The sequence below is a fragment of the Podarcis melisellensis genome (genome assembly GCF_964234715.1).
Source record: "Podarcis melisellensis genome assembly, chromosome: 1".
Classification (NCBI taxonomy): Eukaryota; Metazoa; Chordata; class Lepidosauria; order Squamata; family Lacertidae; genus Podarcis; species Podarcis melisellensis.
Window position 1 is genome coordinate 86,384,170 of NC_138528.1, and position 72,089 is coordinate 86,456,258.

At 43.1% G+C, this 72,089-nt stretch overlaps 2 long non-coding RNA genes across 2 annotated transcripts; one reads left to right on the forward strand and one right to left on the reverse strand.

The window, feature by feature from the left end:
- Positions 1 to 21,159: 21,159 nt before the first annotated feature.
- Positions 21,160 to 35,487, reverse strand: LOC309354010. The gene is made up of 3 exons (XR_014162149.1): positions 35,473 to 35,487; positions 24,836 to 25,239; positions 21,160 to 21,335 (listed from the first exon to the last, which is right to left on the reverse strand). It is a non-coding gene; the product is annotated as an uncharacterized lncRNA (long non-coding RNA).
- Positions 25,165 to 38,413, forward strand: LOC309354016. Its single transcript, XR_014162150.1, has 4 exons — positions 25,165 to 25,257; positions 25,345 to 25,507; positions 30,346 to 30,429; positions 37,062 to 38,413. It is a non-coding gene; the product is annotated as an uncharacterized lncRNA (long non-coding RNA).
- Positions 38,414 to 72,089: the final 33,676 nt, after the last annotated feature.

Below are 72,089 nucleotides of genomic sequence, written 5' to 3' on the forward strand. Positions count from 1 at the left end.
TTGGGGCAAATTGGGGCATTGGAAAGGGAGGGGATTAATGTGTTCTCTGAAAAGGCATTAAATTAAGCCAGTTGGAATCCCTTGAAATGCCCACATGGCTTAAATATAAGGACAAAGCCACTAACATTGGTTTTCTGTCAGGCCAAAAACAAGGTGGCCAGGTGTCCTGTTTTGCAGAGGACAGAGGAGGGCTTATAGAGGATAGTCCAATATTTGAAGGGCCATCAGAGAACAATCCTCTATTTGAAGGAGTCCTCTTTGAAGAGTGTCCTTCAAAGTCAGATTTAAAGAGAAATAGACTTAAGCAAAGAGAAGTGGTGGGCCTTGAAGTTTCCCATCAACATTTCACACCTGGACAGCAGACTAAGCAGGTACAAATGTATTACCTGGCCACTGTCTTCTCCACTATGGTGAGATGAATTGTGTTGCTAGTTAAATTATAGTACTCATTTTTATATTTGAATTTATCCATATAAATAAGCCTGTACACGGTTTTATGCAAATCAGTACCCTCTTTTGTCTTTTTTTGGGGAGGGGTGACATAGGCTGAAATCTGTTGTTGTTAGCAAAGAAATAGAGGCATAGATTTACTGAGATGAAACAAGGAGAAGAGGTCAAGACCTCAGGCTTAGAAGGACAGAAAGAGCAGGGTAAGCAATTCATATAAATACATTCATCTGGAGAAAAGAAAGCCTGTATTGGTGGAGACTGCCAAGCTGGTCATGAGCCTAAAATATCAGAGCCTGCGCTGCAGTTCAGCATCTTGTAAAGAAGATGACAAGACCTTGTTTTAAACTCTACGATGCTCCGAAGCGTGGGAATGTGCAGGGGGAAGTTCACAGTGATAAAGAAACAGGCAGGAGTTTGAACTGTCCTCCCAAGTCAGTTTGCCAACACACATTGCAGAGCAAACCCTTTTACGACCGCCTCCTCCGAACAGGTTTTGATCATGTTAATAAAGAGCCTTCTGCATAGGTCAAGGACAGGAGAGAGGATAATATCAAACGGGAACCATTCCCAGGGGATTCAATTACAAAGTTGCACCAGCAGCTTCCTGGAATCATCTTGGCAAGGCTTCTGGGAAAGACAACACCCCACCCTAGCAGCCCCAATAACCAAAGAACAGGCATGAAGTGGGGGAGGGGAGGAGGAGAGGTTGGTTACTGTGTTTGGCGCAAAGCACAGTAAATAGGACTCTTGGAGATACACGAAATGTGCCAGTTCCCTGCTCTTCCCAAATCTCCCCTCCCTGCCCTCCCGATCCCCTGCATGAGCCAAGGAATGGAGGCAGGAGCCAAAACCAGATCGGTTCCAGTAAACAGGCTGCTGCTTCCATAACTTTGGGAATAAGCAAAGCCACTGTTAAGGGCAAGTTTCCAACCAGAGGCAAGAAGCTGTTGACTGAGCAGTGGAGCAGGCTGAGCAGGGAAGCAGTCACGAGCGATTCTAGTTCAAGGAGGCAAATATCTGGTGTGATTGCAATAGTGGCGGGATCAAGCAATCCTTCGTCCCACCCGCCCCACTCTTTGACAGAACCCCACCTTCTGTTTCTGCCTAGCTCAGAGTCATGTCTAATACCTCAGTCCACCCCTTAACAATGAACCACCTGTTGGTTGGTGTCATTGCTACCAACACTCACAACATTCTTCCCTGTCCCCTTTCCACCCAATGAACTCTATATCACATGGCTTCTTTGGGACTACAGTGGTACCTCGGGTTACATACGCTTCAGGTTACAGACTCCGCTAACCCATAAATAGTGCTTCAGGTTAAGAACTTTGCTTCAGGATGAGAACAGAAATTGGGCTCCGGCGGTGCGGCGGCAGCAGGAGGCCCCATTAGCTAAAGTGGTGCTTCAGGTTAAGAACAGTTTCAGGTTAAGTACGGACCTCCGGAACGAATTAAGTACTTAACCCGAGGTACCACTGTATTCTGTTGATACAATGTCAATGGTGCCCACCTCTTCCACTTCCCACTGTGCTTCATCTCCAACTTGCTTCTGCCAGATAAATGGCAATGATGCTGGTTTCAGGAAGGTGGCTTCATGGTCCTGACTCACCACACAAGGCCACTAATGCACATCTGTCCACAACAGTTTACCCATCCTATGCCTTGGGGTTTCTTTTGCTTCTGCCATTAACAACTATTTTCTGATTTTCTCCCCACTACCCCAGTCACCTTCTCTGCATCCTTTAAACGGTTCCAAACCTTTGCAGCCTCCTCGCCCACAGTTCAGCCATCATTACAGGTTGGATAGCTTTAACACTTGTTGTTCTTGGGTCTTTCCAATTCTACATGTTGCCTTTGGAATTGTTCCAGAGTTAGAAACAACATTGGCAGCTGCTGGGAGCTTTCTGTATTTATGCTACAAGTTAGCATCCCCAAGATATCCTTCCTATGCCCATATCCTCTTGCCCAATAATTCTATCCCCTCATCCCCATGTTTGCCTAGAGTTGAGGTAGGCCCCTTCCAGCAGCTGTTCAAATGACTTCTGTTTTGCTAAAGCAAGCTTACAAAGCTAGAAATTCTGATTTAGTGCTGTTTGTCTGTTTTTATTTGGTAGCTCTGTGAGGTCTGGCCTCTTGTGTGTGCCCACCGTTGCTTCTGCTGTGATAACGCAGGCTTCCTGTGTGCTGTTGGCTATGTGACTCTTGATCACCCACAGAATTATAAAAATAGAAGGAAGATCTCCAGAAGGCACCTAGTGAGAGGCAAAGGATAACATATCTCAGGGAATCCGAAGGTAGATTTTAAGCCCAAAATGGATGTGATCTTGCAGAAGAGGAGGAGGAGGAGGAGGAGGAGGAGGAGGAGGAGTTTGGATTTGATATCCCGCTTTATCACTACCCGAAGGAGTCTCAAAGCAGCTAACATTCTCCTTTCCCTTCCTCCCCCACAACAAACACTCTGTGAGGTGAGTGGGGCTGAGAGACTTCAGAGAAGTGTGACTAATCCAAGGTCACCCAGCAGCTGCATGTGGAGGAGCAGGGACGCAAACCCGGTTCCCCAGATAACGAGTCTACTGCTCTTAACCACTACACCACACTGGCTCTAAAAATTGGCAACAATGGAAGTGGGGCTTTTCTGCCACTGGTGGAGGCAGTGGGTCATCCATGGGCATGCTGCCTGGGGGGCTTCCGCTATCTGAGGCAGCAAACTCACCCTGTCTAATGGCTGGGCCAGCTCTACTTCAAAGAATCATTCAATCCTTCCCCTGTTGTTTTTACTCTTTTTGCCTCTTCAAGAGTGAGAGGAACTGCCTGATAGATGCCAATGATCTAAAAGGTAAAAGGTAAAGGACTCCTGGCAGTTAAGTCCAGTCAAAGGTGACTATGGGGTGTGGTGCTCATCTCACTTTTCAGGCCGAGGGAGACAGTGTTTGTCTACAGACAGCTTGCCGGGAAATGTGACCAGCATGACTAAACCACTAACAGCACACAGAGGACTGTGATGAATGCCAGAGAGCACAGAAATGCCATTTACCTTCCCGCTGCAGTGATACCTATTTATCTACTTGCACTGGTATGCTTTTCCAAACTGCTAGGTAGGCAGAAGCTAGGACAAAGCAATGGGAGCTCACCCCGTTACGCAGATTCGAACCGCCGACCTTCCAATCAGCAAGCCAAAGAGGCTCAGTGGTTTAGACTACAGTGCCACCCACTTCCCTACCAGTGATCTACGCAGGTTGGATCCGATTGGAGGCTTCTGGGTGCGAGCAGAGACTGGTGATATAAATGTCATGCAGTTTTTCCTAGAAGCCTTGAGAAAAGAACATGCTGCACAAGAAGAGAAGCTTCTAGAATCCATTTGATTTCATCCCCAGCTAATTTCCCCCTCTCCTGTCACAGGGAAACCCCACCAGCAGAAATTTAGAAGAAAATTGGTTTGCAGAATCACTGTTCTTGGGTGGTCAGATGCACTCTGAACAGGAAAGCAAAATAAATAAATAAAAATCTATTGACTGACCCTCCTTAAAAGCATGAAACAAAGAAACAAAAAGTGCCCTGGGACTGGGAGAATATGCTGAACACAACACAGTTCTAGTAAACACCAGATAAAGTGTTATCATGCAGAACACAATGACAGTAGTCTATGATTTACAGCGTCTCCCTCAAGATAGCCTTGACCACGAGACTTCTCCTAGCCACAGCCCCTCTTTGTCTCAAAATGTTCTTTACGATGTCCACATCAGCCAAGCAGTGGCAAACACTGGAGAATCATGCATCTCGAGGCATAATAATTAATACAGAATGTAAAAGCCTTTTTGATAATTTACATAGGATATTCTGTCTGCAAGATGTGCAGCCTGATCAGATGATGTTTACTTGGAGATAATAAATCTTACTGCATGTTAGTTACTTATTGAAATTCTTCAGCTAGCCTCTCAAGAGTGTTGACAAAGGGCTCATCCACACTTCTGCTTGTCCTATGTCTAGAAAGCATGGGGTCTAAGCTGTTTCACACTTGACCTGAGTTTTCCAGGCACAGGTCTGAGCAATTTTCCCCCTGCCCTGCTCCATTCCCAGGGAAGCCCCACTCTTTAGAGCAAAAGTAAATCCTAAGAAAACCTGAATTGCCTTTTGCACCGATTGAGCACTAAAGAATGCGTTTCCCCAAGGGAAAGGAGTGGAGCAAGGGGAATTGTGAATAAGCCCAAAGAGATGTTGTGCTTTCATCACTTTCAGCTGATGCTTCAGACTGACATGTGAATTATAGTCTAAATAAATTATTGGATGGAACTAAATGACATATTTATTCTGGCTGATTAATCAATCCAGAACATTTTATATTGAGTATGAGGCACTAGTTGCCCTGGAGCTTTCAATCCCACATGCACTATCTGTGGCTCTACAGATGCTGTTGGACTACAGCTTCCATCATCTCCATATATTGGCTATACTGGCTCCAGCAGATGAGAGTTGGAGGACCATAGGTTCCCAATTCCTGATCTAGTGTATGGTTCAGAGGACCCTTAACTATATATTTCCATTTGTAAAAAAAAATTAAATGCATCTTTTTATTTCCTATGCTGATTGATTTCATTTTCTTGTTTTATAAGCAGTTTAACGTTCACTCTAACTGCAAGGATGCAGTCTTGATACATAATGCAAACAAACTGCAAATCAGCTGTTAGATCTCCATATAGAAAATCTTAAAAGTTTGCATGTAGGATGCTTTTTAAATGGGGTGGGGGGGGAGATACCAGAGATTATATGGGTGAGTTCTTGGCCAGAGTGTAAGTCTTCATTCTACACACTTCCTGTCCTTCCTTGGACACCCCTATCCCTATAACAGATCCCTTTCAGATGTTGCTGGACTACAACTCCCACAATCCCTGAGTATTGACCACATTGACCAGGTCGGATGAGAGCTGCAACCCATCACCATCATAGATGAGAGACCCCCTGCCCAATAGTATTCCAGTATCCCATAAGTGCCTTTCCGCCTTGCCACAAAGGAACCTTATACCCTGTAGGATTTTGTTTTTATATATAAAGCAACTGTGCAAAGTCTGCGAATTAACTCAAAGATAGTCCCTGGTTTACAACACATAGAAAATTGCTACAAATTGCAGAATTCATATTATATGGCAGCAAAATTAGAAGGCTATTAACTCGTGATTCTAGCCCAATTGAAGTAGGAACAAATAATTCATAAAGGCCAATACACTATATGATGAAAAAGAAAGTGGCTGTGGCTCAGTGGTAGAGCATTTGTCTTGCGTGCAGAAGGTCCCAGGTTCAGTTCCCAGTATCTCCAGGTAGGACTGAGAGAGGCCCGTGCCTGTAACCCTAAAGAGCCCCTGCCAGTCAGTGCAGGTGATACAGAGCTGGGTGGAATAACGGGTCTGACTCCGTATAAAGCAGCTTCCTATTCTCCTGAGACTTAAATACCACAGGTTCTCCTAAGTAAGCATTTGCTTTATTCCCTGAGTTTTATTCAGTCTTTCCGCAATAAGCTATAAGCAGGGAAAGAATTCCTTAAAAGTCAAAAGCAGTGATTTATTGTTGTCGTTAAGGAGGTCACGGCACATAAGGGAAAACTCCAAATGTTTATAATCCCTCATAGTCCCATAGCAGTAAAGTTGAAAAACGGTGCCAGAACTGGACAATGTTTGTCCAACCCCAAACGCTCCACTGGCATCCTGGGGCAGGCTGTGAAAAGCAGGCAAACATAGCAGATGATAAAATAGATGGCCCCCGTGGCTTTGCTGAACTCCAGCCACTCCATGCATCCAACATGACCAGCTCTAAAACTGTCATTTGATTCTGCCTGTTTGGTTTCACAGGCCACACTGAGACATTTTCATCGCTTCCTCCACCCCCATTTATAGAAGCAAGAGCAATAACACAGATGAGCTGGTCTCTATTTCAAAAGGGCTATAGGTGTTAAATGGATAGGTCTTGCAGGAGCCTGAGGCTTCCAAGGAGGCAACGTCCTAGTCCCTGGGTTAGGCTTGAACATAAGAAGAGCCTGCTGGATCAGGCCAATGGCCTATCTAGTCCAGCATTCTGTTCTCACAGTGGCCAACCAGATGCCTGTGGGAACCAGCAGGCAGGATTCAATCACAAGAACGCTCTCCTCTCACATGGTTTCCAGAACTGGTATTCAGAAGCATTGCTGCCTTCAAGTCTTACTTTCGTGCGACCCTGTTTTTATGTTGTGAACCACATTGTGATCATCAGATAAGGGGTGGTATACAAATCCAATAAATAAATAAATACATAATAAAAATAAAATATTGAAACAATGCAGTTCCAGCACATAAGCAAGCATGATGCAAGGACAAGAAGAATCACTGGAAGAGGAATAGTCAGGGGTTGGTGAATCAGTCTATTTCCAGTACATGTGTCCCTTTTGCATGTGTCTTCTTGTCCTGTTTCACTAGTAATCCATGAAAATTTGCATATTTATATATTTTTTAAAAAATATGCCCAAAGTACACTCCCCCCCCATAAGGTTTTTGACAAAGTTCCCCCATTATATTCTTGCAGAAAAGCTGGTATAATATGACTGGACTAGGTTTACTGCTAGGTGGATTTGTAGCTGGTTGACTGACCGAACTCAAGGAGTGTGCTCAAGAATAGTTCCTTGTCATCCTGGGGGGGGGGGAGTGACAAGTGGGGTGCTGCAGGGTTCTGTCCTGGGCCCGTTGTTGTTCAACATCTTTATCAATGACATGGATGAAGGAATTGAGGGGTTGCTCATCAAATTGAGAGGGGTAGCCAATGGTGCAGAAGACAGAATCGGGATTGTCTTAACCGATTGGGGAAGTGAATTTCAATAGGGAAAAATGTAAGATTCTACACTTAGATAGGAACAACCAGCTGCACAAATATCAGATGGGGGACACTAAATTTGCTCTGATGTGTTGAGTACATTTCAGGATGTCAGTGTGAAGTTGATAGGACATTTTCATGAAAGCCAAATATCTAAGCGGCTGTTTAGGTGGAGCAGGCTTGTTTTCTCTTGCACCAGGGGCCAGGCCCCAAACCAATGGATTCAAGCTACAAGAAGGGAGATTCCAACTAAACATCAGGAAGGACTTTCTGATAGTAAGAGCTATTTTGACAGTGGAAAGGATTTTCACAAGAGGTGGTGGACTCTCCTTCCTTGGAGGTTTTTAAGAAGAGGCCACCTGTCATGTATGATCTGTCAGCATCGCTCTTGAGCCAGTGCCACTAACTGGACTCATCCACTTCAGCCCTGACTGGGCTAGGCGAGCTGGGTAGCACTTCCAGAGACCACCTTCTGCACAGGAACAGGTCAAAGTGCTGTGGACTCACAGTTTAGAGTTGTGAGCACCGGATTCACTCCAACAAGAAGACAGTCGTCGCACAGCAGAGTATAGCAGAGCATAAATGACTTGGAGAGCAGCTCTGTAGAATATCTTCTTTATTCTATCTACAACTATAATACACAACTATATACAGAGCTAAATGAGGTCTAAGCATAAATGAACTGCACTGAGTGTCTGCAGCTGCTCTTAGCAGCAACCTTATCTATACACACAATCTCTCTCTAACACTTAGTCTCTCTCTCTCTGACACACTGACTGACTGACTCTTTGATGTGGTGCTGGAGCAGAATAAGTAGAGAGCAGAACACTGCCCCCTCCTCTCTGGAAAATCACCAGACTCATCAGGAGATTCTTGGATACGGGAGGGGTGAAATCTCATGATCTAGCTCCTGCTTTGCTGGGGGGGGGGTCCCTTCCAACTCTACAATTCTATGATTCTATGCATTTTAATACTTTTTGATCCTTGAGATTAGCAAACAATGTCACTCATCTACTAGAAAGACTGCTCCAAGCTTGTATCATTAGAACCTTCATAGCTATAGCAACGTTCTAGTGCTTTTCCACTGACCTGCAATCATAGATGGACTATAAGGGAGTGGGGAATTGCACACAGCAAGTTTCTAGCCCTCATGGTTACAGAGAAAAAAAATTCAAAATGTTCAGGTAGCATCTGTAGAAAGCACATGAGTGCATCTTCTACTAATTGAGGATAAGAAGTGGTTGGGGTTTTTTGTAAGCTTCTGTTTTTAATCCCTTCTCCTCCTGTTCTTTCTTCACATTGGCCTACGCACCCCAACCACCGTCTGCTTTACCACCTTGCCAAAATACTCTTCCCAGACTCAGCTAGTGCTTAAAGAAAGAATACATTATTAAAAGTAAATGTGTGCAATTTGGTATGAATCCTTCTGAGTGCAGGTTTTGAGGGGGAGTGCAGGATACCTCCACTACATTGAAGGGTATTATCTTGGCATTTGATCTCTCAGGTCAGATCTTGGGTATGCAATTAAGGAATTCACTTATATAAATAGCAAGATCTGCGGAGACTTCATCAGCAACTAAGAATCTTCCCCCGACCAAACTGACAGTGCAAGGAAACGTGTTCTTCTGAGTCAGAATGTGAGCACAATGAGGGAAATAAAAAACAAAAGGAACAGCAGGAAATGAGTCTGTTTGGAAATTAGAACGGCAAGTAAATTTAGATCTGTCCTTTCTCTTTCTGGCATGGTGTGTCCCAAAGTAAATCATTATGTGTTGGACAAGTTTGTAATCCAAATACAAAGGGGGGGGGGCAGAAGGCAGGGAAAGGATTGGAGTTTTATGGCGGAATCTGATGAGGGAGAAGCTAGTTTTGCTCATAATAATTTAGGACACTTGACATTCCTGGATGCTGAAAAATCCCTCATGGCTCTTGTCTTCATGGAGCAGCAAGTCAGAGTAACCCAGTGAATTCACAGGGCGTGCAATTATATATGGCACTACTCTTACCTGGCAGTAATCATAGTCAACACACATATCTTCAGACTGTGGTATTTATGATGGATCTGCTCTCGGATAGACACTTACACATTGGTATATAAGAAGAAACACATTGCCATAAAAGAGGACAAAATTTTGCATTAAAATTGCATATGCTAATCTATATATAGATGCAAATTCAGATTACTATCATTTGAGTGGAACTACAGCATATCTCACCATAGTGGGTAACACTTTGACCAGGAGACCCGTTCAGTCCACTGTTCAGATGTTGACGCTTGATGAGCAACTTCAAAGCCTTGTTATCCCATTTTAGGGATCGTTATACAGGGCTTGGACCAGACACCTCCTCAAATGGAGGTCTCCTTCAAATGGAGGTGGTCCTTGAAATAGAGGGCTGTCCTCTTGCAAGGTAAGACACATCATTTCCCTTATCTGCTTCTTGATCCTAGCCAGATTTCCAGAAGGCCCTGCCTGGAACTGAGCCTATTCCAGCTCTTCAGATGCTTTTAGTTATTTGTCTTACTAAACTGCAGCACAGCAAGGCAATGTAGCTGTTTGGGAACCAATGGTTTCAAGCTTTTATTACAGATGTTTCCAATGTGGGTGGGCCTAAAGCAGCTTGTACACACCTTGAGAAATGCTTGCAATAGGTCTCACACACCCTGAGTGCACATCTGCACTGCAACTGTCAATGGGTTTAAAACTGGGTTAACTGGAGTGGCTTTTGCCAAGAGATACCGGGGAATGTAGTTTTGCAAGATTGCTCTGTGCCTTTAACAAACAGCATTTCCTGGTAGCAACCACGTGAGAGCAATCTATAACCCATTACCTCATGCTGTCCTAGGGCATGGTCTGGAGATACATGATGCTACAATTGTGTTGAGGCTAAGCAGTTTGGACTAGATGCTATTATTGTTGTTCTTATACTTATTACAGTGGTACCTCGAGTTACATATGCTTCAGGTTACAGACTCCACTAACCCAAAAATAGTACCTCGGGTTAAGAACTTTGCTTCAGGATGAGAACAGAAATCATGCGGCGGCTCAGCAGCAGCAGCAGCGGGAGGCCCCATTAGCTAAAGTGGTGCTTCAGGTTAAGAACAGTTTCAGGTTAAGAACGGACCTCCAGAACAAATTAAGTACTTAACTCGAGGTACCACTGTACTGCTCTTTATAAGAAGGTCCCAAAGTGTGTTACAGCAATTTAAAATGCACCACTAAAAACAGTTTTATGAAATAGTGGTATGCTTTATGTGGTTGTGGGATACCTCTTGGGAACCCAATGCATGTTTTCATGGAATTAAAATGGAATATAATAAAGAAATGGATATAATAAAGAAGTGGATAAATTACCGTTCCTAAGGCTATCTCTTAGTGACCCATTTCAGAACAAGAGCACGTGATGACAGCTGGCTGAAGAAAGCAGAAAATGGACACTGCCTGAAAGCTGCATGAAGGGTGGCTTGTTTGAAAAGATGGTGGTCCCTGGATGATCATATAACCTAGCCATACTTATAGAAGATAAGATCATTCAGTGGAATCACTCCAGAGCATGTTACGCAACACTCACCGCTTGGCTGTGTTGCCTGCAAACTCGGAGAAGTTACTGGGAACACTGTAAAACTTTTCCAAGAAAGAGAAATATATATGCTATAACTCTGTTTGCAGGGTAAGATTTTCATCCCTTGCTTGAGATTATGGAAATACTATTCTACCCTCGCCCCCCTCCCCATCATGTATTTATTTTTTAAAACAAGTGAATCCATTCTCTAGCCTTTCATTTTGCCTTTTCACACTCGCTTGGGGAATAATGAGTTTATTGCCCAGTCTGAAAGGGAAAGTTTTTGGGATCCTTTTCATTAAATGCACAGTGCTACCTTCCAGGTCTGCTCTGGAAGCTTTCTTATTGCCCGCCAGAAATTTACATCTGTTTGATTAACGTTTGGGGCTTTTGTGATTTTGCTTATTCTGGTTTTACCAAAAGTTAGCTAATTTCCTTTCAAAGTATTGGCAGGTGCTGTACATTCTCTGCAATAAGTGTGAAAGGATGTCATAGATGTCCCTCCTCCTTGTGCCTTGGAAGATATTTATACTTCACAACCAGAATGCAAGATGTTGCCATTGCCCTTCATCTTTCAGCTCTCCAGAAAGAGCGTTGAGGCCAAATGTTCATCTGTCCTTCTTCTGCAGCTGAACCAGGGCCAGCACTACCATTAGGCAAAGTGAGGCAATCAGCAGAACACACACGCACCCTCTCACTCACCCCAGACATTCCTCCTAAGCTCCGTGGCTATTCCTCTCTATTGGAGATCAGAGTTGTGTCAAACAGCATGTCATGTACTCCCTAAGTTAGCAGGATCCCTTATAATGCTCTCAGGTGCCCTTAAAGATGTTCTCCCTTAGCCAACAAGGTTCCTCCTCTCCCATTTACCGTATTTCTCCTTCTATAAGACATCCCCATGTATAAGATGCCCCCTATTTTGGGGGACTTGGATTTAAGAAAATGGGGGGGGGGGAGGGCCCAGAGTATAAGACGCCCCCTAATTTTCGACATTATTTTTTAGGGGGGAAACCTAGTCTTATACACGAAAAAATATGGTATATGGACTTGACTGGTAAGAAGGTAGTGACTTCTTCCTTTAGGTTTACTGGATGTCTGTGGCTTTCAAATTCAAAATAGTGTGCTCCTCAAATTTCTGCAAACTCATGGGCTATGTGGCCGAGTGGACAAAATGTTAAACAAGGTAGTCTGTTGTTCAGACCAGCACCAATGCCCCATCTATGAAGCTCACTGAGTCACTCTGAGTGTTGGAAATTACAGATTTGAGATGGAAACATCATAATCAGAAACTGAGGCCTGGTTCAGAGAAATTTATGTCCAAGCTGTGCAGCCCTCTTTAAGAACAGAAAGAATGTCCAACTTTGCTTTCTTTGATTGGGTGGCAGTATAACCATCTGGATTGACTAAGCTTGGTATAAATTCTAGGAAATTCTGGCCTTCTGCACTTGCAAGCTTGACAGAGTATAATATGCTGGAGGTACCAGCTTACCACTTTCCTTCACAATCTCCAAGCTTATATTTGTGTGCATCTGCCCTAGGCTGGATATTGACACAGAACAAATCATATCTCTCTACCTAACATTTGCTTGCACAGAGAAATTTACATTAACACCTGATTAATGGGTAGCAATGAAGGTGATCCCTACTATAAATGATGTTGTTTTTGGTTTATTCCTATTCTAAGAAGGGGGTAATGTTCAGTGTGAAACAGAAACACTGTTTATTCTTCAGCTGACGAAGTCAATTCTATATTTATTTAACTGTTGAAAATGAGTTAGGGAAATGTTGCAATTAGGATATATATATATATATATATATATATATATATATATATATATATATATATATACCCTGCAATCCCTACACAGATCTGGCTGACACAGGCCACAAAACCACAGCTCGCCCCTATACACGAAGCCAAGCCAGAGCACAACTAAGTGCAGTACAGCCATCTTCTCAGAAAAACTCTTCACAAAGTTCAAGAGGTCAAGACACAAAGACTTTAGCAACTAATCCACACCTAATGACCCACCTAAGTGGTACTCAGGATATCACTCAAGAAATCACTCAAGATATCCCTCAAGTAATTAAGGAACAAAAGAAGAAAAGGCACACTAGCCTGGGAACTTCCTCTCTGCCCAGAACATTGGAGGCTATACACCACACCCCCTCAACAGTATTTATAGGAACTCAAACACTGAGATCCTGCTCTGTTCCAGTAACAAGAAGCCGAAAGCACCAGCCTGAAGATGACGAGTGAGACCTCGTCGAAACGTCGCCTAGACAACTTTTACACGGGAAGACACCCGAGGACACCAAAACCTGCATATATATATATATATATATATATATATATATATGGTTGTTCTTTTGAGGGGATGGGTGTGTGTGTGTGTGTGTGTGTGTGTGTGTGTGTCAAAATGCTTTGGTGGTTTGAGTAAAATGAATCTCATCTACAAAATCACTTGCTGAACTTCATGACAGGAAGGCAAAGGAACATTTCAGAAAAGTGACCCACTGGGGCTAATCTAACAGGGAACTTATGAGAGGAAACATTTTGTAAACCTGATTCCGGAAATCTGACAAACAGGAAGACCTGGAGAAATATTCAATGGGGTGATGAACTGAAGAGGAAATGTCGAAGAGAGAATGGGCTCTATACACTGTGTCGGGTAAGTGTGGGGGGGGGAGGAATAACATAGAAAATAATTAATTGTGCATTTCATTTGTCTGGGGAAGCTTCAAAAAAAAATTTATGAAAGCAGCCATACAAGTAAAATCCATCTGCTGAGAATAGCTGTGTTTCTAAAGTAAGCAGCAAAGCAGGCCTGGGGTTAGAATACTAAAGTCTAGTCTGGCTCCAAGAGACCATACAGTGCAGCAAGAATGGGCAATGTGTTGCCCACCTGATGTTGCTGTTCCCACCATCCTTGCCCTTTGGCCATGCCATCTGGTGCTGATGGGAGTCAGAGGCAAACAATATCTGGAATACCACCGGTTCCCCATCCCTGAAGTACAGGAATAATGTGGAGATTGTGGCAAGATAGGCAATAATTGAGATGCAAGCTAAAGCATAGACATGGGGAGACAGTCCAGAGCAGATTTTGCACCCACAGTCAAGGGTTCGGTGGGGGGGAATCCTTGTGACATTAAGAACAGAAGAACATAAAAATCCTACTGGATCAGGCCAAGGGCCCATCTAGCACAACATCCTGTTCTCACGGCGGCCAACCAGATGCCTGGGGGAGGCACACAAGCCAGACTTGAACACAAGAGCCCTCTCCCCACCTGGAATTCCCAGTAACTGGTATTCGGAAACATACTGTCTTGGACAGTGAAGGTACGGCATATTCATCAGGGTTGGTGGCCTTTGAAGGGACCATCAGGACATCCTTGTAATTGTGCATCATAGTTATCTGTATCATGATAGCATTGGAGTGGTTTTACACAATCCTGCTTTTAATACTGTTTGTGCCTGCAAATGTTTTGTGATGGATCTGCTTCATTTCCAAGTCAGTGCATGTTCTGTGGTTCCCTGAAGGAATCCTGTAACTTTTCATAACACAAGTTTAGAGGGTTGCTGTTTGGGTCTACTTTTGTTGCGCTCTAAGAGAAGAATAGGGACACGGGTGGTGCTGTGGTCTAAACCACAGAGCCTAGGGCTTGCTGATTGGAAGGTCGGAGGTTCAAATACCCATGACAGGGTGAGCTCCCATTGCTCGGTCCCAGCTCCTGCCAACCTAGCAGTTCAAAAGCATATCAAAGTGCAAGTAGATAAATAGGTACCACTCCAGCGGGAAAGTAAACGGCGTTTCCGTGTGCTGCTTTGGTTTCACCAGAAGCGACTTAGTCATGTTGGCCACATGACCTGGAAAAACTGTCTGTGGACAAACATCGGCTCCCTCGGCCAATAAAGTGAGATGAGCGCCGCAACCCCAGAGTTGTTTGCAACTAGACCTAACTGTCAGGGGTCCTTTACCTTTTTTAGGTTTTAAGAGAAGAATGCCTCTCCAGACAGCAGTAATACAGCAAGACTGGATAAGCATCGCAGGGCAATGAATAAAGCAGAATCTTGTGTGGTTGGTCCAGTGTGAATCCATCACTAGGCATGATTATTGCATCAATGGCAGGCTGCAGAAAACACCCACAAATAAGCCACCATTCTAGAGGGGCCCTAGGTGAGTAGAATACTGGAAAGGCTTCTCAAATGTTACATGTTTCCTTCATGGAAAGTAGTTCCATGTAGCAAAAAGCATGAAACCTCCGTGTACATTGTCACTTGCACCTATCACACATATATCTCTCTGGCTTGCTTATATAGCAGTGCTGAGAAGCCTGCAGTTGGGAAGCCATGTAGTTTGTGAATTATGGGTCCCATCCTGCAGCAAGGTGGGGAGACCAAGATCTCTAAGCAGAAACCACAAAGCCAGAACCTTAGCTCAGAGGCAGATTTAGAGCAGCACAACCGGTTTCCCCACACTGGGCACCAATCCTAGGGAGTGCCACAGGGCACCACAACTATGACATAGTGAATTGAGCAGAATGGAAGGTGAGAGGCAGGGGGCGCACTGAATTTGACCTCACACAGTACACCGCTGAAATTTGAAAGACCAAAGTCTGCCCCTGCTAAAGTTGCATGGTGCAAATGAATGGGACTGTGCAATTGGAGCGAATTTAGAGAATCTGGATACAGAGAATTTCAGCTAGCTAGAGGGCCATTCAAAGGAAACAAAGCCGATCATTGAGACTAAAAAGGCACAATATTCCAGTGTGCAGTATTAATCCAAAACACAAAATAATTGAGGGGCTCAAGTCAGCAGAAAGTGCAATGTCAAAGCCAGATAGACGTTATGCAAACCACTGCTGGACTGAACAAGAAGTACAAAGGGGCTCTGGCTTAGAGAACCTCTAGTAGTGTCTGCAATGAGAATAAAAATATCTTTTCCCCACTGCCACAAACCTGAGTACAAAACTCTCCTCTGCTCCCATAGCTGCCCTCCCAGGTTGCTCCTGGTTTCATTATAAAGACACTTGCAAATGTTACAAGGCATTTTCCCATCAACAGGAATAGAAATACTAGAAACATCTGGCGTCACAGACTTTGGGCTGACACATGCAACTCTAGCAGGAAATGGTTCTTATTAGTAATGATGACAAATCTTGTAATTAGGGGGATCAGAATTCAGCTCTCAACCATTCTTTGTGCCTCTGTGTATTCAGAGCCAAACCCTCTTGCACTGAAATTCTTAAACCATTTGTAATAAATAAAATAAAATGTACTGTGAATGTAGTGTGCCAGTTTTGCACTGGCATGTCCTGCTTTCTTCACCTGTGTGGGTGTCATTTATGGTTAGCTGCTACATTGGAAGATGTCCATAAGTCTCTGCGTTGCATCTAATGTAGTGCTGAGTAACTTGTTCTATCAGCTCAAGGATTTGCCCTTGCACAATGGGCTACTGGAGTGGTTTGGTCAAAACTCTCCACTATGACCTGTCCATCTTGGGTGGCCCTGCACGGCATAGCTCATAGCTTCTCTGAGTTATTCAAGCCCCTTCACCATGGCAATGCAGTGATACATGAAGGGGAAAATACAATGTTAAGTTCTCCTAATCATTGCAGGAAAAAAGAGATAACATCTTTTTCAGGGGATGAAGGTTCTTCCCCAGGGTGGGTGACACTAGGGTTCAGCACAACATGAAGTATATAGAGGTTTTGGAGGGGAAAGTAGCAGCTCAGAAAGGGACTCTATGGTGGGCAGTCATCCCATCTGATAGGTGACTTTGCTTGTGTACATCTACCACTTTCATTTCTGCTGGTGGATCATCTGCTACCCACCTCATCATCCTCATCCACATGGAACTCTGTGTTTGTAAATAAAAATCACATAGAATCATAGAGAATTACAGAGCTGGAAGGGACAACGGTGGTCATCTAGTCCAATCCCCCGCAGTGCAGGAATCTTTCACCCTGTGTGGGGCTCAAACCCTTGACCTTGAGATGAAGAGTCTTGTGCTCTACTGACTGAGCTATCCCATGCAAACAACCTGTCATGGGTGAGGCATTGTAATGCATGGTGTACAGGAAAGGAAGAGAAAGGGAAGGGAACATGACATATGTGCCGAGGCAATGTCTTTACTGCCCCCACACTCTAATTCCAAAATAGCACTGCAAAAGTGTGGGTGGACAGAAGGCAAAACAAGTATAATTTGAAAACTCAGAAAAGAGGAAGCCTTTAAATAAGAGATCTCTGATGTCATTCTCAGCTGATGAGCCGATAATGAGCCAGGAGGGAAACCACAAATTCCTATAGCTCCAGAATCAATAGTGGTATAAGAAGCAGAGCATCAGCCATGGTATCCTCTATTAACATGTCAATGTTACACCTTCATCAGATCCTGCCAATCTAGAATTAGCCTTTCAGGCTTATATTGGAGGTGTGATTCATATTGATCCAAGGGGATGCCTGCAAGACCATCATCTTTCAAAGGCAAGTGATTACCACCAGGATACCACTTTTCTTTCCCTCTCATAGACTGAATTTGGATTGTGTCCCCAAGGAAAGGATGACTAAAGGAAAATGTCAACAGATGTTTTGGAGCTACAAAATGAACTTAGCAGCATGTCTGTTGAAGATGCTGCTATTCTGAGGCATTCTGAGAACTGCACAGAGGGTTGGACAGGGGCTCTGTGAGAGCATGCAAGATATGTTAAATTCTGCAAATCACTTGATAATTACAGAATTCTAGTAACTGCTTAAGGGAAAGTGTTTTTGATGAAGCTGCCAGTCAGGAAGTCAGGGCTTTACCTTTGTTACAATCATGCCTGCCTGTCAGGACTCCATCCAGCACTGCACACTGAACCTGGGGGATGTCCAGCAGGAATCCTCCCTCTGAAATACCACTCATTTCTGGAGAAAGTAAGGAATTGCATAAAGATTGTGCTCATCAGCAAGGAAGCCTCAACAACCATAGGCCAGAGTGGATCAGTTATGATTCCCGGTCCCCTGGCCTATATTTAACCTGTCCAGTCAGACAGGCTGCCTTACTTGCCAACTTGAACATCTGGGAGGTAGGGCTCTGTTGTTGTTACTGCTCCTCATTCGAATTACAAACCACTTTCACCTTGTCCCACTTCAAACTGGAGAAAAACCAGGTGTGGGCCTGCCTGTCTTGCAAACTAAACATGCTCTCAAGGAATCCCTGCAAGCTGGCTATCGGAGTCTGAACCCCACACAAGAGCTGAGATCAGCTTCTGGCTGGATTTAGATCGCACAAAGGGAGTTGCTGAGTCATGGGCCTGTGTGACGACTGTCATCAGCTCGGCAGTGTTTACAATGTGCAACCACCAGCACAAAGTCTCTGAGAGGCTCTGCCCATGTCATCCATCATAGGGTGGATTTGGCTGAGTACGGTAGGTAATTAATGAAGTGATATTGATAGGAAAGTAGGGGGGAACATCTCTGGCATCCAAATGGGCCCACATATGCCAAGGAAAGTGCGAGCAGATCGCTGAAAAATTCAGTCAAATGTGTGGCTGACAGGGATGGAATCAAAGCTGCCCTGCCTTCTTCAATGCCACTTCAATGCTCTTGTGGCACAAATGATTCCGTGACTATGGTTTATGAGTTGCATAGAGTGGAGGAAACAGATTCAACCCCATCCTTCACCACTTAAGCAGCTGATGGGCAAAGACCTTTATATGAAAAATGAACTGTGAAAGCATGTATTGGACGTCAGTGCTCAAAACCATTTACCTCCTGAATGAAGCCCTATAGACATCAGTAGGAATACTCCAGAGAACATGGCTTAATTGGTAAACTGAAACATCTCATGGGCATAGCCAGGGTTTTTGTTAGGGGGCAGGACTTTGTTAGGGGGGGGCAGGACTTGTTTATAAGTTCTGAATAAGGCTAATATTATTCAGTCGAATCTCTCTCTCTCTCTTCCTCTCTCCCTCCCTTGCTCCCATGCAAAATGCTTTCTGGACTGTTTCTTGAGTTGTCTACAGACAATGCATGCTCCCAGTTCTTGATTCCTAGAGTGCCTTTTGAGGATAATGTAGTAGTTGTTTTAAGGCTAATTTGGAAATCTAAAAAGCCTGAAAAACTGAAAAGCTATCTCTGTACTGGTAGAATTCAGCATTCAAAGGGGGCAGAGGTCCAATAACCAAGTTGAAAACAGGTCCCTTTTGTGAAAATCCATGAATAGGTGGATGTTTCTACAGTCAGAACAACAAAGCAAACAAGCAAAAAGATAGAATGCCCTGATAAAGCTGAGACTATGGTTAAGATTAAAAGAGTTGTGAAACATTTGCGCAAACAAGCTGGCCGTTGTATTAGAGAGATTATGATAAGGTTACTAATTACTAACCATTTAATGATGTACTAAGCAGAGCATTAACAACCTGGAAATGGAGTTCAAATCAGGACACAACACTGTCAACCCAATCTAGCTGCTTGCTCAGGCTGAAGGCCTATCTAGTCCAGCATCCTGTTCTCACAATGGCCAATTAGATCCCTATGGGAAGACAAAGCCCACAAGCAGGACATGGGCACAACAGCACTTCCTGAATTGTGTTCTTCAGAAACGGGTATTCAGAGGTAGTACACAGCCACCATGGCTAGGGACCAATGATAGACCCTTTTAAACCTCTTTTTAAGCCATGCACTTTGGTGGCCATCAGTACCTCTAGTGGGAGTTAGTTCCACTGCTCAATTTTTTCTTGTCCATCCTGAATCTTCCAAAATTCAACTTCATTGGATGACCATGGGTTCTAGTTTTATGAGCAAGAGTGGAAAAACATCTGTGTTCACTTTTTCAACACACTGCAGCATTTTATACACCTCTAACATGTTCTCCTCTCCCATTTCCCCCCTAAACTTAAAAGCCCTAAATGTTGTAACGTTTCTCTATGTGGGAGTCAATCGTTTTAGTTGCTCTTTTGCTTTACAAGTTCCTTTTTAACCAGTCTTCCAATACAGGGGAAGCTTCCTCTTTTGAAGTGAAATGTGACCATGCTGAACCTTCTCAGCAATTCCCAGCTTATATATATGTTGAATTTGATAGCACTGTGGTCACTATTCTCAATCAGATCAGCAGCACATGCTTCTCACACAATGTTGTGGGTACCTCTTAAGATTAAATCCAGGGTTGCCTCCCGTTATAAAGCTGGGTAGCTATGTCCATAATGATCAAATCACCCACTACCCTGCCCACTGGAGGCACACGAGGATATCAGTTCATCCCCCAACAAATGATTTGCTTCTAAGGCTCATTTCCCTCTTCCTCAGAGTAGGGTTGGCCCACTCATGAGACAAGGTGAGGCGACTGCCTCAGGTGGCAGGATCTGCAGGGGCAGCAGATGCCAATGTAGATCTCTCTTCCCTTTTCCTTGATGTAGATCTTTACTCACTTCTTCTTCCCTGACAGAGAGAGAGCTGCCATTTTGAGGTTTGTCTCAGGGGCCAAAATGTCAGAGTGATGCCTCCTTCCCCAAGACCCTCGTCCTCCATGACTGTGCTCCTGTTGCAGTTTTAGATGATGCTTCAGAAGAACAAATTAACAAATAAAAGGGTAGCAATTACTCTTTCTTTGCATAGCTGCCTAAGCCGCTAGGGCTCAGATGCTTTAAGGGTTGGGATTCCCCTCTTGCTCATACAGCATTGGTCATGACTGTCTGTTGGAACCAATGAAACTAGTGGTTGTGACTAACTCAAGATTCATAACTTTCGGTGGGACAATAGCCCTCCTCAAGTGTTCTGATACTATGTTAACAAAACATGAGAGGCAGGGTTGTTAGTTTTAGGGATGTGTGGATCTGCCAGTTTTGGTTTCTCTCAGTTTCTAATTTTCCCACTCTTCACTTCTTCACATTTCCACTACAGTTTGCCAACTTTTAAAAAAAGTTATCCTGAAAATTCAGCAGCATTTTAGTGTGAAGATCTCTTATTATAACCATGTTTGTCCATAATTTGTATGCCTAATATATACATTTCTACAAACAGTTTCCCATAATAGAACACAGTTTGCATGTTATTTTTGCTAATAAATGCATTCTTCACGCACACACTTTACTTGGCTGGAGAACTGCATTGCAAAATTCTAAGTGTAAATTTAAACGATGGCTGTGTTATGGTTTGTGCATTATTTCAGAAACTGCGAGTTAGGTAAATTTGGAGATTGTGGCTTTAATTATGGCATGGATCTGTCAAAACGCCATAAAACAGCTCCACTGGGTGAGAGCAGGCACATGACTCCTAAAATCACTTACAAAGATAAGGAAAAGACTTATAAGTAACACATAAAGATGCTGCAGAAATTCCAGCCCAGGTAGGTTTAATTGGAAACGTTTTCTAACATTTCCTGACCCTGTACGCTGATGACTTGTTTGGAGAAAGATGTCAGTTCTGCTCAGTCAGTGATTACATTGCTAGGACTCCTTTGTTCCAAACTGGTCCAGTTAGTATAGCACACACCTCCTGTAGTGGTGACGGCCTTGAAGGCAAGAAAGAACAATGAGAAACGTCAGTACATTCATGGTCCTGATCCACCATTCTTTTTTTTTTCCAAAGGAAAAAAAAACAGCCCATTTTAATTTGCAGAGTCTTCTCAGTAGTGGCCTCTTCCTTATGGAACTCTCCCCCAAGATGACACTCTCAATAACAGGATTTAAGAAAGCTTTGACAACCAACCAACTTCTCATCACTTTCAACTTAGTTTATTAATCATGCTGCCATTTTGTTGGTGTTTTATTGCTGCGGAGATACCAGCAGAATTTTATTTTAATTAGTTCTATTTTTCTAGGAGAAGAGGTGCCAGAACTCAACATGAATGCCTCTCTTGTTCTCTTATAATGGCAATGGTGCCCACCTGAGAGGTACTGGTACTGAATTCCAGTGAGTTCTGATTGAACAAAAAACCCACCCCTGATTTTAATGTATTTTTGGTCTCTTACATTTTTTAAAATTTTGAAATTCCCCTGCTTGTCTTGATATGATCAGAATGCACCCTGGTCCTACATGCATTAGTTACATTTTGACTGGGCTGCTGCCGTGCATCTTATGTGGGTCTGCCTTTGAAAACCACTGGGAAACATCAGTTGGCGCAGGATGCATCTGCTGGGGCAAAGCGTTGGGATCACAGGATTTTCTGGACTGCACTGACTGCCAGTTCGTTTCTGGGTGCAATTCAAAGTGCTGGTTCTGGCCTCTGGAAAGCTTGGGACCAAGGTACTAAAAGAACCATCTCTTCCTATGTGAATGTGCCTTAAGATCATCTGCTGCACCCTTCTTGCATGTGTTGCTGCCTTCTGAGGTACATATGGTGGTGGCACAAGCGAGGGCTTTCTCTGTGGTAGCATCCCACCTAAGAGGAGTTCTGCTGGCAACAGAATATATTTCTTTTTAAATAATATCTCGGATCTGTATTTTTGCTTCATATAACTGGCTAATTGTTGGTATTGGCTCTTTTGACTCCTTGTTCCATGATGTTGCTTTTAGTCAGAAAACCATGTTTTTTATGATGACTTATTCTTATTTTTGTGTTCCTGTTTATATTTTGATAAAGCCATTTTGAATAACTTTTCTTGGAGGGGAAAAGTGGAGCATTTTTTAAAAATGTAAATCAATAAAATAAAGACGACTTTATTTTATTTCTATGCTTATCTCTTATTAGCTACGTTGGGTGGACCTAATTAAGAAAGACAGCATATAAATATATAAATAAAATAAACATCCATATTGCAATGCTCATAAAGTGATCCTTCATTCCTTCCTCCCTCCCTTCCATAACATGATCAGGAGACAGGTAACAGCAATTTTAGCAAAAATGCATGTTTTGTCACTGAAAGCTTTATAGTTTAACTACAATTTAAGTAGTTAAAGAGCATGGATGTAAGAAATCTGTATCAAGAACTTATCAAATCAAATGCTTCATTTGTAGTTGCTGGTGATTTCTTTTTATGGTCATATCTAGATTTTATTTTTACACTCAGCAACCTGATTTACCACACGTTTAAGTGAACATGTCAAAGCTGTCACCACACAACTCCTCCAGCACAATCTCAACTCAACAGACATACAGTATACTGAGGCCTGTGGTGGAATCCAAAACCTCATCCTAGTGCTCCCCTACTAATGGAGTAGAAGGGGAGGCAACTTAGATGGTGAGGAGAAGCTCCAGAACAGATTTTTATGGGCTCCAGGGGCTAGAGGAAGGAAGGGGAAATGGCAAAAATCACCACCCCTCTTTCACCATTAGTGGGTGTCTCCTAGTGAATCAAAACTATATGCCCAAGGGTACCAATTGGATAAATTGGTAGAATGGACTGTGTCACTTTGTGTTGTGGGGATGGACAGTGCCATAACCAGAAGAGGTGTATGTGCATCATTTTGTATTTACGCACTGAAATCCTGCAACCTGGGGAAGCTGAGCATGGGAAAGAGCAGCCCTTTGTACGAAGCACTCTTCTAGTCACTTCTATCACACCTCCATGTTTTGCACATCACTGTCATACAAAGCAAACATTCGAGCAATTCTTAAAGAGGTAAAATGGTGGCAAGAAACCCTCAGCTGTGCAGATCTTACATTTCCCTCTGTGTTTGGGCTCCACCAAGCCCATTGTCACCAGTGACGGGCTCTGCTAGGACCTCAGGATTTGCACAATTACGCTGTGTGCTGGTGCCAGCTGGGTCACTTTTAGACATCTAACCATCTTAGCATCCTCCAGGCCCCCAAAACATGGGTACCTTTAGCAGCAGTAGGAGTGTAGCCAAGCCCCAGAAGGCAATGCATGAGGAAGTTGCTGGGTGCCCTAGAACAGCCTCACTAAACTTGCTGCCTTCCAGATTTTGATGTTATTTCAGTGGCTACAGCTTGCATGTACCAGGTTTGTGAAGGCTGAGCTAAGGCAGCCTAGCAAGATCATGTGTGACTAACCCTGAGGAGGAGAGGGAAGCTACATTGGCTCCTGAGCAAAATGAACCATGGAACCTCCTTTAATAATGGGAATGATCAGCTTGTTTGTTTGTTTGTTTGTTTCAGTTAATAAACAAGCCGATAACACACACAAACATACACACAGATTTCACACAGAAACTTTTTTTCCAGGAGGCAACAAGGGGCTGCCCACTGCAAACCCCATAGGTGTACAGGAATGTCACAGCTAACACCCCCCCCCCAAAAAAAACTATTATGTGTCTGCATAAGACTTTAGAACAGATGTATCTGCACAAAGATAAAAAAATGTCACTGAATTTCAAGCTAGTGGGCAGAAAGAGGGTGAAGAGCTAAGCAAATTTCACTTATTCCTTGTTTCCTCCCTAAATATTTGATTCTAACCCTATGAAGGTGCATATGTCACATGTAACACATTTCTTCTTTTCAGCTGAAACACTCTACTTGCAAGGGTAGCGAACATGGTATCCTCCAGAAGTGGTTGGGCTACAGCTAGGGGCGGAGGAAGGGGTGCGGTGGGGCCGGGTCGCCCCGGGTGTCACCACTGAGGGGGGTGGCAAAATGCCGGGCGGCACTCACCGCAGGGCCTGCAAACAGTTCACCCACCGCCACCCACCTCAGCTGTAGGGGGTGAGTGGGAGGAGGCAGGCAGACTCAGAGGCCTTGTGGAGCATCCTGCCCTGGCTCGCCCCACGGTCAGCTGGCCCCGCCCATGTGAGTGGCTGGCCCCCTTCCCTGGGTGCAGGGCATGCACGCTGCCCCAGGCACCCGATCGGCTTGCTCTGCCGCTGACTACAACTCCCATCATCCCAGATCATGGGCCATGCTGACTGCAATTGATAGGGGCTGGAGGTACCAGAGGGCACATAATTGGCTTACCCTTCCTTTACTGGTTGACAGAAGACCATTTGACATAAAGTCATCTCTTGGATTGAGAGTTGGCAGAGTTCTAAAGGAATGTGCATGTCATCAACATGTTGTTCCCTTCTAGACGGATACATACTGCAGTACAGAATGTAATATAACTACTAAATTATCACCTGTTCTCTTTTTGCCTCCACGACCGCCTTTTTTTGTCCTGCCTCTCTTCCTACCACGTCCTTTCCCTTTACGGCAACCACCTTTCTTGCTGCGATGTCTGTGATATCGTCGGAATCTTGACATCTTCTCCTTTTCTTACATCTGTGTGGCAGATTTCTGCTCCGGGTGGAGCAAGATGCCTTTCTAGATCAGCTGGTGATGATCTGCTTGGAGTGTTGCATTGAAGATAAGCTTGACTTGGGCCCACAAGTCACCCATCAATTATGACATATGAGTGACTCTGCCTGCAGTGCTACATCATAATGGCCCGTCTCATGGTACATCACTCCTTGTTTTCTGCAGCCTTAGAAATATTGGAGATGGCCACAGAATACCACCATTCTGCCTTCGGACTTGATATACCCTGGAAGGATAGATTAAAGTCTATGTCCTGTTCCTACTTTCTCTTTATTAGCCAGAAGGAAATGCATGGTCTTCACCAGTTATTTCTCACACCTGCCATTTGCAGTGTCCCATGCGAAGGCTGTGCACTGGATTCAGCTGAAGCCCAAATCAAACTGGGCTGATTTGTAGGAATCGAGGTTTCACTCAAGCCGGATGAGAACAGCCTTGGATCACCCCTGGACAGATCCAGCTGCTCAGAGCAGGCCAGGACATGAAATGGGAAGGAGGTAAGGAACGGTGAGAAGAAGGTTGGAAAGGAAGGGTGTGCAGGAAGAAGGAGAAGCTGCAGAGATCTGCTTTGCAAGCTCCTTGCCTGCAAAGCAGGCCCTTGCAAAGCAGCACCCAGCAGGACTGAATTCTCTACTCAATGACTCAATCCTGTAACAGGGCTGGTCAGCAGAGAATTCAACGTGTGCTGCTTTTTCCAAGTGCCTTCCCTGAAAGGAAGAGGATTGCAGAAAAGCACCCCACAGAACCCCTGTGATCTTGGTTGAGGTGGGGTGGAGATGCAGCACCTCCTCATTTTGTCCCTTCCCAACTGTATGTTTAATCTGCTTTTTATTTTTATTTTTTTAAAAAGCTAATTAAACTTTAGGCCTACCCCAAAACTGATCGAGGGCCAGATACAGAGTGTGGCTGGCATTTTCTGGGTTGTGGAGGCTGGTGGTGGCTGCACACAGCGCTTAACCCATGCTATTTTGGAGAAATGGATAAACTTCACCCAAAAGGCACATCACTGCTTCTAGCTCACTATCTGTAGTGAGCTAGACATTCTTCATTCTTCGACGCTATCTAGGAATTCTTATTTCGCCAAAATCAGGTTAATAGTCATAGGGACAATTAGGATGATGAACAATATTTCCCCTCCATCCAACCTTTCCAAGTTGAGTTTCCTGTTGAGTGTGATTGTCTTTCAGCAGTTTTCAGGTTTTAGGAGACTCTGTCTTCATATGAGTCTTCATGCCTTCATTTGCCTTACCTAATAGCCATTGGAAACGATATACCTAACCTCATAAATTTGAACTTTCTAAAACTAATATGTACTGTTGTCTTAAAATATTGTGCAAATGCTGTTTCAATTTTATTATATGTTGGAGTGGAGCTCCAAACATATCCTAACATGTTTTCTGCCAATAGACATCTTCTTAAGCAATGTTCATTAAGTGAGGATATTAAAAGAGCACCTTTAATAAACTTTCAACAATTGCTTGTTGAAAGTCTTGTGCTTTGCATGCCTCATTTGTTTGCAGAATCCTATGGGTTGGTCCACCTCCACAGATGAAGGAGAGAAGAATAGGAGCTACACCTGTGTTATTTCAACAATTTTATGTTGTATAAAATGTAGATTTCGACAAAAGTGGCTTAATGAAGCCAGAATGACTTTGATAGTCCCTTCTGGCACATCTTCTGTTAGGGAAATTATACTAATAGCACTAGGCGAGGAGAAGGTTGGTGAAGATGACTCATCCTTTTTCTCCTCTCTCTCCAGTCCAAGGGAGAGGCAAGTCTGAGTAAAAGGTAAAGGGACCCTTGACCATCAGGTCCAGTCGTGACCGACTCTGGGGTTGCAGCGCTCATCTCGCTTTATTGGCCAAGGGAGCCGGCGTACAGTTTCTGGGTCATGTGGCCAGCATGACTAAGCCGCTTCTGGTGAACCAAAGCAGTGCACGGAAACGCCGTTTACCTTCCCGCCGGAGCGGTACCTATTTATCTACTTGCACTTTGACGTGCTTTCGAACTGCTAGGTTGGCAGGAGCAGGGACCGAGCAATGGGAGCTCACCCCATCACGGGAATTTGAACCACCGACCTTCTGATCGGCAAGTCCTAGGCTCTGTGGTTTAACCCACAGCGCCACCCGCGTCAAAGCAATAGAAGCATTTGGGGGAAGACTGACTGCAGTTTCTGGAGAGAGACAAAGCTGAGCATTTGGAGCTCTGTAAGCTAACATTAGACTTCTGTGGAGATCAAATGCAGTTGCAGTTTATTTGGCTGCTATCCATTGCAATGTTTCGAGTTGTGTCTCCACCTATGCTCATCAATATGTATAACTGACAAGAAACACAAACATTACAAAACACCATGAGGCTCCAGTTATCATTTTCCAAAAACCCCCAAAACTTGGATAAGTGCTGGACCCCCTGGAACTGCCCGCCGCTCTGAGAAATGGAGTGAGTGTAACAATACAAATACTAAGTAAATAGGCTCCATGATGATGTGGTTTGTTGCATTCCCATTGGCTTCCCATAGATACACAAGAGTTTCTTTTCTGCCAAGAATTCTGAGATGTTTTCATTCCTAGAATCATTCCTTCTTTCTTGAAACTCAACAGAGGACTCACTTTGGTGGTATTAGGATACAGAGAAGGTCAACAACCATTTATTCATTCCCAGTGCTCTGTTAAACAAAATATGCCTTTGTCAGTTTAAGGGAGATGTTTCTTCTCTTAGTCAGGTAAATTGATCCTCGCATAAGTTGATCCATTAGAAATAAACCATGGGGAAATTAAATGATTTCTCCAATGGGGAGAATCATGTTTGTGCCCCTATTGCAATTTACAATCCATGCCTTAAAATATAATATCTAATTTGAATGCAGGCCTTCCTCTAAGGAGTTCAAGGTGACATTTAGCCATACAATAACCCTGTCAGGTGTGTTAGGCTGAGAGGAAGAAACCTTCTCCAACATAATCCTGTGAGTTTTAGTGAAAAATTGTCCAAAGAAATTGGAGTTGTGTGTGGATCGTGTTATTCTCTATAGTTTAGCCACTAAGTGGCAGTGGACTTAGTTGTACAGGTTGAGTCAGAGGTTTCTTGAGCAGTTCTGTTCTTATATAAGGACACAATAAAGCTTTTGTTTAGCTGCCTGCTTGGTGTGCATCCTCTGTGCCTTCCATGACAGTGTAAAAGACAGAGAGGTGGTTGAGCTTCTTAACTATGGTCACTGGTTGCCAATAACTGGTGTCTCATGTGATCTGTGACACTCATGTACTGCATGCCAGATAAGACTTCTGCTTGCTGAATGGTGGTAGATTGGAGATGCAATACTTCATACTTAATGGAGAGTAAGCCGAGTTGTTTATAACTTTGTGCTTCTACCACATTGATGTGGCATTTCTGATAACAAGAGTCTCTGGTTAGCTTTTAGCAGGTTGCTAAGGGACCATGAGCATCTCACACTTGATTTTTATATAAAAGGGACTTTATTTTTAGGTTTTTCATGCAATGTTGATTTGATTGCATCAGAGGAAAAGGAAAGGCATCAGCAATAACAGAGGATAAGGAGTTCAGAGCTATTTTTATCTGGGAGAGTTAACTTTGCTACTTCCTCACATTGGCCAATTTATCAAGATGACCTATACAAACCATTGCAGGCAGCAGTTAATTCTTATCAAGAAGAAAACCATCTTGCTGATGACTGTGGAATACAACAAATGAGGAATAAAGGAGATACTAGATAACTCAAGCTGTATCCTGCTGAATCCCTCAACCTTCCCCCTTATAATTAAGTCATATTAATTCCCTCTTCTGCAGTTAGAATTTAGGATTTTGTTGTATTTATGAATGTGGACATATATGGAGTTGTGGCACCTTAATTCATGCATTTGTAACCGCAGGTTTCCATACAATTTTTGTTACACAGGGTCTTTAAACATGGGTCTTTAAATGACATGCATGGAAGCAGAAGGTCTCTAAAGTAGAATTCGGGTGATAGTACAGTTCCTGCTCTGTGGGGACTCACAAAAACCTATTCTGGATTGGGAATTAGAACTTCCTAAAAGGGTCGGCTTCATACTTTTGGCCAATTGTGTAGGTTGCATAATCAGTGAGGTGCAAAAGTAAGTTGTGAACTCGAATGCTCTCCCCTGCAAATGGGTGGAGCCTCTAGCTACTACAGCTGCTAGTTTGTAATCACACCTATACCTGTTCCTCAGCTTGTGCCCTATATAATATCAAGGGTGATATCCAACTAATACATCCCATCAGCACATACATTTCCACTCGTGCAATGCAACTTCTCCCGTCCTCTCCCTAAGCACCACTTAAATCTGTTCCAGGGGTTCCTTTAAGCCTCCTGAGCAGATATTGGGGGGTATTCAGGAGAGGGGGAAGGTTCTATTTCTCAAGTGGAAATCCTTGCAATGATAGGAAACAGAAGTTGGATTGTGGAGCAGGTAGTTGTGGTTTCAGGGGAACAGCTTTGGGACCCATGCCAGGCCTAATTGGGCCTTTGAACTGAAAGTTCCCCACCACTGCTCTAGCAGGAACAAGAAATTGTGCTAGAGAAAATGAGGAGCAGACAGTCCCATGAATGGTGCCTTCTTATGTAGACCCGGGTTCATTCTAGTGGTTGTATGCATGATGGCTGTTAGGAGCCCCTGGAGTGAGAACAGCTGGTTTTGGTTCTGTGTGCAGTGGATCCATCTGGTAAACTATCAGACCTGCAGCTTGGAACCTGCAGCTTGGCAGTGAAGCAAGCTCCAGCTTTGGGTTGTTTTCCTATCCACTGGACTCTCCCGGACAGGGAAGGCTACAAAAGGGTTTCTGTTTAGGCTAGGATTGCCTGAGCAAGACGTCATCCTGGCTCTCGTGAGCTTCTGTGCATTCCTCCTAACCTTGATTCCTTGGTCCTGATTCCTGGCCTTGGTCTGTGACTCTGGCTCCTAGCTTGAGCTTTTGGTCCTGACCTTTGATTTCCTAACTTGGCTTCTGGCACATGTCCGATAGCCAACTACAGCTCAGCTTTGTAAAAAACTCTCACCAACTGCATGTAAAACTTGTCTTATTGGGCAAAGTATGAACCATTCCTGGGAAGATACATTTAGATGGAATAGCAGGTGAATGGGTGGAGATCATGAGCTTTGTCTAGACATCTTCCCTCTAACTACTGGTTCAAATTAGGTCTTTTTAATCAGTCCAGCACTGTCATTACATGTTTCCACAGAAGCATACTGAGCACAGAATAGGTAATTTGACCTCTACATTCTGGAATTTGATATTCAGTATTCCAGGAGTTTGACTGTTGTTAAATTCAATTAACTTCACTTTTTCTTCCCCGCCATCACAGCTGCTCTGAAGACTGTTGACAAAGTGCTTGAACACTCTGTAAAACACCTTGAGATGTGTTGATACAAAGTCAGCTGGATAGAAGGTGAAGTTGGTTGATGTTATTTATGCGTGTTTCATTATGTTCCATGCAAATCATAAGCTGCCCAGAGCTGCCTACACAAATTGAAATATATTCATGGCAAGCACTGAGTTCTTTCATTTGCAAAACAAACCCACAAATTCCATTATGCATATCAGAAAATAGAACATCCAGTTTTAGTCAGATAATACAAGCTGTATTGAAAATAGCATCTATGAGAGAGAGGGTACAATCAGACGGTGTAGCCTTATAGTGGTATTTTTGCATTTATTTTTCCAGACAGCTTGTCAAACTGTTCCTACTACTTCTTTTTATTCCACTTATTTCCCCCAAGAGTCATGGTTATTTTCATTCATGTCAGCAGGCATGCTCTCTCTATATGATGTGACTTTGCAGTCTTTTCTCCTCCTCTACATGGTCTCCTCTGAAGTCTTCTCACCATCACTATTTCTAATATGCTTGTTTTGGGCTACTAGAGGCAGGCATGCCAAGTTGGGCCCCACATGAGGGGGCTGTCATGTGTGCATCACACGTGCAACACACCATTCCCCGTTGGGCCACACCTACTGGGAAGCTCTCCAAGCTTCCCACCCAGCACAATGGCACTCACCCGATGCAACAGGGGATAGCAGCCCTCTCAATATTGGGGGGCTCCACCCCCGCCTCAAAATATTGAAGGGGCTGAAGCCCCTTGCACCCCATATACCCATCACACCTGACTGGAGGACAGTCATGTTCTGAGCTGACAGGTAATTGGTTTGATAAGCAATGCACAAGAACAGCATACCTAACTGTCCCATGTTCCAATGGTGTGGAAGGAGCCTCGATACTCTGAAACCTCAGAATTCTAGAAAGAAAGAAAAAACACCTAGCAGAAATGTCAACAAATCGCAAATAAGAGAGAGCAAGAGATACAGAGACAGAGAGTCGGGGCTGCCTAGTTAGAGAGGAACTCAAGTGGACCACAAGAAACCCAAACAGAATTCTGTGTGTGAGCTATGGATGCATAGCACCAGTTAAGTGCAAAATAGAGAAGCGACAGGCATCAGTCTATTCCATCACCATTTGTATCCAGCTGAATCACAAGGAGACTGCTTGCTGGAAGACAATGGTAACAGAGATACCACCCACCTCATTTTGATAGGGTGCTGGAAACTCTTTTGGGGAGCTACAACAAGAAACATGCCTTCCTCCACTGTCAATGTTGCTGCCAGCATTCTCTCAGCTATCCTTATACTAGTATCAACAGGAGGGATGTGTGCCTTTGGACAGCTGAATTTCTGATATCACAAGTGAACCCAGTGCCCTTAAGCAAGATGCAGAACTTCCCAGCAGGCCCCTTGGCTATGCTCAAATTACTGGGCTGCTGATACTGCAAACCATCCTCCTTCTCTATGGACTGTGACCAAAGAAAGTATGGACTGTGAAGAGAAAGTATGTCTCAATGCTTAATCTCCTATGAAAGCAGTAGTGCTTGGGAAATGGGACAAATATGGGACAAATATGTGGATTAGAACTTAATTACCCATCAGATTCTCTGGATTTTGTGATACAGTTCTTGGCTCAAGAAATGGAACAAAATGAGTTTTTAAATGCATATTTTTATGATAAAATATTTAAGTGCAATTTTTGTTATAAATAGGGATTTAATGGTAGATTTTTGTGTCCCTCATCCCATTTACCCCAGTGACTGCAGCAAAGCTGCTGTGGGTGGGACCATTTAAAGCTCAGCATGCATATACTATACCCCTTGTGGTGGCTAAAATTCTTCCGTCTTTTAATTGCTGCTTTTCAAGCACTACAGATTTAAAATGAAAGACAGGCATATTATGTATAATATTAATGTCATTGCTGGTTTGGCCCTTAGACTGTTGGGTGTACCTCTTTTGGATGAGTGTGGTTGAGAATCCCCCATATCTACAATATTCCTTTTTTTAAACAAATCAGGAAATACAGACTAAATGGTTTTCTCCCCTCTGTTTAAGTGAACAATATTATAGCTTCTCATTCCCTGGAATACATCAGACTCCACTAACAATCCACCCATTTGTTCAGCAGAATTTAATGTCCTTGACTGAACAAATACTGCATTGGCTCGATCATCTAAAGTGGTACCCATAAAAGTCTTGGCAAGGGTTTCTCATTCATATATATATATATATATATATATATATATATATATATATATATATTCTGTAAATTACAGTTTGTGCAGTGGAGTCTCCCTAATCGGACTTCAACAGAACTTTGTTTTATTGTGGAGGAGAGGAGAAAAGCAAAAAGGGCAGGGAGTTATGGCTGTGCATGTCTAATGCAGATCTGGAGTCAGTAGTACTAGCTAGGACCAGGTGCTATTATACCAGTTGCTTAATTTAGGCCGCTTTACAGATGTACAGTATTTGGAGAACTGTAATCATATGTTTTCATGTAATCAGCAATTCCCAGAGTTGCCTGGGAAAACGGATTGACTGCTAAACCCCGCTGAGAATTGTAGCTCTCAGAGGGTTACTGTGGTCTCCTTACAAATCTCAGCACCTTTAACAAACTACAGTTCTTGGCATTCTTTGGAAGAAGTCTGTGACTGTTTAAAATAGTGTGACACTGCTTTAAATGTATAGTTTAGATGTGGCCTCAGAGACAAAGCACTTCTGATGCTGGATGTTTAATTTCGCCATTGTGACTAGTACCCATTGATAGCCTTATTCTCCATGTCTAATCCTCCCTGAAACGAGTGTAAAAAAATGTAGTATAAACTCTGACAACTGGGAAACACTGGCCTGTGAGTGCTCCAGTTGGAGAACAGCCTTTACCAAAGGTGTCATGGGCTTTGAAGACACTCGAACTCAGCACGCAAGGGAGAAACGTGCTAAGAGGAAGGCACGCTTGGCAAATCCACACCGTGATCAACTCCCGCCTGGAAACCAATGTCCCCACTGTGGAAGGACGTATGGATCCAAAATTGGCCTCCACAGTCACTTACGGACTCATTGTTAAAACCAGGTTTATGGAAGACAATCTTACTCGGCTACGAGTGATCGCCAAAGAAAAAGATTGGTTAATGGAATATTGGTTAATGTATTGATCTTGAGAAGTCACCCAGTGCTATACCAGCTGCACTGGCTCCCGGTGAAGTACAGGATCAGGTTTAAGGTGCTCGTTTTAACCTTTAAAGCCCTATACGGCCTAGGACCCTCATACCTACGGGACCGCCTCTCCTGGTATGTCCCATGGAGGACCTTACGGTCTGCAAATAAAAACATCTTGGAGGTTAGGCTGGCCTCAATCAGAGCCAGGGCTTTTTTGGCCGTGGCCCCAATCTGGTGGCATGCTCTGTCATAAGAGACTAGGACCTTGAGTGACTTGACATCTTTCCGCAGTGCCTGCAAGACAGAGCTGTTCCACCAGGCCTTTGGCCAAGGCACAGTCTGACCCCCCCCCCTCTCTCCTTCTGTGATTTTCATAGAACTCTAGCCCAATGGTTGCCATTAATTTGATTCTGAATTGATTTTCGAATGTATTTTAATTAATTGATTGCGATTTTATGTAAACTGTGCTGTTTTTATTGTTGTTAGCCGCCCTGAGCCCGGCTTTGGCTGGGGAGAGGGGGGTTATAAATAAAATTTTATTATTTATTATTCTCTCTGTGTGTAGCTAAGTAGCAAAGCAAATGATGAGCGATTTGAAAAGGATGGTTGTTTGTGGACTCTAAATTTGGATAAGCTTTAATTAGGCCCAGGAATCTCAGCCGATTCTGACTTCCAGCAATCAGACCTGGAAGAATGCACAAGCTGGAAGGAAGCTCCTCCATCAACGACACATAGGAGAAATCTGATCATGTAACACCTTGAGCTTAGCCACTCTGCTGTGTTTCCACCCACAACCGCTATTAACAAACGTGTTTTAAAACCCTTCTAGCACTGATGATGACATATGGGGAATAAGAGGAATAATTAGGACCAGAAACACAAAATTCTGTTGGCCCAAGCAAGGAAAACAAGAAAATAAACATGATGACCTAATGGGGGGGGCAAGTAAAACAGGAAGGTACCTGCCTTTGGGCTCTGTGAAAATTAATATTAGGGTAGTGGGAGGGCTTTTGCCACAAACTTCCCTTGTTAGACCTACTCCCAGAAGTGGCTCTCTTGGTGGGATGGGGCCACTACTACACTAGCTTCCTAGCAGGTGGTCACTGTTGCTCAACCAGAGAGTGAGAGATGAGGTGGCATGGAGGTCAGTGTGGTGCAAACATACTGGCAGAGCTAATCAGTACTCCTGCTCTATGGTGCTAATCTCCCTGCTGCCTCGCCGCTCTGCCTCCCAGTATGCAGTAGCGACATACCTAGCAAGCTGCTTCTCTCTGTTCTATTCTGAGCCTCTTGGCAATCTCTAGAGCTACTTCACTTTAGGAGAATATTGTCTTGATGCTTGCCTTCATCGGGATGGATCTTCAGCAGGTGGAAATCCTTATGACTTAACTTGGTCCACAGGATTAGGGCAAAGCTGGAGGTTACGCTAAATGTGCACTGGATGCTTGAAAATTGTAGCTGCACATAGGGTTGGGTGGGTGAGAATATTTCTGGCCCTTGTCAATTTTGCATAAATTCATTCAAAGAATCAGAGAATCGGAGAGCAGGAAAGGGCCATAGATCCTTTCCATTCCATTTCTGCATTCAGAAACTCTGGGTGCACATTTCAATTTACATATATTATTTTATCACAAAACTGAGATGACATACATTTTCTGCCTTGGCTGCAGATTTATACTATTTATAGAGGTTTTTGAGTATTAAGAGGCTCAGAAATGCTTTTTAAATAAACAAACGCAGCATCTTTTCACAAAACACTGTTTAAACACACAGTTGACTTTGATGTATTTTATCTAAAAATTGTTTATTCTAAAAATAACAATTTATAATGTATTTTTGGTATGCTTTTTCTGAGCCAAGTGTTGTATTGCAAAATTTGAAAAAAGTTTAAAATCTGAAGGATAAATTCTGTTTTGATTCTTACCTTAGCCTAGAAGGTACAGATTGGATTGGTTCATACCTGAAGTCAAAGAAATCTTATTCCTCGAGCATCCCTGAATGTACACTTAGTTCTCATTTCCCTCTCTGCAACATCTAGAAGAACCTAACTTGGGTGTGACCACAAGGACATTTGGCTTTCCTTCCTTTGAGCAACAAATTCCCTAATGCCATATCACTGTCTACTTTTGGAGGTCCTCCTCAATTTTCAAAGCAATTTGACATGGGAAAAGGGATTCTGCTGATTAAAAAACACTAGCCCAATGTTCTCTTGAGTATGCGGAACTCACTGAGCAGCAGTAATAGCCAATGTAATAGCCAATGATACGGAATGGGGGGGAATAATGGGTGACCTCATGACCTCATGACATGAGTAAGTTCTACTGCAGGAGTGAAAAGTTGCAGCTCCCCAGAGGTTTTTGGATTGTAGCACCTGTCCACTCTAACCATTGTCCCCACTGGCTGGGGGCTGTTGGGAATTGGAAATCTAACAAGACAGTTAAAAACTAGCATAAAATGTATGCAATCTAGTAGAAAAAGTGTCCCTATTATAAAGTCCCGAGCAAAAGTGCCAGCTTGGCCCCACAACTGTGGGTGCCATGGGCCATGGGTGCCATGCAGTGTGCATGGCCCTGGCCCTGAAATTTGTGGGTGCCTGGCCCCTTCATGGGGAATTTTGTGGGTGCTCATGGCCCCAGGGAGTTGACATCTATGGTCCTGAGTCAGGAATGCACCTAAAAGGTTTCAGAGGAGAAATCCAAGGGTCATGACCAGAGATGTGCTGGAGCAGAGGCAAAAAATTAATGTATCCCACCAGGAAACAGAACTGAGAGTAATAATGGGTCTGGGTCAAGAATTCAAATCAAAGTCACAGAAGCCTGAACCAGAGTTTTAAGGTAACCTTTATGCATGCTTGGGAACAAGAGAGGGGATAAGGAAGGTGGGCAGACTGAGTACGCCTCATACACCCAAAACATATTTAAATCATGCTGTCACCCACCCCCAAAAAATGAATCCTGGGAAATATAGTGCTGGGAATGCTAGTTATGTGGGGGGTAAACTACAGTTCCACTGTAGTTATTCATCCCAGATAGCTCTCTTATCCTACTGAGTATATAGGGGATAACATAAAAAGATGAGGATTTTTGAAATAGTCCCAGCCAGGCCATCTTGGGAGCAAGTGATTTGAGATAATCTCACAATCACAAAGCACAGGATCTATGAAATCTCATGACTGTAAACTTTTATTCCTTCTGAATATACAGAAAGGAAAAGTATAAAAAGGGAGACAGGCCATCTGGGAAAAACCAGTATTCTCTGAGCCTTTTTCTGGGAAACATCACATCGAAAATTGGCAATGTTTCAGCAACAGGAGATGAGGAAAGAGGGATTCTGAAGACTTGAATCACGATGACACATATGCAACACGAGGGGGGAAATATTTTCATACTGATTCATCTCTGAAAGAAATATCACTATCTACATTTCTTATCTCAGCAAAAGTAAACAAAGAATATAAGTGATTAAGCCTGGGATGGGCTTTAGTGCTCTGATTTTAAACATTAATTTAACAGGGTATAACTGACATCTTGTCCGTTTGTTCTTTTGCAGAACCACTTCTGTATTTTTCACAGCTATCCAATAGGCAGAAACTCAAAGGACACAGCTTTCCCTAGTATGGAGATGCAGTGATGGTGAGAATGGGGGGGGGGCAATGAGCTCCATCTGTTAATTTCTGCCTCTTGTGATGGGCACAGTGGTTTAGGGTTACAGAGAATGGAGGCACAAGCCATCCAATTAATGGCTACAACCAAGGCAAGCAAATGGTTCAGAACTGTGCAAATGTGTCCAAACCGTGAGAGCTGCATTTGATTTGCATCTTTCACTCATTTGTATACAGACACACAAAGACACTTGGCATAATCCTACACACTTGCCATTGTTAGACACATACCTCATCCTTCCTCTCCCCTGATCACACTGTCTCCTTCCCTGGTTGGGGCAGATCAGGTGAAGAGGCAGTGATGTTCACTTCCATCATGGCACCCTGGGCACAGAGATTTAAACCTCCCTGCCCAGCATGCTGTGACAAGGGATAAAAATGACCCATCCTGGTTCAGAGACAAGGGGTGAGGAGGAGTATGACCTGAGGGGGTGTGTGTGTGTGTGTGTGCACGCAATGGGAATAGTGCCAGGGTGTGTGTGGATGGAGAGACCTGCTGAGTGGGCTACAGGTCCCCCCCCCACTTTCCAAAACAGCACTGGGTAGGACTTATATAATCAGAAACTAATCACAGCATTTTACCACTAGGGCAATCCAATGCAAACTTCAGGCTGCACGTTTGAGCATATCATCTTAAAACTTATTTTCTCCCACCATAGATGCTTTTTAGATTCTTCACAGGCTCTGAAAGACACTCCTGAAACATAAATATCTGCACACGCACAGACACTCCCTCCCCCAATATAAGATTCTAATCATACTAATAATTAAATAAGCCATTCCACTGCAGAGAAGACTCCTTCAGAGATTACCCAAAGAGATAAGCAATTGTTGATTCAGATGAAGTACCACTGCCGGATCCAATGTCTCTCGGTCACAGAGTCCGTGTATGAGATGAATCCGATAAGGCAGAATTGATTCCACAGGCAGAGGCGAGAGCCAACATCCTAGAGCACTGCAACGGAAATGCTGACATTTATGAACTCAGGCATTCATAAATAAAGCATCTTACAGCCATGGTGAAGGAAGGAAAGCAAGAAGGAAAGAGAAGAAAGATAAAATTCACAGAATGGAAAATCCATTAAGGCTTGCCTGTGACAATCCTATATCAGATAGGGGAAGAGTGAAATGTAAGACGTCCATTAAGTCAAAGATGCTCTCAATTCTCTGCATTTTTCTACTGGGCTGGAATTTCACTTGGAATCAACTTAGAGTCATAAATAAAAATGATAGTTGCTGTGACTCGTCTTTGTACACTCCCTCCCCCAATCTTGACGCACAACCCAACGTTGTGCAATGAACACACTACTTGAATGGGACTCAGGAGATTGGCTCCAAATCCAAAAAAAAAATCTTGTAGGGATCTTGTGCTAATGACACAAGCAGAAATGCAGCAGGTGACACTTCCCTGTCATTGAATCTCTGTGACTGGTAAAGCTTCACCTGCAAGCTATCTTGCTAAAGTGCCATCTCAAATAGCAGCAGCCCTACCAAGAATGAAAAGGAACAACAGAGCTTTACTGATGGATTCACCAGAGGCTTTGGACAGTGCCTCAGCCTTATTTTCCCCCAGTCTATAAAATGGGTAGAGCAGTGAAATATCTGCTCTGTTGCTATAAAGCAAAATATGGCATGGGGATGTTGTTGCCTGAATGTTCTAAGCCAGGGGTGTCCAACTTCCAAGAGACTGATCTACTCATTGGATTGACCAAAGTTGTTGAGCTTTGGGGGGGGGGGGAATGGAGATCATGCAATCGACCAGGGACAGCCCACGATCAACCAGTAGATCTTGATCGACCAGTTGGACAGGTCTGTTCTAAGATATGCCTGGGTCTTTATGGGGGGAGCCATTGTTTGGAGGTCAGCATAGTCTTAATGTCAGTATCTACCTATTTGAAACACACCCTGGAGTTGAGGAGGAAAAGCATGAAAATACTGTAGGTGGATCTATGATTCTCCCCTTCATATCATGGCCTCATCAATCATTCCCAAGTCAGTTTCCATGGGAACTGAGGAACTGAGGAACTTTGAATCTGCGTTCCCAAAAGGGCATCTTTCCATCCACACCCAGTTAAAATTTATAAGGCGCTAGAAATGGATCTGTCCCAAGTTAAGACCAAGGATAACATATAGGCTGTTCACAAAGACTGCCAGGAAATGCAAGCGTTCTCTCCCCACCCCCACCCCCAAAATCTTCCTGCTCTTATATCCTTACCCTAGGAAACGGATCAGACCAGAACAAATCAGTCATGCCTATGTACTTATGAAATCAATAAGATTCACTGTTAGTTATAGTAGCTAAATGGAAATGCAACAGTCAGAGGCAATACTAATTGCTTGGGAATAAGCAATCAGAGAGAGAATGTTGCCTTCATCCCCTGCATGTATGCTGGCCATCATTAGAAACAGGTTGTTTGACTAGCAGGAAGGACCACCTGACTTTGACCCAGCAAAGCTCTTCTTGTGTCCTTACATTAGCCATGAGTAGGCCATGCTATTGTCTTAAACAGGTGCTAACATTTGCTGGTTGGGAGCTGTAACTGTGGATTTCATGAAATTGTATTCAGACACTCCCTACTCATTAATTATTATTTTTTACATTAATTGGGTTATATCCGCTTCTAGTCTTCCACTGGCAGAAGTTGTCCCTTTACTGAAGGAAGGCTCTTTAATCTAGTGAAGACCTCCATTTCCATCAGTGGAATGAGGATGGAAACTCAAAACTTCTCCAGAAGGTTGGACTACCCTTCAAAACCACATGAGAGGGAAATTTGCATGGGTCTTTGTATGCACAATCAATTCTTACATGCTTTTCAAAAGAAAAGTCCTGATGTAAAGGATAACTGAGACAGGTGAGTCTTACCTTCCTATGTAATTTCAAGTGGCATACCAAAGGACACTACTGCACCTATGAGAATCAACAGAGCACTGTTTTATATATATTTTCTATGCTAACTCAGAACATAGATAGTAAACTCAGTATGTCATTTACAGCTGAGCATGACAGCTACTGTGCTCTTGTGAATGACAGGGGAAAGAGTTATTTAGGACAAAATAAATGCAAAGTGTTTAACCCTTCTTCTCACAACCCAATTCCCTCATGTTGCAGGCGGGCAAGGAGAGCTGCCTGTTTCTACTCTGAATGGGTGGGACAAATTTCCTCAGGAGGAGGAGATAAACAGGCTATGACTAGACTCACTAATAGCTATTCCTTATTGCAAATTGGACTTTAAAAGTCTAGGTAAATCCAAGAGGAATTTGACCAGTATAAAACAACAATTGATTTCTCAGAGAATGTTTGCCTCTATGCAAATCTATTGTCAGTGTCATTTACTCAATCATAATATCCTGCAAATGCATGCTTATATAAAACGGGGAGTGAAAAAATGAGAAAGTGTCAGGATTGGGCCAATGTGTAGGCAACTGTATCCCAATCCAGACCTTGAGTATGTGTTCACCAGGTCAAAAGCCCAGAGAAGAAATGTGTGGGCTGAGGTAGTACCACAGATAGAAATAAGGTTCTGAAAAGAATTAAAAGTAGAGATAAGGCTTTTCTGCTGGAAATCTTGTTTAGGCATTGGGCGTATGAGCAGCAGAAGCTCAATCAAGTAGTTAAACCAGGCATAGGCAAACTCGGCCCTCCAGATGTTTTGGGACTACAACTCCCATAATCCCTGACCACTGGTCCTATTAGCTAGAGTTGATGGGAGTTGTAGTCACAAAACATCTGAAGGGCCAAGTTTGCCTATGCCTGAGTTAAACTCACTACAGAAAACAGCGTTTTAGCAGAATTGTCTTTACTAGACCAACACTAACACACACCACTATACAAAAATACACTCTTTTCAGATGTTACAAGTAGTCTTTTCTCTCTGCGCCCAGGGAGGGTTCTTTGCTTCAAAGTCCTTGCTGTTCTAAAGTCCACAGTCAAGTCCTTAGTTCAGTTGCTTGCAAAAGTGCTGCAAACAATAGAGTTCTCTGACTTCTGATGTCTGGCAATTTTTTAATTTCTTCCTCGGATAATCTCTACCAAAAAAAGTCTTCACTCAAATTCACAGTTCCAACTGACAGCATTCAACAATTCCTGCAGTCTCCTACCATGACCCAAACAGTATGCTGTCACCTGAGCCATTTTATGTACAAAGTTACTTGCCAAATCTGGTAAGTCAGGCAGATACAAGAGTCACAAGATGCCTGCAGGTGCGTTGCGGAGTTCTTTCTCATGAAGCTGCCCTGTCCACAAAGGAAGATCCTCCTTGCAGTCCCTACTTTGGTTCCCCCTACTTTCAGAGGTGAGGCCAGGGCTGGCTTGCCAATGAGGCAGAATGAGGCAACCACCTCAAGCAGTGAAATGCCAAGAGGTGATGCCCTTGCAGGTGTTCTACCCACCCTACTGCCTCTCCCAGCAGCTTCCAGCAAGTTCCTGTAAGATCTCACCAAAATCTCATGAGATCTCAGGCATTCTGTGTGATGTTGCAAGAACTCTGTGGGTTCTAATGAGAGCTCACAACGCAGGTAAGGGAGGCTTTGCCAGGAGTGTGGTACCTTCCTGTTTCAATACAGGCAGCAAAAACAGGACACACCACCTCTGGATGAAGCAAATTGTGGTCTTAGCCCTGAGCCATAAAAAATAATGGATCTCATGCTTTCCAGCACCACCATGGCATAAAAACCCAGATTTGAAGCACAAATCCTTATGGAGCCTTCAAAGGAATCCCTTCAAAACTCCATCAACTCATAGGATCATTTATGAGTTCACAGATTTGTTGGTGATTTTTTTTGCCATCCTGTTTAAAAACAAAAAACAAAACACCACCATAAAAATTCATAAAGATTCATGACTTTAATCAATGTTTTTGTGGTGCTGGCAAGCACCAGATATGTGATTTTTTATTTTTATTTTTACTGACATGTTACATATATAAATGAGTATTTCTCCTACCAGAACTACTGGGTAAATAGCTAATCCTCTGGCTAATGTACTAATGTACCAATGTCAAATTGCCCAAATATTCTTTTTTTGTTTTTTTGTTTGTTTTTTTGTTTGTTTTTAAAGTATTGTTTCAATAAAGTATTTTTTAAAAAAATATTCATTTGATATCTTATTTTTTTGTGATTGTTCCACAATCATCCTCAAGTGACTGAAATTATTGAACTTTATTGTATCTATAAATGAGAATGTTGGTAGTGCTCCATTCCTTCTGCCCATGATTATGGGTAATCTGAAACTACACTCAGTAATTTAACAACAGAAATTGATCCAATTCACAATGCTACTTTTTTCCTATTTTGCATCTCATACTCTCAATAAAGTGGCTACTCTCTATTGTCAACCAAGAGGGCTAGAAACTTACCAATTGTAACGAAAGCCCTGGTTCTCAGTTTGATCCACCAGATCTTGCACTACAAATCTGCAACTCATTAAAACAAACTCCTCTTAAACTCTGAGACAGTCCTCTTCTCCCAGGGTGTGGTTGACTGACTTGCAGTGCAGCAGATGTTAGAGTTCAGTAGTGCAAAGGCACATTTAAAGCTGTCTAGATAATTTTATGACCAGTAACAAGGCTTGCAGAGTAGCTGCTCTGTTGTTATAAGATAGGGGTAATCAGGTTTCATGCCTTGGGGTCCCAAGTCATGTTAATAATTAGCACTTACAGGAGACATTGGGAGCTTAAAGCACTATGCACAAACATGCAGGCATCAATTCATTAGCTGATTGCCCATATGGGAAATTCCACTCTTTTCTCTCAGACATACTGTGCCATTGGCCAAGTATGATAATAATAATAAAGTATCTCATATTAGAAAAAAGACAGATAACAGTATATAATGTAGATAAGTCTGGCTGCTGGAGGAATGATGAAAATGTACTGATCTTGATGGGTTTATCGTTCTGAGATATTAGGATTTAGGAGCTTTAAAAAAGAATAAAGTGGGAGGGAGAGAAAGGGTGCTCAATGGTCTGTTGCTGTTGTTGTTTAGTCGTTTAGTCGCGTCCGACTCTTCATGACCCCATGGACCAGAGCACGCCAGGCACTTCTGTCTTCCACTGCCTCCCACAGTCTGCTCAAACTCATGCTGGTAGCCTCAAAAACACTGTCCAACCATCTCGCCCTCTGTCGTCCCCTTCTCCTTGTGCCCTCCATCTTTCCCAACATTAGGGTCTTTTCCAGGGAGTCTTCTCTTCTCATGAGGTGGTCAAAGTACTGGAGCCTCAGCTTCACAATCTGTCCTTCCAGTGAGCACTCAGGGCTGATTTCCTTAAGAATGGAGAGGTTTGATCTTCTTGCAGTCCATGGGACTCTCAAGAGTCTCCTCCAGCACCATAATTCAAAAGCATCAATTCTTCGGCGATCAGCCTTCTTTATGGTCCAGCTTTCACTTCCATACATCACTACTGGGAAAACCATAGCTTTTACTATACGGACCTTTGTTGGCAAGGCTCAGTGGTCTACTTATATTTAAATCTAAAATGACACCCAAGGAGCAAAAACGATGAATACGTTCAAAGAGCCATAACAAAATGCATGGATGACTGGATAAGTGTGAATCACAGTCCAATCCTAAACATGTTTGCCCACAAGTAACCACATAGATTTCAGTGATACTTCCTTCTGAGGAAAGGTGCCATTTCGAGTTTAAGTATGGGAAGTAGCGTACATTACTGTAGCTGAGTCAGAAAGTGAGTATGTCGCAAGAGAGAAAGGTGGCATGACATCTGTAGTGTAATGGATCTCCTGGCTTGCCATATCAGAATCTGCCAAGTCACTTCACAGGCAGTGTGCACGTTAGTGGCAGTTCTGCATTATAAGCAGCAGCCTGTTTGTTGCATGGTTTGTTTGCTCGCTAATATTGTTGTTAGGGATCCTCTGTGTGGCCTACTCTTTGTGCTGCTTTCAATGTGGCTGCCCCTCTAGCCATGTATAGACTGCTGCTTTAGACATCACACATGCCACAGTCTGCAGTCTGCCCATGCAGAGGCATACCTAGGCTCCCTTATGTCCTTAGAAATGAGCTGTATTGGTGCCTCCACCCTCTCTTGTGCCCTTGGCAAGGATGTGTAGAGGAAGGGCCCAGGGAGTGTGTGGATGGGGTCCTAGCCACTTTGAGCTATCCTGGCCTGCACCCTTGGCAGGGGCCAACTTAAAAAGGTAAAGGGACCCCTGACCATTAGGTCCAATCGTGACCGACTCTGGGGTTGCGGTGCTCATCTCACTTTATTGGCCGAGGGAGCCAGCGTACAGCCTCTGGGTTATGGGGACATGGGGGTCAGCTTCCGGGTCATGGGGCCAACTTAACCAACCCCTAAACACACCCCTGAGCCCATGACAAGAGTTCAGCATGAAAACAACCTGGAATAGTTTTCCCCTGGACAGTTTTCCAGCTCAAAGGCTGCATTGCCACATGAGCAACCTTCCAGAGACCACATGCCAGGGGCTGGCAGGGCCAGGGGCAAAAAGTGGGCAGAGCAACTGATGTGGACTGGCATGAAATCTCTGCAATCCAGAGATTTCTATACACACCCACACATCTCTGTCCTCTGTCTAGGTAAGCAAGAGACATGGTCACAGTTCAAGGAAACATTCCAGTTAGGCAGAGGGGTATGAAACAGGGAAGATGAGGTATGTAGCCCAGGGAGGGAGCACAGCCTGGAGTGAGCCCCAAGGGCTAGATAGAGAGGTCTGGAGGGCCACATTCACCCCCTGGGCTTGAGGTTTCCCATCCCCTGGTTTGCCCCAAAGTGTTTTCTCCCACCAAAGCTTGGATCATGTTACGTACTGAGTTGAATAGGATCCAAACTGCAGCAGTCTGATTGGTCCTAGAACAATAGGATCCAAATTGCAGCAGTCTGATTGGTCCTAGAACAATAGGATTCAGAATGCAGTAGTCTGATTGGTCCTAGAACAATGCAGCAGTATGATTGGTTGGCAGGAACCACCCAATCATGCTCCAGATATAAGTGAATCCACAACCTGATTGGCTTACAATAGAATTCCAGAATTAGCCATTCATGTGCAGCCCATTGTGTAAATAATGTATATAAAGCAGATACTTTGGGGGGACTTTCATTCATTCCTCCTCACCACTATGAGCTGAATAAAGAGCATGAAATCACTTTGCGACTCTGAGTATATTTCAGATCACATTCAGATTATGAGCCCCAGAGAGAGTGTATGGAGAGAAAGTGGAGTGCAGCATGAGAAAAGGAAGCAGGAGGTATCAATCAGTGAGCATTACCTAGTCCCCGTTGAAGAGTTTGTCAGAGCTGTAAACCTTGAGAGCTTATAAGACATGCCCATATTAAGAACTGCAGAGGAGGACTGACGTGAACACCAAATGTTTGCTAAAAGTATCCAGCATGTTGCAGTGACAGAAAAGGGAAGCAGCTACGTGACTGCTGTCTGTAGAGGTTATAACGCAACAAACGGGGGACAGAAATAAACCAGAACATTTGCAGTACTAGAACATTGACACGATTTCAGCAGAAAGTGGTAAGATGTGCATTGGCTGCCCCAAACTTTTGCAGGTGCAAAACAGGATTGAAAACAGATTTGCATAGATAGGACTGTCTCAATAGTATCATGAGCACAAATAATCATGAATTCTCAATAAAAAGCGCATTGGGAGAGGCCGAAATTGAGAAGTTGGGGGTGGGGTCCTGATTTAAGGTGATCCATGAAAAATCTATCAGGGACTGTTCTTCTTTCTCAACAATAAAGCAGGAATTGTCTGGGAAGCTATATGGTGCAGCTTCAGACATTCTGTAGCAGCTTAACAGTCACAGTTCCTGGAAAGCAGTGTTTGTCTGCCTAAATCCTCTCTGTAGGTTTCATTGAACATGGCTCAATTCTTCTCTTTCCAGAGCATTGTTCACAGTTTCTTTCTGCTATTATAAAATTAACCCAGGAGGTATTTGTGTTTAAATCTGGGGTGAATCCCAAACATGAATGTTTCTCAGATTTTTATCTGGGGTATTTAACGACAAGAAATACTATGCCAAATGGAAGAGGGTCCAAAGGGAAACTAAAATTTCAAATAAACGTTGTGATTCAGATTGGCAACATGCCCATCCCAACACTCACAAATGGCACAGATGAAAAGGACAGAAGTTTCTGTGGTTCCTTTCACTTCATTTTAACACAAATCTTAAAAGGAAGGGCATTGGAGGTGTGCAGGTATGCCTAGAAATAAGCTGCGCTGAGTTCACTGGGGCTTACTCCTAGCTAAATGTGTATAGGGTTGCAGCCGTAAACTAGCAACTTATTCAGCCCAATGAAATGTTTCTGATTTTCAAATGAGAAATGTCTTAGTGTAGTGCTTCATAACTTACAATATGAATGATATAGACATGGTAACATTTGAATCATTTCGGGTGGGAATCAGAAGGCCATGGGCAGAGCTTACACATGCGCATTGGGACGTCTGTGGCAAATGCAGGTTTGGAACCCGGCGAGGAGGAACACAGATGGAAAGGCAGGAGTTTCAGGAGGGAATAGGCTGGCAGGAAAAGGGTTAAGTGCTTCCCCTCACACCCTTCTCCGCTGCAAATTTCTCCTTGTGCCCTTCCAAGTGTGTTTTGCAAGGGAGCAGTCATATCGGGCAGCCTTCAGCAACTGCAGCATAACCTTTCATTTGGCCCTCTGCCTGTATGTCTAGGACTGTATTGCCACACAACCACCCACTTCTCTTGTTCCATCCTCCAAGCACCTGCTTTTGCACACCATTTCAGCATCTCTTCAGTCTGTTCAGGACTTTGGCACCCTGAATGATTTCCTATTTTATCATACATGTCCATCTTCACCCACCCTCCCTCCTGTCCTCCAACTTAATCTAAAATACGAAGCGTACTGTCTTGGACACCTGCCAAATTGCAGACACAATTCAAAGCATCCCGCATCTTCTTGCAGAGGCAATTACTCCCTTACCTCCTTGTATTCAACATCCTGTGGTACTGCCACATGACAAGCCCCCATGTGGATAACCATCTGTACCCGCACTCCTCAACCCACTAACTACCCTGTTTTCCTTCTGCGAAATTGGCTTCCTGGGCCTTGATGTGGATTACCCTTAGCATCTTCTCTTTGCAGATGTGGTCTCAGAACTCAAACTGGGCATTTGGAGGGAAACTCATATCCTTTGAGTGAATGGTAGAATTGCCATATTCTTTTTCTGGCTCTATATATCTATGGATTTAATAGGTTGATGCACAGATATGTAGGCTGGGAGGAGGCCATAACTTAGTGGCAGGGCATTTGCTTTTCATGCAAAAGATCTCAGGATAGACCCCGGGCATTTCTAGCAAAAAATTATCAGGAAGCTGCCAGTCATCGTAGGCAATACAGGGCTGGATGGACAAACAGTCTGAACTTATATTAACAGGAGAAGCTTTTCTTGTTTTTTGTCTCAATCAGCTGCATGCTAGGGGAGTCTCTTGACACTAATTTCCATGTGTAAGTCAGCTAGCATTGAAGGTAAAAGAACCAGGTCCATCTACAAAAAAAAGTTGCAGCCATGGCAAATAGACTTAGCAGATGAAACTTGTGTTGCAAGTGGATGCAATTCCACCAACAACGCCCTCCTTTATGATTGTCAAGTATCCTGTTTCCTATGGTCAGGGAGCAGGAATGAGAAGAGAGAATGCAAAGCACTGTGTCATTGTGCAGGCAGAAATAGGAAGAGGTGTGGATGAGAGGGAAGGTTTGCCATAGCAAGTCATTGGATCAGGCTGGGGACTAGAGGCCTCTAAGCAGCAGTAAGAGACCCACTCCTGGTTCAATTTGGATCAAAAACAACCTGTGCACCTGGAAGTTTTCCTCCTGCTCTCCTAAGACTAGAACCTGGAGCCACCTAATGAAGCTGAATGTTGAAAGATTTGGGATGGACAAAAGGAAATACTTCACACAGCACATAGATAGCCTGTGGAGTTGTCTCCTACAAGATGTACTGTAGAGATGGTTATGTCCTTCCTCCACTGTCTGAGGCAGTATGCCTTTTTCTAGGAATCGTGGGTTGGGCTGAGTGTGTTTCCCTCAGGTCCTTCTTGTGGGTTTCCATGGGCATCTTGTTGACCACTGTGAGAGCAGGATGCTGGACTATGTTGGGCATTTGGCCTGATCAAGGAAGTACTCTTATGTTTTTGAGTTCCAGGTGGTCTGAGCTGAAATGAATCTGTGAGTAGAAGATTCCTAAAATCCAGCTAAAGTTTCAGTTGAGTTTACAGTTGGGACAGTTGCCGTTGTCTCAGTAAAGACAACTGGCAGCTCTCTCCCTTTTTCTTATTCTTCTTCTGAGAACAGACCTCAACTGAGGGCTCTGAACTTATAAAATGCCAAGTTGTTGGCTCCTACAAGTACAATGTTGCTTGTTACTGAAAGGACCATGGCACTGGCAGATGCTGCATAAAAACAGAGCTCCGGGATACATGATGGCAACGCCAGCGCTGACTAAAGCAGAAGATGAAAAGGTTGTTTTTATAGACGACATGTTCCCAACCCAAAATTCAGGTCACAGTAACATCGTAACCGCAAAGTCCTTTCTCCCTGCTATAGGAAAAACATCCAGCACAGTTAGCTGTAACCTAATAATATAAGCCAACGGCTAGGAAACCAAAAGCCTCAAGTGGAAATCAAATTATGCACTGGGAATGGCCAGAATTTTGCAAAATGTTGCCCTTGTTGAGAGACTAAGAATTGCCACTAGGGATAATTAGTGTTGAGTCGATTAATTTAATGAACTAGGAGTCATTTCTGCCTGGAATAGTCCTGAGAATAAATCATCACTTTAAACCATTCATTGGGTTGTATCCAATGAAGTTGTCCCATTAGCACAAGGACTTCAGCTTGTGCAATAGGGCTTCCTCTCTCTCCCCTCTCCTCTCCCTGTATGCCCTGTACACACCCCCAATCTGTTCTGGGGGTTCCCCCAGCTAAGGATGGGGGGAGGGCAAATTTAATTCAGTTTGCATTTAAGATGAAATTATCTGATTTGCTGTTTCCAAAACTAACACACAATCCAAAACACAGGCACCCTTTGAAATTTGCACTTCTTTGAATTTTGCAATATAAAATAATGTGTGTTCACAAATGCATAAACAAGGGTAAAGTGTGCACATAAATGTATATATTAGTGAAAATAACTTACAAGAATGTTATATTAGGCAAAATTACTTTGGGAAAATGTGCATATTACATATAATGTGTGTTTTGTGTTTATATATTATAAATGGTCCTGTGATCTTCAGTATAGAAATTTAAGAAACAATTAATAATAAGAATAAGAATAATTTATCCCAGAAAGTTCTATTAAGAGAAATGCACAACAAGATGCTGCTGATGTTTCAGGAACAATTTTTTGAAATCATGAACTGATGTGGAAACTGAACTTAAGGAAAATGAGAAACTAAAAGAAACAAAAATTGACATCTTCACTCTCAGCTTTTGTTCCCTTTGGTGAAGTTGAGCTTTCCTAATGCAAATTCAAGTGACCCAGTGTGATCAGTATTAGGAAATAACACATGAGCTATAGCTTTTTTAAAAAAACCCACAATGCTAAGAGATTTGAGTGTGGACTGCAGGGGGAGAGAGGTGGCTTGATGGGGGGGGCAGTCCGTTCTAGGCATAAGGATTCCAGGCAGAGTGTAAAGGAGAAAGATTGTGCGGTCATTTTACCATATGAGTTTGGTAATGCAATGGTCAAGAAATCAACATTTCAAATCAGGGATATTGTTTTTGCACAGACATTGAATAAAATGAAGAAGAAAGGTGGGCAGAAAGGAAGACTGGAGAAGGAGGAGCCGAAATGTATACTGATTCACTATCAGATCATCAATCTTTTCATGGCTGTTATCTGTCCCTGCTGTGTTATCAGACTACTACTAAGGGCTTGTCCACACTGGAGCATACTTTAGATGTTAATCAATTCCCTCACCCATTTGAATAAGACTGGGGAACTCCACACCCATATGTACTTGAATTTGTATATGAGGAGCAACTTGGTTCTATCCTATTCATGCTTCCTTAGTGGTTTCATTTCTTTTCTGGCCTTGCTGATAACTATTTCTGACATGCTCCTGAATGGGGGAACAGAGTCATATTGTTTTGATCCATCGGATTTCCACAAAGCCAGAAAACTGCACAAGCAAAGCACATTAAATTAAAAAAAAATTACACTAGGTATTGCACAGCAATCAGAAAGGTGCCTTTCATTTCTTTTCCAGCCATGTTTCCATTTTGTGTTTGTTCCCACCTTCTAATTCTGCAGATAGCTGCATACAATCCTCTAGTCTGTTCAGGAGTGCCCCAGAAATGGTTATGAGAATAGGCAGGAAAGAATGGGCACATAGAGGAAGTATTGGGCATGGAAAAGGGATTAACAGAAAGTGACAATTGATCCACCCACCCAAAACACAGACATAAATAATCTGAAGGTAGCATCATGTGCATTAAATGTGAACACAAAGAGCTACAAACACAAAGTAAACTCTGATGTGGACAAACCTTTGGGATAAGGGATTTGTCAGCAATTTATTGTTAGTCAAACCTGAAAGCACAGATCTGACGAGAGCCACAGTTTTAAAAGAAGTCCTCTTCTCACTTGTGCAGGAAGAACAGAGCTCTTTGATTCACAATCCCCATTTTTTAAAGATCCCAAAATGGTATCCCTTATGTGTGGAGTGTGAATGGATGACTGGTGTGTGTGTGTGTGTGTGTGTGTGTGTGTGTGTGTGTGCACCTGCATGAGTGTATGTGAAAGAGGATGGGCAGCCATTATTTCTGAGAGAGATTCAATCACATGTTGACAAAATCAGGTTGAAACTGACTTACTGACTTTGGGCAGTAAACCTGCTTCTCCAAATGATCAAACTTTGTGCAGTATGGAAAGTGATGGGTAAATGCACTGCAAAGTGTGGGAGTTCTGCAAATAAATCAGAGCAAATGCTCATTAAATAGCCAATGGCATTGAATCTCCCTGTAGACAAACCAGAATGAAAAGCTCATCTGGAAGCTCCTTTCCTCTGAGGTAGACGTATACAGGATTACATCTTGAAACAACTCTATGGCTGTGATCCATGCACACTTACATGAGAGTAAGTTTCACTGAATAATGTGGGATTTACTTTTGAGAATAGGACTGCAGTGCACATCTCTAATTCACAACAGCTCCATAGAAAGTCTAGGACAGTTTGCTGCCACTTATTGAACCTCTTCCAGCAGTTTGAAAACCAAGTGACAGCAATGAGAGGGGCAGTCCCTTTCCTATAATCCTGTTGAAAAGGATGAGCTTCCCAGAAGACCTTTATACTTCCAGGCTGGCTTTGTTATGAAAAGATGCCTGTGTTTATGTAGCTTTCAAATGAAATTAAAACTAAAGTGAAGCAATGAGTCAACGGACTTGGATTTCGCTCGGTTCCCGTTGCTCTGAGCCCAGCTGCCTTGCACTTGTTTGCATTGGCAGAGGCGAGCCTTATTCGTTACAATCCCAGTTTCCATTTATAGGCATATGTGCCCCGTGTTATTCCTTTAAATCACAACACTTTGAAGAGCTGACAAAGAAAACCCTACAATGCTATGCACAGCAACTCGCCCTTAGCTGAGTCCTTGGATGCTTGATGAAAGCCAAGTCTTTTTACACACATCTTCTTCTTCCCCATCCTTTCTAATAAAGGTTTTCCTTTCTCATGTTGGGCAGTAGCACAGCAGAGAAGACAGAAGACACCTTTAAAAGAAAAGAAAACATTTTTGTTTAATTTTGTATTAACTAAACTTCTCCCCAAGAACGTAATCTGGGTAGCTGCTTAAAATATTAGCAAGAATATTGGCATATAAAATATTGGAGGGAGAGAGAGAGTGAAGGTATACACAGTAACATATATGTATATACTATTAGGTACAACTGTCTTGATTACTCCATGGCAGCGGCTGCTGACCAGGTGAAGCAGTAACATTGACAAGGGAGGTGACCAGAAGACTTTATATCAGAGCTTTCCAAACTGTGTGTCACAACACATTAGTGTGTCAGCTGCAGGGTGCAGGTGTGTCACACAAACATTCCCTTCGGTCCTCCCAGGGCTGGAAAGGGTTAGTTCAGGCTTCCTCAACCTTGGCCCTCCAGATGTTTTGAGACTACATTTCCCATCATCCCTGACGACTGGTCCTGCTAGCTAGGGATCATGGGAGTTGTAGGCCAAAAACATCTGGAGGGCCGAGGTTGAGGAAGCCTGGGTTAGTTTAACCTATGGTTTGCTGGTAAAGCTGAATTACTGTGTCACGAAATGATGCGTGTCTAAAAAGTGTGGCACCGACATGAAAAGTTTGGAAAGCTCTGCTTTATATAATGCTGCCCCTTCCCTCTGACAGACATCTCAGCTGATGCCATTTAACAAAAGCAGCAACAGAAGCAAGTAAACTGCAACAGGAACATATGGAAGAGCCAGTAGTGGTGTAGGGTAACATAAATTTCACTTCAACTCCCTAACCTATTTGTTTTTATTTTTTCATATTCTGCTTAACCAGGGTATATTAGCCAGAGTTTTGAGACCAAGAGCTGGAATAACAGGCTTCAAATCCATGGCTAGGCCATGAAGCTTGTTGATTGACCCTGGACCAGTCACCATCTCAAGCCTAACCTATCTCTCAGGGTTGTTGTAAGGATAAAATGGGGAGGGGGGAACAGTGTACAGAGCTCCTTGGGGGAAAGGCAGGATATAAATGTAATCAATCAAAAAGTCTGGTCAGAAGACTCTGAAGAACAGGTCCTCTCCTCAGTAGCTTGCTTTGCTGCCACCACTGAGAAGAAACAGAGTGAGGTGCTGCACCTGTGGCACAGCAACCCTAATTCATTTGACTCGCATCAAAGGCAGAATGCTTAGTGACAAGGCTCATCTTTCTTGCCTCTGGAATTCCCTTTGACCAACAGGGTAACAACGTTCAGAAAATGATCTTCTCCAGAGTGTAGATACACATACACTTTGTGGGATTGGTTACTGTGAGAGTGATCTCATCCCATAAATCTGCTTTTATTATTGTGAACCATTATTATGAGAACTACAGTGGCGGAAAAGTGGTGGGCAAATATTATGCAAGCACACATACATACAACTTGGTACATCCCTTTGGCCTCAATCTATGCATGCACATAACCTTGTAAAGCAAGTTACAGTATAATTTGCAATCATGGCAATAAACAGTTCGTCAGGGACAGAGGAAGAGGGACAGAATCCACCCAAAGATTTGTATATTTATATATTTCCTTGCATTTCTATGCCACATTTATTCCTATCATGGAACCCAGGTGTTCCAGGAACTGAGCAGATGTAGACCTGCTCTGCCACAGCAAGGTGGTGGCTTCATGTGCTTTCAAACCATACACTGAGATGAAAGGACACTTGAATGGAGCAATGGCTGCTTGATTTCATGAGCTTCGCATATTTAGCCCTCTTGGCTAGAGCCAGTTGTGAGTGCACTGTACATTTGTTTGCCTGTGTGACTCCCAATCCAAGCAGGGATGTGCATTTAAATGTTCCTATAAATGTATGTAACATCAAGATGTCCCTTTTAAGACAGGAAAAGCCACTGGGAGCGTGTGACTGGAACTGGAGAAGCATTGTGGCTGTACACATACGCTCATGTACATACATATACACAAATTTATAACCTGTCTCTTTTGCATATGGCCCCCAGTAAAGTGTGAGAAAACACCAGAAGTACACCAGAAGTACAATTCACTTAAAACATTTTGGTCCTAATACAAAAGAATTTTCCTTGCACTTAAATGTGACTAATTTGTCCCATTACTTTCAAAGAAATGAACTACAACCATCTTTTTTTCTAGGCTGAGGCCTAAAAATAAAACAAAGTACAATCCTTGTATATGCTTGGGCATTTGTATGCATCCAGCCTCTTTATTATTTATGAAGGTTTATACTAAACAGTGACTTTAGCTGAAAGTAAAGTTTCTGGAGAAAGACAGGATATATACATTATTCTAAACAATACCAATACTTTAAAATAGCTAATTGATCCAGATGACCTGGATATACTGGGTAGCTGAACCTTTATCAGTTTATGTTGGTTGATCATGATTACTCACACATCCAAACTATACAAAAGCCTTAGAGAAATCCAGATGGTGAAAATTCCTCCCACTTTGTGGTAATTTCTCCTTTCACTTATCTGGATGATTTCCAAGGCTCCCCTACTGCCTTAGTCACTACTGAGCCAAATATGAACTGTGGTCATAAATCAGTCTTCTCCATTCTGGAGCAGACTGCCTCGCATGAATTTGATTCTTCAGTCACTTTCCTCTGAATTCCCTCCAGTTCGGTTGTCTGCAACTTTTATAGAACTGTTCGCCCAGAGGCCCTGTCTCTCACTTAAGGTTGCCAAATTAATATTTCAGCTATAAGGGGGACACTTGGGGTGATATGGTATCTGAAAGAAGAGACGTCAACTCTATTCTCACCCTGCTATAGTCAAGAGACCTGACGCTCCCAATTCATCAGCAAAGCAAACATGGCGATAAATGAGCCCTGGGAGGAAGGGAGAAATATGAATAAGCATCAGTATTGTGGCCTATAATGCAGTACAGACTGCCCTGACCATGTTCCCAGATCCAAAAGTATAGCCAACTCAACATGTTAGTTACCTTTATCGCAGATGCAGTCAAATCATCTCCCACATAATGCCATCAACTAGAGATGCTGGTGAAGAAGAATTTTGGCATGAGCAGGAAATTTCACTGGACACTCAGGGTATGTTTTTGTTTTGTTTCCAAGGGCTCATTTCAGACTGAACATAAACCCTTTTGGAGTTTTTTCCCCCAACCCCAAAGGGTTCCCAGACCTCAGATCCTGGCCCTTCACTCTGATTCCAATAAGATCTACAAAATAGTAGCTGCAGGGAGGATATGCACATAAACTTGCAGTTGTATCTGTTGCATGAGCATGGAAGAGAGAGGAAATTTGATCTCACTGCTAGAACAAATGAGCAGAATTCCCTCTTTTGCTGTGCAACAGTAATAAAACACCTCAGTGCAGCCCAGCTAAACAGGGAGCGTTGACCAGGATATGCATTTGGAGGCACCTAGGTACATGCATATAAGTGCAAGTGCAGCCTCCCTGCTCTTTGTTCCTCGAAACAGGATCCATGTTTGAGTATGCACTCTGATTGGCATCCAAATGTGGATTTTAGTGTGGCGAGAGCTGATCCAGAAAGAGGAGACCTGTACCTAGTCACATTTGCTGGGTGATTGTCTGGGATCACATAGTAAAGGAGACAGAAGTCCTCATGATGGTGCCAAAGGAGGAGATTTCCATGGGAGCAATGGCTGTGAAAAGATGTGAGAAACAGCACACATAAAAACTGGAAGAGGGGTGCATCTCACAACCTTTGAAAGCATGTCCTTCATCTTGAAAACACTTGAGGACAAAAACTCACTGCCACTCTTATGTAGATCAACCCTGAAGAGTATTTTCCACAGGCAACACCTTGTTCAAAGAAAGAAATTTTGGGGAATGGCAGAACAAAGGAGAGAGACTGGGTAACCATAACGCCCCTTCAGCCTACTGGTAGGGGATGTGAACAGCAACAGCATCTCACATCAACTTCTGCCTCTGCTTGTGGAAGGTGAGGAATGTAAAGTGTTTTGATCCTTTGCCTTCCACTTTCTGATTGCATTGTTCCATAATAATTGCTTTCAGGATAAGCATGACACCTCTTCTTGGCTCCCTGTAGCTCATTGGGGATCAAATCCAGCACAGTGGCTGATCTGCTTTTATACTTCTCCTTCTTTCATGCCAGCTTGCTTAGTCCAAAGGAGCTACTACCCCTATTACTGAGCCTGTAATGCTCTTCTAATACTTTGATCAATCCTGTTTCTAAAAGGTTCCTTTTGCTGAAAATAATGAGCTTTTTTAGAGGACAAAGAACATCATTTCTTCCTGATAAATATGGTATACCACTAACCAGCCATGGTGACCTTTGCAGGCTTCCATTGACCTTGTCACCAAGCTCTCAGCAAATTCAGGCAAGCCTAAAAAGGCCTGGTCACGGTGTTCTCTATCTGACACATGGGAGCTGAAATACATTGTGAAGATAAAGGAGTACAGGATGAAACTTTTCTTAATGCTATTGTAAACACAGTCATTGCAAAGTGAAAGTTTAGAGCATCCATCTCCAATGTTCCAGGGCATAATACGGTCTCCTAGATGATAGGATGGGCAGCCAATTCATGGCTTAACAAGCACTTGGAAAGAAGACAGGCTTTGACGGGACAAAGTTCCTGTTTATTTATGCCTAAGAGAACTGGATAGCTTGTAATTTTGGGAAGGGAGTATTGCACGCTTCTGCAGAACACTCTTCCGTTGGTTACAGTTTATGGGTAGTGATTGCTGTGTCTGATTCACAAACTGCACGCCAGCAAGCTGACTTATGCACATGAATGTCACAGAGGCCTGACACCAGAGACAGAATCACACACAGACAAGATGCTGGCACACTCATCATCCCCTCTATTTCCAAAGGTCAGAGAGGTGAGTGGGGATTCAAGCATCTGCACACATGAGAAAGGCTGGAAGGAGCCTCAAGATTTGCAGAAGCACACACATACACACACACAAAAAAGTCTTTGTGGGGGAGCAAAACTATAAGGCAGAAGGGGAAGCTCAGAAAACAACATAATGAAAACTGAATGTGCTCCCAAACCTCAGATCCAGGTCCTTCCCTTTTCTGTATGCAAAATTGTAACTGCAGGGAGGAAATTCCCATAAGATTGCAGCAAAGGAATAAGAATGGATGTTTTGCATATCTGATATTATTTTTTAATAGGTATATTGTTATCAAAGGGCTATGTTCTCCAAACTGCAGATTGCTGTTCTTTCCTATTGCTCCAGGAGTGTAAATATTTGCAGAGGAGCAATTATGAAGCATCAAGCGCCTTACAGGAATGTAGAACTGGCCAATTGCAGAGTTTTCAAGCAAGAATGGTCTATTTCTCCATTTGGATACAGAGCAACTGTGCATTGCACTGCTTATGCATTTAGCTCTTTGTTGTTGCACCGTTGTGAATAATTGTGGATCAATCTTTTTTAAAATATTCATCTTAAATCAGGGATGAGGACAAGTTAGACTGGAATCTGTTAGCATATCTCTAGGTGGTGTGAAGTAGATTGCAATGGTTTCTTATTCCTGATCTTTTAACAATAGCAACAACAAAAATGTCCTTTCCCTCCTTAAATGAGGCTGCCAAAGAGAAGAAAGTGTGGGTTCACTGTGAGTGAATTTGTATGCGAAAGGACTGTGAGTCCAATTCAGTTGTGGTTAGGGATTGGCAAATCTGTTAATTTAGTCTCCATTTCTCATTTTTCCAATCTTCAGTTCTCCATACTGTCACATCACCTGGCAATTTCATTTTAAAAAGTCCCATGAAAATTCATCAGCATTTTAGAGTGAATTCCTTCTAATATATGCATTTTAATGCATTTTTGCCCGATGCATACATTTTTTGCTAGACATTTACCGGACTATAAAGCTTTTTCACATGCTATTTTCACAATTGCATGCCTTTTATGTGCAATTTAGCCTCCTAAATGCCTTTTGAACACATTACCTGTCTGGAGAAGTGCATTGCAAAATTCAGAGAAATGTGAATTTTGAAAGATAGCTTTGGACAAATCTTTGCACAATGGGTAAACGAAAATCCTGGTGCAACAACAGGAACCTGTTGTCATCCACAAGCACTGCATCTAGAGGCTTCTGCATCACTCTGTTCGGGGAAAGCTCTACTTGCTGCAGGTGTGAACCTGCCCTATGAACGCCGTCCCATCAGAAATAAGCAACTATCCTACTTTTAAAAGACATCTGAAGGCAGCCCTGTTTAGGGAAGTTTTTAATGTTTAATGCTGTATTGTGTTTTTAATATTCAATTGGGAGCCAACCAGAGTGGCTGGGGAAACCCAGCCAGATGGTTGGGGTATAAATAATAAATTGTTGTTGTTGTTACTATTATTATTATTATTATTACTACTACTACTACTACCTAGCAACTATCTAAAGAAGTAAGAACATTGAGCTGGCCAGTGAATCATGCTGTAAAAAAGCAGTTGCCCAAATTGCTGTCAGACAAGAAGAATGTGAAATAGCTCCTGGTGTTTGTTTCTTCAGAAATAACAAATAAGAAAGACTGTCAGTCATGCAGAATGACAAATATTACTGTTTGTAGCACTTCATATAGTGCTTCTATGGACATGCCTAATCTGCTCCAGAAGCTAGTTATATCCATATTTAGTGACATCCTATTAAACAGTCTTGCTTCTAAAGGCAATGGTCTGAACTGTAATTGATGGTTTCTGTTTTATATGCTACATAAACTACACATTGTGTATCTGTATCTGTGTGTGTGTGCACATGTTTAAGTGACAGAAGCAAAATGGGGTTCTTGGCCACCACTTCTGAAAGCACCCAAAGACATTCCAGCTTTGCTTGAGCTGCCTATGATTCCAGCAGTGAAGGCAGTTCAGTCTCAATGCAACTATCTTGTACAACTGCCTTTCCCTGTCTTGTATCAATGCAAACCTCAGTAATAAGCGGGACAACCCCATTTGCCCAATACAGGCTCAGCTTTGTGTAAGAACTGCCAACACCTCTGAGAAGGGAACGTTTCTGGCTTTCAGAATTTGGGGGATTTTAATGGACTTCCTGAGTCCATAAAAGATAATGGCCCTGTTACTTCTGTGAGTTCCCAATGAGTTTAATGGCGCAAAGGCACATGTAAAGTGAGAGCAAGCCGGCCCTTTTCCTGTTCTCATTCCATCAATAAGCTTTCTCTCCAGAATCAGCATCTAACACAGGGAGTTTATACAGATAGTACTGAAATGTATGCATAATCAGATTGTCCAAGATTCAGAAATGAAACACATGAAAATACACACAAACTTTGTTTCTCTGGAAAGTACCAGGAGAGCTGTCTAAAAGTACCCATCCACATACCTGCAGGCGTACATGCTGACATGTGTGTGTGTTTGTGTGCTTGTGCTTGTGCATGTGTATCTTATAATACACACAGCTCCCACAATCAGAAATGTCATTATCCACAAATTCGGTTATCCAAACAGAAAGAATTGTGCTCAGACTTCGTTACACAAATGGCTGATTCAGATATCTGAACAGCCATAGTTTGCCCATTTCCTTATTTGTTTGTGTTTTGCTGGTCATCAGCAGCCATTTTCAGGAAGAAACCGTGGAGGGAGGGGTAAGAGAGATTGGACAAATCACGGATTAGAAATGTTCCCATAGGAAATAATGAAAATTGTCAGCTCATAATATGAATACTTACCTAATGAGCAATTTCCTAGGAACCTAGGAACCATACACATAGGCCCTACATGTTATATCCAGATAGCAAAAATTATGGATTCTTGCCTACTCTGTCCCTGCATTTTGACTCCCACACCCCAGATGTGCAGTGACCACTGTATAGTGATACAGTAAACTGTGCAGTATACATCTCTGACTTGGTGTCCTAAGTGAAAGGGGTATCTGGGTTTTTCCTCAGTGCACTCCATTGTGCGCTCCAGCATTCAGCTGCGATGCCCTCAGCGCTGAGTATCCTCAACAAGTGCTTTCTCACTGACCACAGCTCACAAAGTTGTTGTTTAAATTTCAGCATAAATGGAAACAAAAATACCTTGTGATACATGCTTTACTGGATGGGTCTCTTGCACTGTGAGATTTCGATCCAATTTCCTGACCCCCATACAACCTACTTTCCACAGTGTTGACACTGTGTATAGAGATCAGCTCCTTAGACTTAAAGATTTCAAGTCGTTTGTTGGATTTTGTCATTTCTGGAAAATCGTGGTTCCAGGAAAGCATCCCTGCTAGAGTTCTGCCAAGCATCCAATAAGCTTCTAGGATTTTCTGACGCGCAGAGGCAGCCTGCATGATGAGGGGCCATATTGTCTGTCACAGGCCTCCTTGTAGATACATTCACTGTGTGTACTTTGCAAGGCACAAAAGCAGGCAAGTGGGTGGCGGAGGCCAAGGGGGTGGGAGGGGCGGGGGAACAGGACAAAACAAAACAAAACCTCATGGCCTTGTAAGCATAACAGTTTAGTCTGCTTTCAGGGACATAAGCTGGCAGTTGCCTTTGTAGTAACCCGCATGACAACAGCAAAAACATCAGGAGTAATTAGACAAAATGATGGTATAAATTCAGCCCCCTACCTCTAAACCACCCAGCTCCTCCTCCAATCAACTCATTTGGAAACAATGCATCTTTTGTGGCCTCCAAGTCACTTTTTAAAAAGACAATCAATTTCTTTCTTCACTGTTATAGAAAAGAATGTGCTGCTTAGATAACCAATGTTGACATGTCTCTTTGGGGTGGAGGGCGGGAGCACTTCTCTGGGACCGTTTATTATGTGTCCCCTGCCAGATAACAGCCACCCCCTCTTCACCCACCCCCAGGAGGAAATCACTTCATCTTTTGAATGCAGCTTTAAATCCTCCCCCATGTGTGCCAGCCCCATTGCCTCCACAGAATCCCTGATTGTTCAGCTGTTGGAGGTGTACGTGATCAAGACCCAATTCTCCTTGTTCCGGGACTTTGGCTGGTTATGGATAATTGGTCATGCTCCATCCAGCAGATCAAACAAGCGCATGAAATTCTCCTTGCTGCCTTTCTCTCTCTCTCTCCCCCTTTGGAGTACGACTGGTGGGTGGTGCTAGTGGCAGGCAGGGGTGGTGATGTGGCTTGGTATTGGGGACCACGCTGGATTTATATGGAAATTATCTAAGTGTGTGGCTTTCTCCCTTACCCACTTTTCCAAAGGAGTCTGAAATTTAATCGTATTTACTTTAATGAAGGGGAACAGTGCAAAAAAGCAAGCCATGAAGAAGAAGGAGGAAAACGTGGTGGGTGATCCCATTCCGTTTGATGTAAACAACATCCAGCAGCTTGAAATTTCTGTCCTGAAGATTCTCAGAGAAGGGAGAGAATCTCTCTATCCTATCCTAACGCCAATGCATGCCTGTGTTTTTAAGTCTACTACAGCCTTGCCCAGTGTGGCAAGAATAATAACTATTGTGGCTAGCCAGAAAGAACAGTAAGTACAGGGACCCTGGAACAGGGACGGTGGAGAAATTTGATTGAGTCCACATTTAAAGGTCACACTTTCCGAAACAATACGTGAACCAAAACACAACCATCCTTTGTTATTCACACTTCTCCAATCTCGTAATGCACTTCTCCAGCTGAGTAATGTGGAGAAAAATACGAGGGTAAAGTGTACAAAAAATAATAATGAATCTAATAGTGACAGTAACTTACAACAATGAATTAAATTGGGGAAAATTGCTTTACAAATGGTATATTGGGGAAATTGCATGCCCAAGTGTTGATATTATGAGAAATCTGTACTAAAATGCTGGGGAATTTTCAAGAGGAACTTAAAAAAAAAAAATGCAAACTGATGCGGAAATGTGGAGAACTGAACTTTCAAAAAATGAGAAACACCCAAACCCTAAAAATGTTTTGAAGGTCAGGGTTGTCAAATATTATATTCAAGCTTAGTTAAAATGGATTGCAATAGGACTAAGAAGACACAGCTCATAAACTTACAGCGAATTAACATTCACCTCTGGATCATGTTTCATTGTTCTAGAAGTACAGTTCATAAGTTTATTGTTCTGTCCAAAGGCCGTGACAAACTTACACCAATAGTATTAATAAAATAATACAGAACTTATTTCCATTATATGAGCCACGATCCATGATATAAGAGAGAGAAGTTACCAGAGACACCAACAAACTCAAATCCAACTTGATTTCAAATTAAAGCTCCAAATCACCACAAAAATTTATAGTGATTTTATCAAATTCCTTTTTCCTGTCTCCCCATCCCCACCCCTGCAGTGCATAGGGGGTCACTCTTTGTGTTACAAAGCTATTATTGCCACTCAAAAGGAACCAAACAATTTCTGCCAGAAGTACTTGCTTATGTGTGTGAACAAAGGTTTCAAAATCTCTTGGGTTTCTATATATGGGGCAGGCTAAAAGATAATTGAATGATGTATTTCACCTGAGGTAGACCACAAATACAAAGTCTGCCTGAGTACAGACCTTGTTGTGTCAGTGGTTCAAGACTGCATTGGGCATCCCTTGGAAATGCAGCTTAATAAAGGCAAAATTAGAGGAAACCAGCCAAGAATGTATTAATTATTGTGAGAAACTATGCAAATCAGGATGGCAAAAAATATAAGATTTTAGGAAATATTTTTAATGAACCGATTAACTGATTTCAAGTCTGGAAGGCAAAGAATTTATGGAGCAAGACATTAAAAAGGAAGAGTTAGAGCAAGCTATCAGAAAACTTCAGAAAGGCAAATGAATGGGTCCTGCTGATTTTATAGTAGAAAAACTATAAAGTATTTATTGTTCTTTTGAGTACCCCACCGACTTAGGTCTTAAATAAACTACATGCTCAGGATGAAATACCACAAGAATGGGAAACATTTTACCATACAGTATAAGAAAAAGAAAGAAAGAAATGGAACAAGTTCTTATAGACCTATAATGCTGTTAAATTTTGTCTATTTTTTAAACATCTGTTCTAAATGAAAGGAAAAATAAGATGGTATTCAAATGTATAAATCAAGATCAATTATGGTTTATTAAAGGAAGAGCATTAAATATGAATGGGTATAGACTCTTGAATATAATAAACTTCATCAAACAATAAATTAAGGGGGGTAGAGGAAAGCATATGACAGGCTTGAATGGAGATATTTGAAGGCGTGCCTAAAACAATGTGGATCTAGTTCAAGGTTGGATTGATTTGATTTAGCCACCACTGTTTGTGCAGATGCTCTTTCTCTGTAGCAACACTTGAATTACATTTTATGTTAATCCCCATGGCTACTGTTTTCCAATGTTGCAGGATCAATTTACTAAAATGGTGGGGAGAGAAGTCAGAGGGGCTTGTGGATTTCATTAAGGGCTCCCATCCCAACCCCAATAATTTAAATGTTGTTCCACAGATCAAGGCACCAGAGACAGGGCTTTCTTAGTGGTGACTCCTACCCGATTAAGTATTTTCTGTGACGTATATCACCAGCATTAAGAAAATTTGAATAACTCATCTATTTTCCAATGCTTTCAGGTAGCACGGGGAGGGATTTGATAAGAGGTGGATAACTGTGGTGGATAACAGGGAAACAGTCTAATATGTGCCTCTAATTCATCATCACCTTGCCCAGAAAAGGGCTGAACCAAAGCTGAAGACACCATTATATTGTTGTTGTTGTTGTTGTTGTTGTTGTTGTTGTTGTTATTTCGCTTTAATTTACCCAGGGCAACCCAAAGCAACTTACAACAAACAGACAGATATGCCACCTCCCGCCACATAGATACATGCAAACCAAGAAGAAAAAGAAATACATAGAAAAATATTCTGCTCACTTCTAAAAGGCCACAGATAATTAAAGGCCGAAGTCATGGTTATTGAGGAAAGCTTTTGCCTGGCTCCTAAAGGTATTTAATGATGGTGACAGGTAAGCCTATCTGGGGAGAGCATTCCACAAATGGGGAGCCACCACAGCAAAGGTGGCATTCTTGTGTCACCACCCTCTAGACTTCTCATGGAAGCAACTCATGAAGAAGGCCCTCAGATGATGGTTGCAGGGCCTGGGTTGGTTCATATTGGGAGAGGAGGTCCTTGAGGTATAGCAGCCTTGATCCATTTAAGACTTTATAGGTAAGCTTACGCAGTAGCAGTAGGGGGGTCTGGTTATGCATCACACACAAAAAGAGGACAAGAGGGGACACACCTTTTTGCAAAATTTGCATATGCTAATTTATATGTAAAAATGCACATTTAAAAATACTTGTTACAATTCAGAGAGAAATACATCTCACCATAGTGGGGAAGCCTGTGATCCAGTAACTGCGTGCCTGTTCAGTGTGCTCTCCAGGTGTTCAGCACTGGTGGGCTACTTTATCTTAAAGAGGACTTGGATTAGACAGCCCTTCCAGCAGAAGATGCCTTCAAACAGAGTATTATCCTCCTTCAAGCAGAAGACTGTTCTCTGTAAAGCAGGACACATGGCTACCCAAAGCAGCAGCAGGAGGGGTGCATCATCAGAGAAAATAAGGAGGTATGGATGAGCCAAACGTCTAGGACATACTTGGTAGAGCATAGAAACCTTATGTATGGTACAAACATCACATGGGAAAGAGGCCACCATTCCTAGAAACCATTAGTCCATCTATGAACCTTGTCCTAATCTCCTGTCATCTCTAATTTCTGGGACTCCCACTGCAGAAGGCTGGACAGGCAATAATAGCGAGCATCATCTTATGCCTAGAATTCTAGTATGTGTGCTGCACCTTGGCGTGCTGAAATGTTAAGTGCCTGAACTGTGTTGTGAAAGGCGCTTAAGAGCAGCCTCTTCCCTTCCGGGCCTACATTCCCAGTGCACAAATCACTTCAGTCAGCGAGACAGGGAGGGAAGGAAGCCCACGGGAGTTGGCGGATCTTGAGTTCCATTGTGTGCTGTTTTCACTGCCTGCTTGCCTGTTTATGTCTCTTTCAATAGGTAATGCTTGGGAAATTGTTACCTGATCCCTCCCTCCCTCCTTCCACCTTTGTTTACAAATGCAATCTGGTTTGATTAATCCCTGCTTACTTACTTTCTCTCCACTCTGTCTGGGCCCTCATCAATTGAGTGATGTAAGTGGTAACCAATCTCTCCCAGGCCCACAAAGTTAGTTGGTCGTCTTATTTCCTTATTTATTAAGGCAGACACCTTAGAAAGGCTGGAAAATATTACAAAAAGAAGCTCAAGAGACTCGATCCATGGAACAAGGAACAAGCGCTGCAGCCTTCAAGTCTGCTACATGAAACACCTCTCAAATGAAGCAAGGCCATACGTTATTTGTTCATGGGAAACTGCATTATTTATTTATTTATTTTCAACCTGATCCTGCCGTGTTGCTTCGCTTGTCAGTAATGAAGTCTGCCTCCTAAAATGACATCTCTGCAGTCACTTGGGGGCTCTCAGCAAATCACAACACCAACCATGCTTCTTGCGTGACAGCAACACACAATATTTGGACAACATGCTATGTGGGTTCCCACACACACCTTCCAGGTATCGAATAGGCGTTGCTATGGGATTTTTTAAAAAAATAACTTTTGTGTTTTCCAGAAAGAGAATGCTTCCCCCTAGCCTAGAGCGCTGAGGAAATCATGTGGTGATTTTCACTTTGGGTCATTTGTCTGAAGGCAACATCTCTAGCCACAGTGGTGCCCATTCGGACTGGCAGGGCAGAAATCAAGGAGACCCACACTAGGTAAAGTCAGAGCCAACCAATTCTGTGTTTGTCCCCATCCTCCTCCCCACCAAGTTCTGCAAGGGCAACTCTGAGACAAATGGCCCACTCTGTACTATACATTTAAAGCAATATCATTCCATTTCCCTGCATGATATCCTGGGAAGTATAGTTTGTTATGGGTGCCGAGAGTTGTGACAAGACCCCTCCTCAGAGAGCTGTCGTTCCCAGAGTTCCTTGGGAAGAGGGATTGACAAACTACTCTGGCGATTGTAGCTCTGTGAGGGGAATAGGGATCTTCTAACAATTCTAAGTATCTTTAACAGACTTCCAAGAATTATTTGAGGGAAGCCATTACTGTTCAAAGTGATATGATACTGCTTTAAATGTGTAGTGCAAACAGGACATTAAGAAGGAGAAAAGTGGCCTTCAATACCATTCGCTGGACTATATGCAGGCCGAGGGCAGGCTGAGGTGGGAGGAGAAGTGGCTCATTCACTCTAATGGACAAGCCTCCACTGTTCAGAAATGTAACATACATCTTTAGGATGGGGCAAACAAAGAATGGGTCTGTGTAACCAAGGCACAAGAATCTCCTTGGCAGAACAACATGTAGTTCAAGAAGCTTATAAAGTGGTACCTCGGGTTACAGACACTTCAGTTTACAGATGCTTCAGGTTACAGACTCTGCTAACCCAGAAATAGTACCTCGGGTTAAGAACTTTGCTTCAGGATGAGAACAGAAATCACGCGGGGCGACGCAGCAGCAGCAGGAGGTCCCCATTAGCTAAAGTCTTACCTCAGGTTAAGAACAGTTTCAGGTTAAGAACGGACCTCCAGAACAAATTAAGTTCTTAACCCGAGGTACCACTGTATTATTACTGTTTTTGACATTATTTTTTACGTTTTTATTCTTTTAATGCCGCGTAAACCCTGATTTCCTTAAATAAGCGTAATTACACTTTATAATTTATGTGCTTCAAGTTCATTCAGACTTCCTCAGACTCAAATGTGCTTGGCAAGTTTACTAAGAGTTTTGGACTCTCCAAGTAGTGGTGGCACTTTTACAAGGAAGGTGATTTTTTTTGGAGGGGGGGCGTTCTGCCAGAGATTTAGTAATTTCTGATGTGGTGACAGCTGATTAAAGGCTTTTAAGTGTTGTATATCACTTGCAACCTGATCTGTTCACAGTCACCTTATGCAAAATGTGAAGACTGAGAGCACAATTCTGTATGTGTTTACTCAAAGGTAAGCCAGACCGAGTTTAAGGGGACATTCTCCCAGGTAAGTGTTTATTGAGCTGCAGCCAAAACACACCTGCCATTTGAGAAAAGTGCAAAGGAACATAAGGAAGGAGAAGGAGATTCTTCTGTGACTGTGAGAGATAAAACAACCGCATAAAATCATAAAACTAAAAGGACTAGGTAAAGGTACCCCTGCCCGTACGGGCCAGTCGTGTCCGACTCTAGGGTTGTCACTTAAGAGCTTGGGGGCCAGCGCTGTCCGGAGACACTTCCGGGTCACGTGGCCAGCGTGACGAAGCTGCTCTGGTGAGCCAGCACCAGCGCAGCACACGGAAACGCCGTTTACCTTCCCGCTAGAAAGCGGTACCTATTTATCTACTTGCACTTAGGGGTGCTTTCGAACTGCTAGGTGGGCAGGAGCTGGGACCGAAAGACGGGAGCTCACCCCGCCGTGGGGATTCGAACCGCCGACCATACGATCGGCAGGTCCTAGGCACTGAGGTTTTAGCCACAGTGCCACCCATGTCCCCACGGCGCCACAACCACATAAAATGATAAAACCAAAAGGACTAGTTACAGATAGGTAGCCGTGTTGGTCTGCCATAGTCAAAACAAAACAAAATCCTTCCAGTAGCACCTTAAAGACCAACTAAGTTAGTTCTTGGTATGAGCTTTCGTGTGCATGCACACTTCTTCAGATACCTGAAGAAGTGTGCATGCACACGAAAGCTCATACCAAGAACTAACTTAGTTGGTCTTTAAGGTGCTACCAAAAGGACTAGGATGTCTTTTAAAAAATCATTCCTGGACCACCTGCACAGAGGTAAACACCTTCCATAGTGAAGTGGTTTCTTAAAAATCTTGCTATTAAGTCTGCAATTTCACATGAACAGCTTTTCAATATCATTGGATGATTATGATTGGTTACAGGACTTGAACATAATAAGAACCTGTTACCAGCCCATAGGATTGAAGCCCCCCAAATATGGTTAGTTTCTTATACCATGTGCAGGGTCTTGCCCAATAAATTTTGCTGACTGAAGCAAAGGACAAGATGGTGTCTGCTCTCTCCATCTCTCTTGCATACATTCCATTTGCAGAAGACCATTGGACAGGCAGCTGAATCAAACTCTGGCAACAGGACATTATCCTGCAGTGTGCCTGAGGGTGACAAGCTAATGCAGGGCTGGCTGCATTGCATGGTATTCACAGCTCTTTCTCTCAACAGAGGAAAATGCCTGATCAAGAGGAATTGACCCCTCACAAACATTCTCCAGCACCAGTTGCCTGAGGTACCTGCCTTGTGATAGAGCTGGTCCTGATTATGAAAGGTATCAGAATATCTTGCATAGGGCTAGTGGAGGAATTCAATTCAGTTCACATTTAAAGGTAAACTTAGCTAATTCAAAACCATGCAAAAAAGCAAAAAAACAGCCGTCCTTTGCAATTCACACTTCTCTGAATTTTGCAGTGGAGTCCTCCAGCCATGAAATGTTTCCATAAATGCATATGTTCGGGTGCAGTGTGCATAAAAATGCATATATTGGTGAAAGTAACATACAAAATGAGCTGTGTTGGGGGAAATTGTTTGGCAAAAATGTGTTGAGAACTGTTTGACTGCTTTCCTTTTGGAAAATTCAATTTTTAAATACCTATTAATTAATATATATATATCAGGGTTTTAAAAACATTAACCCCACATTAGACTTACCCAAAACACACACAAAATGTTTTTGTATTTCAACACTCTATTGTTAGCTGCCATGGGCTTTTTTAAAAAGAAAAGGTGGGATATAAATATTTTAAAAGATACAAATTAAGCTCTTCCAAGCCAGGGAAGGGGAGAAAGTAGAATCAGTTCACATGTAAAGAAGAACCTACCCAAGTTGCAGTTTCCAAAACAAACCAAAATAAAGCCATCCTTCAAAATTTGAAGTTCTCTGAATTTTTTGATGCAGTTCTTCAGCTGAGTAGCATCTACAAAAATGCATATAATAGGGGAAAGTGTGCATGGAAATGACATACAAAAATGCATTGTGTTAGGGGAAGTAATTTACAAAAATTAAAAAATAGACATATTAGGCAAAAGTCTATACAAAAATGTATGTATTAGGAGAAAATTGCATTACAATACTAATGGGTTTTTGAAAAGACAAGACCTGTGAAAAACTGAAAACGATTGGGAAAAAAAGGAGAAACCAAAACTGACAAATTTGCCCACTCCTGTATATATATTTGTCCCCTGCCTGCTCCTTGACTCAATAGGATTATGCCCCCCAGCACAGCTGTTGTTGTTGCATCTATGCACATGTCTCGTAGGGAAGAATAGGCGGAAGGAACTTGATTGAAGAGTCCAAGTGGTGGGAGTTGTAGTCCAGCAACCTCTGGAGAAACACAGGTCCCCCACCTCTATTTTACAAGATTCAGAGGATTTTTATTCCGCTGAGTTGAGGGTTGATTGTTGTTATTTCCTGATGGGCATGCTGCAAAAGCAATAACAGTGGGCAAGAAAGGCCAGTTCCAATGTATTTGTGCTATCAGAGAACCTGATCATTACCAACATCTCATGCATAATAAATTGTACAGAGAAGGAGGGGGAAGGGTAACTGTAGATGGCTAGAGCGAAACAATCGTCTGTTGTGTTCTGGAGTTCCCAGTGTGCACACTGAAAATCAGTGCTGTGTTCTCTCCACTGGGTCTCAGGAATACTTGGAACACAAATAGGCAAGACCACAAAAATAAAAACCATCACTTACCAGCCAACCTCCTCCTTCCTTTTCAACTTCCCCTCCCTACCCCTCATTTAAATGAAACAGCAGACTTGCCTCTTTTGTTTACCTGTTGTTTGGCTAATTCACCTGCATTAAATTGTGATGGATCAGATGCTGTTGGCTGGAAACCTGAAACCAGGTGAAAATGCAAGTGGAGAATTGTATCTCTCTGCTTTTCACAGGCACAAAAGCTGACTTTCCTCTTTGGTGCCCAGCCAGAGAACCATGAGGGGTTCTTTGACATGTACCTAGTACTAACCACTCCTAAATTGCCACTATATCTTTGGGACAGCTTAGTCATAAGGGGTCATCAGAATGGCAGCAGGACAGCATTCTAGGAGAATACTTTGCTGAGAGTCACTATGAAATGATGGACATAGGAAGCTGTCATATGCTAGGTCAAACCATTTGTACATTAAGTCAAATAATGAGGAGGAGGAGCTCTCTGGCAGAGGGCTTTCCCATCGCTTGCTTCCTGATCCCTTTGACTGGTTTTTCTGTTTTGCTTTCATGACCAACAGGCCCATGACCTATTTGTTGAGTATATCTGGGTTCCCAACGGTGGCAGAGGATTGATACGAAATATCTCTCAGGCTGATGTACACTTCATATGTGAGTTGCCCAAGCTGCCCTTTGCTTGGCTTGGCTGTCCCACTGGGCAGAAGACAGTCATCGACTCTGAAGGTCCTCTAACTGAAGGTACCCTTTACTTGAGGTCTGTCTGGTCCATGTCTGGTTTAAAGATAAGGAACATTAAGAAGGGAGGATGGGCAGGAGCCTTGAAGTTGCCCTTTGTCCATGAGCAGCACCTGGTTAACAGATGGAACAGGTGTACAAGTCACCTAGTGTCTTCCCCACTGTGGTGAGATGTACTGTATTTCTGTTTAAATTGCAGTAGTTAGATCTAAATATTCATATTTGGGGTGGGGATGCTGGAATGCTGGAATGCTGAGATCTAGAGAATAGTGGCTTGTTTAGGGCCTCCTAATGAATTCAGGGCTAAGCTGTGGACTACAGAACTATCCAGCAACAATTATGTGCCAGAAATTGCCTGATAAAACCTGGGCGTATCCTTAGCTCACAACTCACACAGGTAGAACATTTTCTCATATCAGGCTTAACTCATCTTTGAGACTCTCATTAATATTAATGGGTGCTTTTGATGGGGACGAGTGGGCATTTGCAATGGAAAAGGATCTTCTAGCCAGTGCAGATTTTCCATCTGACTTATGAACCAATTGTGGTGCCAGGGTGAGGACAAACACAACTGCTTTAAGCTTCATGCAATGTCCTTAAACAGTTTGCCAGGGGTGGGGAATCGACTCCAGCTGGTGGGCAACCATCTGGTAGCCACACACCAATGGTAGAGCCAGAGGCAAGAAGTGGGCGGGGCAATGAATATGACTCTTAACTTTTGTTCAGCAAGCTATATTCCAGCCACACAAATTCAGTGGTTTCTCTACACATACATCCCACATATCTTGAGCCAGGCAAGAGGCATTGTCAGAGTCCAAGGACACTCTGTAGCCAAGCAAAGGCAGAAGGAGAATGTGGAGCAGGACCAGTGAGAGGTGTAGCCTGGGAAGAGCCAGATAAAGAGACCAGGGGGCTGCATTTGGCCCCCAGGCCTGAGGTTCCCCCGCCCTTGCAGTATGTGCTACATCAGTCCCAGGCTGTCTGTGTAGGAATTGTGTCCTAATAATGTCTGAAGCAGCCCTCGCATCCATATCATGTGTTGAGAACTGGACGGTTGGTCCATTAAGGAAGCAAATGCTGGGATAAGTTTCAGTTATTATGACTGGCTCGCGCTAAATATCCATTACTGAGCCCCATTGAAAAGCTTCATATCCCATTACAGATTCCCAGAAACATTTTGTCACCCTGCGTCACTGCACTTTCTTAATCTCCACTGTTTGCTAATAGCTTTAGTCTGAGTCCTGATGCAACAGCTGCTAATTGTTAGCGCCGCTTGCATTGCATTTCCAATGTGGGTCAGCTCTCTTAAAGACCTCACTAACTGGACAGCCGGATTGGTATGGCTGCAGGGCGTAGAATTCAGTAGGACATCTCTAAAACTCTGGCCAGAGGAGAATTCCACACAATTCCTCGTGATTTCTCTACACACTTACCCCCGTCCCACCAATTGCCACCCCACCCTGAAGAGCCTGGCTATGCCCCAGACCACAGCAGGGTTGGCAGCTGTTTGGCAGCTTGTGGGGTGAATCCAATCTGGCATGACTTTGATACACTTTCATTTACGTCTACATTGTCTCCCAAACACATAGCTGAGTCCAGAATCCCAAGCTGTGCTATGCAATGAAAATGCTTTACTGTCTGGGAATTGCCTCAGCAGATGAAAACACAGAAACCAGTATCCATTCTTTGAAATGGCCAGATGACAATTCCTGTCAGAGCCAACCGAGGTCCCAGCTCACGAGAGACCCAAGTCCAATCCGGTTTATATACAAAAGTCTTTATTGAAGAACATTGTTGGCTTTACATCCGAGCCCCGTGGCTCTACGTCTGTTACGCTTAGACCGCTGAAGTACCCTCTGAATCAGTACCGCCCCTGCAC